Genomic DNA, 72089 nt, shown 5'->3' with positions numbered 1-72089 from the left:
TAAAGTTGGTCACCGTCAATCTGCTACTCTAAACGTGCAAGTGGCATTTCTATCGTCTGACCTAACGGCAGAAGATAAACACATCACGATAAGACCACGAGAAATATTGCTGACATTCGCCTACTTCGTTAGAGCGACAAATCAAATAATCTGATGGTGTGTGTACCGAAGGTCTTACAGTACGCACACCACAGTAGCGTAGGTGTTTAGTTTGTTTCGAAAACTTTAATTCAAAAAGTTGAAAACGCCAAAGCTGTCACATCTGCGTGTGCATGTCTACACAGTTTTTACGGAAAAGCAATAATTCAAAAACAATTTCTGTGAATTTTGTGTCATTGCGGTATCATTACATATTGATCCTCCCCCCAAGAACCATGGACCTTCCGTTGGTGGGGAGGCTTGCGTGCCTCAGCGATACAGATGACCGTACCGTAGGTGCAACCACAACGGAGGGGTATCTCTTGAGGGGCCAGACAAACGTATGGTTCCTGAAGAGGGGCAGCAGCCTTTTCAGTAGTTGCAGGGACAACAGTCTGGATGATTGACTGATCTGGTCTTGTAACACTAACCAAAACGGCCTTGCTGTGCTGGTACTGTGAACGGCTAAAAGCAAGGGCATGCAGCTTTACTGTATGGTTAACTGATGATGGCGTCCTCTTGGGTAAAATATTCCGAACGGAAAATAGTCCCCCATTCGGATCTCCGGGCAGGGACTACTAAGGAGGACGTCGTTATCAGGAGAAAGAAAACTGGCGATCTACGGATCGGAGCGTAGAATGTCAGATCCCTTAATTGAGCAGGCAGGTTAGAAAATTTAAAAAGGGAAATGGATAGGTTAAAGTTAGATATAGTAGGAATTAGTGAAGTTCGGTGGCAGGAGGAACAAGACTTTTGGTCAGGCGAATACAGGGTTATAAATACAAAATCAAATAGGGGTAATGCAGGAGTCGGTTTAATGTTGTTGTTGTTCTGGTCTTCAGTCCTGAGAATGGTTTGATGCAGCTCTCCATGCTACTCTATCCTGTGCAAGCTTCTTCATCTCCCAGTACCTACTGCAACCTACATCCTTCTGAATCTGCTTAGTGTATTCATCTCTTGGTCTCCCTCTACGATTTTTACCCTCCACGCTACCCTCCAATGCTAAATTTGTGATCCCTTGATGCCTCAAAACATGTTCTACCAACCGATCCCTTCTTCTAGTCAAGTTGTGCCACAAACTTCTCTTCTCCCCAATCCTATTCAATACCTCCTCATTAGTTACGTGATCTACCCACCTTATCTTCAGCATTCTTCTGTAGCACCACATTTCGAAAGCTTCTATTCTCTTCTTGTCCAAACTGGTTATCGTCCATGTTTCACTTCCATACATGGCTACACTCCATACAAATACTTTCAGAAACGACTTCCTGACAATTAAATCTACACTCGATGTTAGCAAATTTCTCTTCTTGAGAAACGATTTCCTTGCCATTGCCAGTCTACATTTTATATCCTCTCTACATCGACCATCGTCCGTTATTGTACTCCCTAAATAGCAAAACTCCTTTACTACTTTAAGTGTCTCATTACCTAATCTAATCCCCTCAGCATCACCCGATTTAATTTGACTACATTCCATTATCCTCGTTTTGCTTTTGTTGATGTTCATCTTATATCCTCCTTTCAAGACACTGTCCATTCCGTTGAACTGCTCTTCCAAGTCCTTTGCTGTCTCTGACAGAATTACAATGTCATCGGCAAACCTCAAAATTTTTACTTCTTCTCCATGAATTTTAATACCTGCTCCGAATTTTTCTTTTGTTTCCTTTACTGCTTGCTCAATATACAGATTGAACAACATCGGGGAGAGGCTACAACCCTGTCTCACTCCGTTCCCAACCACTGCTTCCCTTTCATGCCCCTCGACTCTTATAACTGCCATCTGGTTTCTGTACAAATTGTAAATAGCCTTTCGCTCCCTGTATTTTACCCCTGCCACCTTCAGAATTTGAAAGAGAGTATTCCAGTTAACGTTGTCAAAAGCTTTCTCTAAGTCTACAAATGCTAAATACGTAGGTTTGCCTTTTCTTAATCTTTCTTCTAAGGTAAGTCGTAAGGTTAGTATTGCCTCACGTGTTCCAACATTTCTACGGAATCCAAACTGATCTTCCCCGAGGTCCGCTTCTACTAGTTTTTCCATTCGTCTGTAAAGAATTCGCGTTAGTTTTTTGCAGCTGTGACTTATTAAACTGATAGTTCGGTAATTTTCACATCTGCCAACACCTGCTTTCTTTGGGATTGGAATTATTATATTCTTCTTGATTTCTGTGGGTTTTTCGCCTGTCTCATACATCTTGCTCACCAGATGCTAGAGTTTTGTCATGACTGGCTCTCCCAAGGCCATCAGTAGTTCTAATGGAATGTTGTCTACTCCCGGGGCCTTGTTTCGACTCAGGTCTTTCAGTGCTCTGTCAAACTCTTCACGCAGTATCTTATCTCCCATTTCATCTTCATCTACATCCTCTTCCATTTCCATAATATTGTCCTCAAGTACATCGCCCTTGTATAAACCCTCTATATACTCTTTCCACCTTTCTGCCTTCCCTTATTTGCATAGAACTGGGTTGCCATCTGAGCTCTTAATATTCATACAAGTGGTTCTCTTCTCTCCAAAGGTCTCTCTAATTTTCCTGTAGGCAGTATCTATCTTACCCCTAGTGAGATAAGCCTCTACATTCTTACATTTGTCCTCTAGCCATCCCTGCTTAGCCATTTTGCACTTCCTGTCGATCTCATTTTTGAGACGTTTGTATTCCTTTTTGCCTGCTTCATTTACTGCATTTTTATATTTTCTCCTTTCGTCAATTAAATTCAATATTTCTTCTGTTACCCAAGGATTTCTATTAGCCCTCGTCTTTTTACCTACTTGATCCTCTGCTGCCTTCACTACTTCATCCCTCAAAGCTACCCATTCTTCTTCTACTGTATTTCCTTCCCCCATTCCTGTCAATTGTTCCCTTATGCTCTCCCTGAAACTCTCTACAACCTCTGGTTCTTTCAGTTTATCCAGGTCCCATCTCCTTAAATTCCCACCTTTTTGCAGTTTCTTCAGTTTCAATCTGCAGTTCATAACCAATATATTGTGGTCAGAATCCACATCTGCCCCTGGAAATGTCTCAAAATTTAAAACCTGGTTCCTAAATCTCTGTCTTACCATTATATAATCTATCTGATACCTTTTACTATCTCCAGGATTCTTCCAGGTATACAACCTTCTTTTATGATTCTTGAACCATGTGTTAGCTATGATTAAGTTATGCTCTGTGCAAAATTCTACAAGGCGGCATCCTCTTTCATTTCTTCCCCCCAATCCATATTCACCTACTATGTTTCCTTCTCTCCCTTTTCCTACTGACGAATTCCAGTCACCCATGACTATTAAATTTTCGTCTCCCTTCACTACCTGAATAATTTCTTTTATCTCGTCATACATTTCATCAATTTCTTCATCATCTGCAGAGCTAGTTGGCATATAAACTTGTACTACTGTAGTAGGCATGGGCTTCGTGTCTATCTTGGCCACAATAATGCGTTCACTATGCTGTTTGTAGTAGCTAACCCGCACTACTATTTTTTTATTCATTATTAAACCTACTCCTGCATTACCCCTATTTGATTCTGTATTTATAACCCTGTAATCACCTGACCAAAAGTCTTGTTCCTCCTGCCACCGAACTTCACTAATTCCCACTATGTCTAACTTTAACCTATCCATTTCCCATTTTAAATTTTCTAACCTACCTGCCCGATTAAGGGATCTGACATTCCACGCTCCGATCCGTAGAATGCCAATTTTCTTTCTCCTGATAACGACGTCCTCTTGAGTAGTCCCCGCCCGGAGATCCGAATGGGGGACAATTTTACCTCCGGTTTAATAACGAATAATAAAAAAAATAGGAGTGCGAGTAAGCTACTACAAACAGCATAGTGAACGCCTTATTGTGGCCAAGATAGACACGAAGCCCACGTCTACTACAGTAGTACAAGTTTATATGCCAACTAGCTCTGCAGATGACGAAGAAATTGAAGAAATGTGCGATGAAATAAAAGAAATTATTCAGATAGTGACGGGAGACGAAAATTTAATAGTCATGGGTGACTGGAATTCGGTAGTAGGAAAAGGGAGAGAAAGAAACGTAGTAGGTGAATATGGATTGGGTCTAAGAAATGAAAGAGGAAGCCGCCTGGTAGAATTTTGCACAGAGCACAACTTATTCATAGCTAACAAGAATCATAAAATAAGGTTGTATACATGGAAGAAACCTGGAGATACTGACAGGTTTCAGATAGATTATATAATGGTAAGACAGAGATTTAGGAACCAGGTTTTAAATTGCAAGACATTTCCAGGGGCAGATGTGGACTCTGATCACAATCTATTAATTATGAACTGTAGATTAAAGCTGAAGAAACTGCAAAAAGGTGGGAATTTGAGGAGATGGGACCTGGATAAACTGGCTAAACCAGAGGTTGTACAGAGTTTCAGGGAGAGCATAAAGGAACAATTGACAGGAATGGGGGAAAGAAATACAGTAGAAGAAGAATGGGTGGCTTTGAGAGATAAAGTAGTGAAGGCAGCAGAGGATCAAGTAGGAAAAAAGACGAGAGGTAGTAGAAATCATTGGGTAACAGAAGAGATATTGAATTTAACTGATGAAAGGAGAAGATATAAAAATGCAGTAAATGAAGCAGGCAAAAAGGTATACAAACGTCTCAAAAATGAGATCGACAGAAAGTGCAAAATGGCTAAGCAGGGTTGGCTAGAGGACAAATGTAATGATGTAGAGGCTTATCTCACTAGGGGTAAGATAGATACCGCCTACATGAAAATTAAAGAGACCTTTGGAGAAAAGAGAACCACTTGCATGAATATCAAGAGCTCAGATGGAAACCCAGTTCTAAAGCAAAGAAGGGAAAGCAGAAAGGTGGAAGGAGTATATAAAGGGTCTACACAAGGGCGATGTACTTGAGGACAATATTATGGAAATGGAAGAGGATGTAGATGAAGATGATATGGGAGATACGATACTGCGTGAAGAGTTTGCAGAGCACAGAAAGACCTGAGTCGAAACAGGCCCTGGAAATAGACAACATTCCATTAGAACTGCTCATGGCCTTGGGAGAGCCAGTCCTGAGAAATCTCTACCATCTGGTGAGCAAGATGTACGAGACAGGCGAAATACCCTCAGACTTCAAGATGAATATAGTAATTCCAATCCCAAATAAAGCAGGTGCTGACAGATGTGAAAATTACCGAACTATCAGTTTAATAAGTCACGGATGCAAAATACTAACGCGAATTCTTGACAGACGAATGGAAAAACTGGTAGAAGCCGACCTCGGGGAAGATCAGTTTGGTTTCCGTAGAAATGTTGGAACACGTGAGGTAATACTGACCCTACGGCATATTTTAGAAGCTAGATTAAGAAAAGGCAAACCTACTTTTCTAGCATTTGTAGACTTAGAAAAAGGTTTTGACAATGTCGACTGCAATACTCTCTTTCAAATTCTGAAGGTGGCAGGGGTAAAATACAGGGAGCGAAAGGCTATTTACAATTTGTACAGAAACCAGATGGCAGTTATAAGAGTCGAGGGACATGAAAGGGAAGCAGTGGTTGGGAACGGAGTGAGACAGGGTTGTAGCCTCTCCCCGATGTTGTTCAATCTGTATATTGAGCAAGCAGTAAAGGAAACAAAAGAAAAATTCGCAGTAGGTATTAAAATCCATGGAGAAGAAATAAAAACTTTGAGATTCACCGATGACATTGTAGTTCTGTCAGAGACAGCAAAGGACTTGCAAGAGCAGTTGAACGAAATGGACAGTGTATTGAAAGGAGGATATAAGATGAACATCAATAAAAGCAAAACGAGGATAATGGAATGCAGTCGAATTAAGTCGGGTGATGCTGAGCGAATTAGGTTAGGAAATGAGACACTTAAAGTAGTAAAGGAGTTTTGCTATATGGGGAGCAAAATAACCGATGATGGTCGAAGTAGAGAGGATATAAAATGTAGTCTGGCAATGGCAAGGAAAGCGTTTCTGAAGAAGAGAAATTTGTTAACATCGAGTATATATTTAAGTGACAGGAAGTCGTTTCTGAAAGTATTTGTATGGAGTGTAGCCATGTATGGAAGTGAAACATGGACGATAAATAGTTTGGACAAGAAGAGAATAGAAGCTTTCGAAATGTGGTGCTACAGAAGAATGCTGAAGATTAGATGTGTAGATCACATAACTAATGAGGAGGTACTGAATAGGGTTGGGGAGAAGAGGATTTTGTGGCACAACTTCAGTAGAAGAAGGTGTCGGTTGGTAGGACATGTTCTGAGGCATCAAGGGATCACTAATTTAGTATTGGAGGGCAGCGTGGAGGGTAAAAATCGCAGAGAGACCAAGAGATGAATACACTAAGCAGATTCAGAAGAATGTAGGCTGCAGTCGGTCCTGGGAGATGAAGAAGCTTGCACAGGATAGAGTAGCATGGAGGGCTGCATCAAACCAGTCTCAGGACTGGAGACCACAACAACAACAACAGTGAAATTCGGGTGAATATACAAAAGATGTCCTTGATGAATTCGCTAGGTATTTCATGTCAAGAGAAAAAAAGTATCTCGGTAAGGCGAATACTAAGAGACAAAACACAAACCCTACGAAACGAAATAAATGTGTTTAGCCGCGTTACTATTTTAAGACTTAATTTCTACCTATCAAGCACAAGTATGAAAAGTGGAAGGTCAATCCAAGAAGTTTCTTTTCAGATTTTTGTTTACTAGATTCTAAATTGGAAAACACTTTTGTATGCGAGTTGTAAATAAAGCCTATATTAATACAATATAAGACTTTTGTAAGGTTTGGATTACATCTATTTTTAATACGGTGAAAGCGCATTTATACGTTCCTCGCCTCTATATTTTTTGGGTTCGTGCGTTGTATATTGTGCACTTTCTAGATGCCAAGTAACCACACTTCCACATTTTCCAAAAAATTCGTATGTGATCTATATGCTGGAAGTGTTCAGTACGTTTGTGCAAAATGTTTTGATAAACATGGTGGTTTTGACTTGAAACATGTCATAGAAAACAGTGTTATTTCCTCGTAGGAGTCCATTTTTCTTTCTATTTCCTTATAAATATACTTTTATGGCATGTTTGGGGTTTTTATTTAGAATAAGTCATACAGATAAAAATGTTTCTTTATAATTATATGCATTAGTAAGTTTAGTATCAAAATGTTCAAATGTTGTGAATTCTTAAGGGGTCAAATTGCTGAGGTCATCGGTCTCTAGACTTACACAATACTTAAACTTACATATACGAAGAGCAATACACACACCCACGCCCGAGGAAGGGACTCGAGTCTCCGGCCAGAGTGTCCGCGCAATCCGTAACATGGAGCATCAAACCGCGCGGACACTTCACGCGATAATTTAATTTTAATGATTATTGTATTTATCATGTATTCTTTACTTCAATAGTGCAAATGTGCCACACTGAACTACCTGATCATAACTGGTACGGATAGAGCTCTACGACATGACAACGGCTGTTGCAGATAACGCTTCTTATCAATATATATACGCTTGATACAGCTTCCGCTTCACTTTATTTCCAGAACTCATACAACATAGCTGCGAGAGAAAATAAAAACTTTACTACAAGTTCAAGCTCCCGCAAGAAATAAATTCCACTGGCAGAAGTACATGGATATTGAGATGTTTTTAACAACTGAATTATGATGAAATCCAACATCTTTATGCTATGTGTATATACATTTATGATTTTCTACCGATGTAACGAAAAAAATTAGTCTGATGCGATCTTATGGGAATCAAATTATTGACCAGTCACAGTTTCTTAAGAACATGTTTATAATCGATGGATACCCTGTAACAGTTACCAATTACTAAGAATCGCTGGCTAAAGTCGAACGATAACCTACTTAGTTAGGTAATCAAAATATCCACGGGTATGCTGCCGGTCTATAGTGTCCAACGGGCACAATATTTCGGCGATCAAACATGTCGCCATCATCAGGTGAACTGACGGACTGAGCTCCTGTGAACGTGCCGGCACGGAGATCCGTACGCTATGGCTGCTCAGAGGGAACTGGGTTCGGTCGCGGCGGCGGCCGATTTAAATACCCTCCGCCCGCGGCGCGCTCCCTCCGCCGTCCGCGCCCAGCGCCACGGTCGTGCGGTGGAACAGATTGCGACGGCGTCTGAGATGACGTCGGTGTGATGGCTCTGTCCGCCGTGGTCGTCACAACTATACGTCTGCTCGATTTACTCTTGATTAACCCGATCGCTGGTTCCCAAGCCTTGCTAAGATTATAGCCACAGTCACGGTTCATGAGGTCGTCATTGGTGCGAATTTCGATGGCCTCTCTAACAACGCTGTCCCAGTATCTCGACGTCTGTACCAGAATCCTCGTGCGGTCATGGAGTATCGAGCAGAACGCCCTCTACGAGAAAGAGGAATAACTAGTTTATGGACCCGGAATAGCAGATTGAACGTAAGTTGCATAATGTTGCATTTATATGTAGTCAAAACTTCAAACGCGTTTTTCTCGAAATGGCTTTTTTTTTATCGCGCGGTATGGTAACTTCAAATCTACTGAACCGATTGGCATGATTGTTTCCGACGAAGCTAACTAAATTGTCTAGGAGTTGTACCACTTTTACTCCGATCCATCAACTATAAATATTTTTACAGGGCCGACGAAGTAAAAAAATCGATGAAAAACCTATTTCTTTCAAATGGCCGCCATTTTGTTTCCTATGGTCCAAATAACTTAAGCGAGATGCAACTTCTAAAGAATCTTATATACTTCGCTAACGTCAACTCAATTTTGATTTCAGAGGAGCCGGATGACCCGTGGAGGTCTACATCGAAATTTTGTTTCGTTCCGGCGGCACTTCTGCCTTTGCTCTTCGACATTCCCGGTCGAAAAAATACCAGTTTGTAGAGGAAATATTGGTAAACATTTTGGCGAAAGCTGACATTGATATCTATAAGACACCCAGAGAAAAAAAATTCTCAAAAAACATGTTATTTTCGGGCCAAAGATAGTAAATCTCCCCTTAACGTGGTCGCTGATCTCCAAATATTGATCGTTAAAAGTCGGCACCATTCGTAACACTTCGCGTCGCGTTCTCTATTTGATTTTACTGCCACCACAAGCGATGCCAAGTCTGTGACACTTTAGTTGCTTCATGAGGTGTATTTTTTGTGTGTGTGATCTGAAGATTGATTGTCCACCCCGATAACTAAGTGGTCAGTGCGACGGGTTGTCATGCCGATGGGTCCGGGTTCGATTCCCGGCTTGATCGGAGGTTTTCTCCGTTCAGGGACTGGGTGTTTGTGTTGTCTTCCAAGAAGTGGTGACACGAAGGGCATCCGGCCACCTCTTAAATTAACAATACCAAATTCGACCGTAACCCTTCCAGCCTGCGAAAACTGCGGGACAAAGGCACATGCAAAAGAAGATCTTATGATTAATTGACTAATGACACTAATAATACTTATACTCATATGCATTATGAAATATGAGACACGATCACAAATACTTATTCAAGGTTTTCAAGGCAATTTTTCTTCTACGCATTTTGTTGGTTTATAACAGCCACAGTTTCGTTTCATATTTCTTCCGATAAATATGTACCGCATTTCAAGGTGACCGTCTCTACAATGCGCTTACATAGATCCCTGTTACTTTTATGCAATTACAGTATACCGTAGCAGGCGATGGGGAGGAGGTACAGACGTCAATCAGTTTTCCGTATTGGAAGACAAACAATAAACCATTTCGTCTCTCACATCATCTAAAACCGCAGTGGCCGCTCTACTTCACCCCTCTACACCTGAGGTAAGCGCCCAACTTAATCAGCTGACGATTGATTCACCTATGTTATTTAACCACATCTTAAAATAATACTGTCTCTGTAATTTTTTTTTTTTTTTTGTTTGTTACTGAACATGAAAACTATACTCTCCAGAAGCTCTGAACAACTTTAGAATTACTGGATGCGGCTGTTAGTTGGTAGATACATATTATTACAGAACAGGGCTTGAACCGCGGCCCGCCCGGATATTTGATGGGGCCGCAAGCGTCTCGCAGGCTGCAGTTTGATGACCACTGATCTAAAGCGGAGACTGCTTTCTTGTTCGCGGGATGCTGTAGTACAACACTTTATAGTTTCGCGGTTCCTGCGTTCCTTTTGAGTCATTGTTTGCTTGCCAGTCGCTGTGCACTAGTAGGATATATTACTACTGCTTAACAACAACAGAAGGTATTACGAGTGTGAAATATGATTTTGTCTAGTTATTGCAAAATTTGCCGACACGAAAACGAGAATAAGTTTAAAATATGATAAGCATATTTGTTTTGTTTGTATGCGCTACCATATTTAATAGTGCAGGTATCAATTATCGGTGTTTGATTTGACAATAAAATAGTATTGTTATAATTAATTTACTTCCTGATACAGAAATGAGTTACTTGCACTGAGACACCAGAGTACGAGTGACTTTTTGAAACCATCCTTGCATTCGTGTAGGATACGGTGCCAGGTCTCTTACCCTGCAGACCCTCGTTTGTGAAAAGTCACGAAAATAATTTCTCGTGAGACAGTAAACCATTCAAAACAAGATAACCTCATCCAGTAGCTCCATAGCATAATGGCTGAAGTTCTAGCCTCATAAGCTAAAGGTCATGTGTTCAATACTTACATTACGGTAATTTTTAAAAAGCTTAACAAAATGACTGAGGTCTTTATTTTTATTCGTTTAAGTTGGTTTTATAGATAAATCTTTCCTTAAATTTAACTTCTGTCCTAGAATGCCTCATTTAAATCACTGTATTAATTATATTATTTTATACAAATTTAATGAAGTCAATTTATATAAAAATGTAATTGCAGTAGGTAACATTTTCTCATAGTGCGAAAATAATTTGTGTTTTAAATGACTGTATGAAGATAACCCTCCAAGAATATGTATACATCGTTTAGGGACTAATTCGTAGCAAATATACAGTGTGTGTAAATTTTAGTGAGCCTAGCCACCCTAGTTCCGTTCGGTAGATACCGGAAGAACTACACAGACTTCATATTCATTACAGCAAATATGTACCGAATATAATGAGATTTCCCGAAACCTTGTAACTTCCGCGTGACTTTTTAGCCATAGCAGGCGATCGTCACGAAACGCGTGTCGTCAGCCCCGACGATATTGCCCCCCCCCCCCAACTCCCCCCGTACAGTGCCCATATCACCCCACGGAAGTTTAGGTATCCCGTGTCCTATTCCTCCATACATGTCTCAACAAGGCTTACTAAAACTTTTACGGACTGTATATAGAAGTTTCGTTTGCTACGCTTAATGGATGGGGTTAGTTGGCGTAATCTTGGTGTAAAGTAACAGCAGTGTTAAGTTTAATGGCTTCTACTTTATTACTGTGACACAATTTTCCTGTCAGTAGCTCATATGTTAGCAATGCGACCTTCTAGGATCATTCTATTGCATTTTCAAGTATGATGACCATGTCTTATCATAGTAATAGCTCTGAGTTGAACTATACCCAATTTACATCATAGATGGGGAAATTTGGGTATAAAATGTACTATTCAAGTAAAATACACTTTGACGTCCTGTTATGCTAAAAATACCCAACGGTAGGTAAGAGTAGGACTATGAAATCCACGACAGAGTACAAATAAATTTCTGGAAAGGTTAATGAGGAATCAATAATGTGAATTTCAATACAAGATAAACAGACATTCTACTTCACGCCATTCTAGTAAATTTGAAATATCTCTCAAATCAGGTACACAAAACACTTCAACTATTTGTCCTACATCAATCCTTTCTGTATCGTTCATCTTCAGGAAAATGTAACGATGACCATCCCTCTTGTATTTGGATAAATACTTCACTGAATATTGGTTCGCTTGTGTGGATCTTGCGCTGTTACCTGACCGCTATACTCCTTCACTGTCTTACCGTATTCACTTTGCTAATGCACCGCAATCCGTGATCCTATTATTATTTCTGAATTTCAGTTAATTCTCGTACTACAATCAAAGATTTCTACTTTGTCTTCTGTTTCATCACCTCCGTCACAAGGTCTATCAATGAGCGCCTTAGTGTTTCGTGTGGAATGTTATTGCTTTAGCGACAGAATACACTGGTATTTCCTATTTTTTACTACTTCTCTGGCCTCTCCTGGCCTCTTCAAGATCACTTGTGCCATATGTGGATGTCCTTTCCTTAATTTGTGCATTTGGCTTGATTTGGAATGGAAATTAAGACCATTGTCCACTCTGTCCCACAATTAAGTCCAAATCGTAATAGAACCCAGTAAGTTGTCCTCGATGGTGAGTGTTCATCGGAGGTGAGGGTATCATCTAGAGTGCCCCAGGGAACTGTGGTAGGTCCGCTGTTGTTTAGTATCTACATAAATGATCTTTTGGATAGGGTGGATAGCAATGTGCGGCTGTTTGCTGATGATGCTTTGGTGTACGGGAAGCTGTCGTAATTGACTGACTGTAGGAGGATACAAGATGACTTGGACAGAATTTGTGAATGATGTAAAGAATGGTAGCTAGCACTAAATATAGATAAATGTAAATTAATGCAGATGAATAGGAAAAAGAATCCCGTAATGTTTGATACTCCATTAGTAGTGTAGCGCTTGACACAGTCACGTCGATTAAATATTTGGGTGTAACATTGCAAAGCGATATGAAGTGAGACAAGCATGTTATGGCAGTTGTGGGGAAGGCGGATAGTCGTCTTCGGTTCATCGGTAGAATTTTGGGAATATGTGGTTCATCTGTAAAGGAGACCGCTTATAAAACACTAATACGACCTATTCTTGAGTACTGCTCGAGCGTTTGGGATCCCTATCAGGACGGATCGAGGGAGGACATAAAAGCAATTCAGAAGCGGGCTGCTAGATTTGCTACTGGTAGGTTTGATCGTCACGCAAGTGTTACGGAAATGCTTCAGGAACTCGGGTGGGAGTCACTGGAGGAAAGGAGGCGTTCTTTTCGTGAATCGCTACTGAGGAAATTTAGAGAACCAGCATTTGACGCTGACTGCAGTACAATTTTACTACCGCCAACTTATATTTCGCGGAAAGACCACAAAGATAAGATTAGAGAGATTATGGCTCGTACAGAGGAATATAGGCAGTCATTTTTCCCTCGTTCTGTTTTGGAGTGGAACAGGGAGAGAAGACGCTAGTTGTGGTTCGAGGTGCCCTCCGCCACGCACCGTATGGTGGATTGTGGAGTATGTATGTAGATGTAGATGTAGAAATTACCTCACATTCATAAATTGTAATTTACTACCAAACTATCAGTGGTATACTACTAACATTATTAATTTTATGTTTCAGACGTATGTAACGTATACATATTTGAGTTTGGTTTCTGTATCACAGCTGGTTTCTCACAGCACCTTTTCAGTAAATATTTTATATCTTCAGTGCATTGTTAAGAAATGAAACATTTACTTCACAATGGGGTTATCACTGTGACCAACACAAATCATTAGCACCATATTATAGACACGCTTGAAATGTGGAATATATACTAAATTTTGAAACGTAGAAAGGTTAGATGACATAATGTGAAAAAACACTGTCATTTGCACCCAAATTACCCCAATATACTCCAATCACCTCAACCCGCTCTAGAGTGGCAATTTTTAAATATTTGACTATTACGATAGACCCATAAAAATACCGTAACCATAACGGCACTAGTGAACCCGACAATGCTTCGATGTTCTCGAATTGTATTTTCTTTCTTCTACGCGTTGTGTTGGTTTACAACAGCCACAGTTTCGTTTCATATTTCATGTCATAAATATGAACGGCATTTCAAGACGACCATCTCTATAATGCGCAGACACAGATCCTGTTACTACATGTAACATTTACAGTATTCCGTAGCAGGCGATGGGTAGGAGACACAGACGCCAATGAGGTTTCCGTACTGGAAGACAAACAATAAACCATTTCGTCTCTCACATCTTCTAACACTGCAGTGACCGCACCACTTTACCCCTCTACACCTGAGGTAAGCGGCCAGTTTATTAGCTCGCGGTCGATTCACCAATGTTATTTAACCACATCTTAAAATATTACCGTCTCTGTAAGTATTTTTGTTTAACTATACTCTCAAGAAGCTTTGAGCAACTTTAACGTTACTGGATGCGGCTGTTAGTTGCTAGATACATGTTGTTACAGAATAGGTCTTGAACCGCGGCCCACGCGAATATCTGATGGGGCCGCAAGCGTCCCGCAGCCCGCAATTTGAATACCACTCATCTACACCGAAGACTGCTTTCTTGTTCGCGGGCTACTGCTGTATAACATCTTATAGTTTCGCGGTTCCTGCTTTTCTTTTGAGTCGTTGTTTGCTTGCCAGTCGCTGTGCACTAATAGGATATATTACTACTGTTTAACAACAACAGAAGCTATTACGAGTGCGAAATATAATTTTATCTTGTAACTGCAAAATTTGCCGACACGAAAACGAGAACCACTTTAAAATATGATAAGCTTATTTGGTTTGCTTGTATGAGCTTCCATATTTAATAGTGTAGGTATGAATTATCGGTGTTTGACCTGACAATAAAATGGTATTGTTATAATTAATTTACTTCCTGATATACACCTGAGACACCAGAGTACGAGTGACTTTTTGAAACCATCCTTGCATTCCTGTAGGACACGGTACCAGGTCTCTCTCCGTACGGCCATCCACCCTGTGGACCCTCGTTTGTGAAAAGTCACGAAAATAATTTCTCGTGAGACAGTAAACCATTCAAAACAAGATAACTTCATCGTTCATTACTTACATAGCGGTAATTTTTAAAACCCTTATCAAAATGATTGAGGACTTTATTTTTATTCATTTAAGTTGGTTTTAAATATAATTCTTTCCTTAAATTTAATTTCTATCCTAGAATGGCTCATTTCAATCACTGTATTAATTATACTATTTTATACAAATTTAATGAAGTGAATTTGTATAAAAAAGTGATTGCAGTACGGTAGCATTTTCTCATGGTGCGAAAGTAATTTTGTTTTAAATGATTGCATGAAGAAAACCCTTCAAGAAAATGTATATATCGTTTTGGGACTAATGTGTAGCAAATATACAGTGTGTAAGCATTTTAGTGAGCCTAGCCATCCTAGTTCCGTTCGGTAGATACCGACAGAATTAGACATACTTCATATTCATTAGAGCACATATGTACCGAATATAATGATATTTTCCGAAACCTTGTTACTACCATGTGACATTTCTGCCATATTAGGCGATCGTCACGAAATGCCTGTCGTCAGCCCCGACGCAACTGCTCTCTCCTCCTCCTCCTCCTCCCCCCCTTCACTGCCTTACAGCACCCATCACCCCACGGAAGTTTAGGTACCCCATCTCCTCTTCCTCAATACATGTCTGAACAAGGTATACTAAAACTTTTACAGATTATATATAGAATGTTTCGTTTGGTATGCTTAATCGATGGGGTTAGTCAGTGTAATGTTTGTGTAAAGTAACAGCATTGTTAAGTTTGGCTTCTACTTTATCACCGTTACACAATTTTCCTGTTAGTACCTCAGATGTTAGCAATGCAACCTTCTAGGATCATTCTATTGCATTTTCAAGTATGATTACCATGTCTTATCATAGTAATAGCTCTAAGTTGAAATATACCCAATTTACATCATTGATGGGGAAATTTGGGTATAAAGTGTACTATTCAAGTAAAATACACTTTAATGTCCTGTTATGCTAAAAATACCCCAACGGTAGGTAAGAGCAGGACTATGAAATCCACGACAGAGTACAAATAAATTTCCAGAATGGTTAATGATAAATCAATAATGTGAATTTCAATACAAGGCAAACAGACATTCTGCTTCATGCCATTCAAGTAATTCTGAAATATCTCTCATTAAAACCAGGTACACAAAACACTTCAAATGTTTGTCCTACATGAATCCTTTCTGTATCATTTATCTTCAGGATAAGGGCATATACTTACAAATGGTAAAATAAAGACTAAGAAAAATTAAGTGCTTTATCTACTGAATATGCTTGGTAGTTTCTTTAGGGACTGTAAAGAAATGTTATGGGAAGAGGAGTTTTCTGTAATTTTTGCTGGGAGCTCAACTTCTGGTGACGCTCTTCTTAGATGGCTTGAGTACAACGAAGCTGGAGTGGAAATAACAGATACATTTCCAAAAATAGATGAAATTATAGTTCCTATTGTTAAACATGAACCGAATTATGAGTTTGAACACCAAGAAAATATACTGAAAAATCTTAAAATTCCAGTATATTTCTATAAACAATAAACGTGGAAGTAGCCGCTTTAGGGAACAAGAAATATTTTGAGCAACATATCAAAAATTGATTCGACTCAATATAAATTTTTTTTTCTTTGTATTTCAAACTAATCGAAAAAATTAGCAGTTGCTGATTCATTACTATGATCACGCAAAGCTGCATAATGTATACTCCAAAAATTGAAGAAACTATATATTTCCTCGGGAAGGACGAAATTTGTAACCACTAGATAATTATTTGCAAGCTTATGACGCTTTCTTCGATTTCAAACAAGTTACGCAACTGAAAGGAGATGTTGTTATAAATCCTTATAATTTCATAACGAATTATCCTGTATATGCGATTAAAATGATGTACAGAAAAAATATTGTTACAGGTCAAAAGAAAACAATGAAACTGATGGGTACATTTAATGATAAAGTACTGAAACACACACTTCTCTACGTAGTCATGTACAGTAAGAAAAAATTTACACTGGATTCTGAACACAGACTATTTACTGAAAACTTTTAATTAGTAGATAACATCTGATGTGATTCACCATGTTTTTTTATGGATAGCCCTTTTCATTAAGATTATGTCAGCATTTTGAATTTTTAAAACTGGTTAATATTTAGCTGAGAAATTAACGAAAATGGATCTATTCCAAAGGCGCTGTTTCTGGATGCCGGCTGGTGGGAGATATTGCGTAACTCCTGCCTCTAGAAGGCCTTGTGACTGAATCAACTCAGAGGTGGCAAGTGACAAGTATTTATCTCTATTCAGTGTGGTCATATATGCTGTGCACTAAGAAATCAAATGAGAGCGCGTAAATCTGAAGGGAGCGGTGGTGTTGCGGATGGTCTCCTTTCATCTACTATAGCATCCCTTGGGGGAGATGGATGGAGGAGTTACTTCTTCATTGGCAATTTCTCGCATCTGTTCATGCAAATCCCTCCGTCATGGTTACGTCGCTCTGCCATTATAAGTTAGAATATTAAGCGACATCACCTGACCAATGTTAAGCATGACCACATCTATTAAGGAAGCAGCTTTGCTCCTGTGGTATTGTTCAAAGATCCAAATGCCATAGCAAGGTCAGCACCTTGCATCGGTACCAGGGCAGATGATTTCTCACTGAATACTGCAATGACAAATGGGGGTCACTGGCAAAGCTACACCCTGTATCAACTTTGCAGTACCATTAAGATGCAAATACACAGCCGAGCAGTGGAAAACAACTTCAGTTCACGATCAAATTTTTTGGAAATTTGTGGTAAGGTCTTATGGGACCAAACTGCTGAGGCCATCGGTCCCTAAGCCTACGCACAACTTAATCTAACTTAAAATAACGTACACTAAGGACAACACACACACTCATGCCCAAGGGAGGACTCGAACCTACGACGGAGGGAGCCGCGCGGACTGTCACAAGATGCCTGAGACAGCACGGCTACCCCGCGCGGCTCACGATCAGAGCTTACAGAAGCATCATCCTACGTAGGACACCTGTGCATTTCATTTCTAATGCTGGAATTACTTTGTATCTATTTTGTAATAAAGTGAAGTAACTAACATTTTACATGTTTCAATTTCTACTCATTCTGCTCTTGGAGGAAATAAAGAACACACAATTGCACTGACTGCTATGTACAACTTCGCACACAATGGTATAGAGAGGTGAGCTACAGAGTGGTATGGCAACTGCCATCGTAACAAACTGGACAGGAGTAGAAATAAAAAGTGGACAAGCTAACACAATAAACGGAAAATTTATTAACTTGTATTTCTCCAAGCATACGAAGACTCATTACACATAATGCAGCAAGAATTAGGGTGCAGATATCAATGTCAACAAGGAAGAGACTTGCCGTACTAAGTATGAACAATGATGTCATAGTAAAGAGGCACCAAGTACAAGTGGGGCGTCTGGCTACAAGTGGTCACGCTACATTGTCGCAGAAGATGCTGAGTAGTACGGTGGTGTGGTGGTTATGAAACTAAAGTGCTGCATGGAGGATCGTAAGTACAAAACTCACCTGGCCTCTACAATTTTAATTTCTATATTCGGTTCGAGTACATTCTAGAAGTATTCACAGATGTCAAGAATCATTGTAGTCGAATGTTCTGTGGCTGTGTATATACTGCATGTGTTCTGGCCGGAGGCAGCTCGCTCCGAGCTGTTGTATGTGCAACTGCTGAATAAACCTTCGTTAAGTGAATTTAGTGTTCGTCATTCATTTAATTACACCCTCTTCTACGTGACATTATTCTGGTGGAGGCGCCGGGTATTGAAACTTGTGATTGCTCACATTATCGACGACACAGTGGCTCCCATTAGGCCACGACAGAGTCGCCGTAACGTGGCTAGAAACCCGAGTTCGAGCCACATTCAACAGATCTCAATCTATCGGAGACAGAAGAAGAAGAGGACGTTACGATGAGAGCAACTGTGTGGTACCACATGACACATCCTTCCGGATTCTCTGGTGACGATGGCAAAGATCCAAAGAAGTCGCTGAAGGTATATGAGCGTATAGCCAAATTTAACAAATGGGATGACGCCGTGTGTTTGACTAACGCATTTTTCTACTTGGAGGGGACTGCCAAGCAATGGTATGAGAACAACAAGGAGAAGTTCACAAGCTGGGAAGTATTCCAGGCGGAACTGCGCAAGTATTTCGGCGACACACAACAACAGAAGTGCAAGGCTGAAGATAAATTAAAGTGCAGGGCACAGCGTCCAGGAGAAACTACAGAATCCTACATTCAAGATGTCTTGGAGCAGTTTAAAATAATGGATCCTCTAATGAAGGAGGAAGATAAGGTTTCATATCTCATGAAGGTTGTGGCTGAACACGTGTATCCAGCCCTACTCCTGAAGGAGGTTTCGACAGCAGACGACTTCATAAAATGTTGCCAGTATATCGAGACAATGCATCAAAAAAGAATTACACGCAAGAAGTTTGAACGGCTTCGAAACGTCGTATCGATGTCTGCGATGAAGGAAGCAACTGATTTCACAAATGTTCTTCGTCAGATAGTGAGAGAGGAAGTTCTGAAGGCACTTGGATTGCACAGCGAGCAAAAAACCGAGACGCTTCAAGATGTCATAAGGGAGGAAGTGGAACAGACATTGAACCCAATCTCTCGTTCTTCATTTCCCTTTAAAACGGTGAAAAAGTCGAGACCCAGGCCTAATTACGTTCCTACAAGGCCGCATGAGGAACCTGTTTGGGCACCAAGGAAGACTGACGTCTGGAGGACCTAGGATGACCAAGTAGTATGTTTCCACTGCGTACGACCGGAACCTGTGGTGCGAAATTGTCGAGAAAGGCGGCGGGTATTTGATGACGCCCGCGCCAGAAGACAGCAGACCGATCTTAGCCGACGCCAACTCCTGGACGACGAAGATGAACAAGAAGATGTGGGTGCAGGACGACGTAGGTCACCATCGTCGCAAGCTAGCCACTGGAGAGGACGCTACCCAACACGCCGATCAAGGTCTCCATCGCCGTTTAGAAGCTCCAGCCAAGCACCCAACAGCCACAATCTGGAAAACTAAAGGGTGCGACCATCCTTGGAGGTGTGGCCGCCGAAGAGAAAAATCCTCCGCCATAAAAATGATAGGAAACTACGTCGTTACCCTCATAGATGGCCCACGAGTCCAAGCTCTTGTGGACTCTGGAGCATCATATTCAGTCATTTAGGAGAAGTACCGTCGCCAGTTGCAGAAAACTGTATTCGTCGACAACAGAACATCTCTGCTGAAGCAGGCCAATGCGAAATGTGTAAAACCTACAGGAATATGTACCATTCGTGTAGGTATAAGTAGCCATACACAGTCCTTAGGATTCATCGCCTTACAAGAGTGTAGTCATGACGTCATTCTCGGATGGGACTTTTTGAAAGCTACTCAGGCAGTTATAGATTGTGGGTGCTCGAAGATTATGCTAGACGAGATGAGATGCTGTGGACAGGAAGATGCGCATCTGAGTGTGTGGAGACTATGTGTGCTGTATGAAGTGAACATTCCTGCAGTCAGCGCTAGAAAGGTAACTGACATGTGCCATGCCATGCATCAAGCCATGTATCTTGTAGTGGAATGCAAGAGAAGCATACCGCTGAAGAATAACTTGGTCATCCCAGCAGCGTCTGTCGCATCGTTTAAGAACGGATTCGCTGAATTCTGGATAGTTAACTGTCGCCGAGAACCGCAGATCCTTCCAAGACGCATGTGCGTAGCAAACGCTGAGCCATTAATTGAATAATAGCTGAGCAACATAGAAGCCTCCCATGCCACGTCTGTAGGCGAAATTAGCGCCACCACTACCAGACAAGACCTTCTAGCTCAACTATCACCAGATCTCACTAAGGAACAACAGAAGAAGCTACTTGCCATTCTTCAAGAGTTCTCTGAATGCTTCAATCCACAGGTGAAGAGCAAATTAGACAAATCGAAAGTGAAGCACCGGATTAGCACTGGAGGTCATCAACCAATAATCCAGAGAGCAAACCGCGTGTCAGCAATAGAACGTCGAATAATTCGCGAGGAGGTAGAGAAAATGATGAAGAATGACATCATTCAGCCTTCACAGGGCCCATGGTCGTCACCAGTGGTCCTCGTCAGGAAGAAGGATAGCAGGTGACCCTTTTGTGTTGATTACAGGAAACTTAATAATATAATTAAAATGGATGTTTACCCTCTTCCACGAACTGACGATACATTAGATTGTCTGAAGGGGGCAAAGTTTTTCTCAACCATGGACATGTACTCGGGATACTGCAAATTGAAGTAGATGAGGCTGATCGTGAGAAAAGTGCATTCATCACCCCTGAGGACCTGTTTGAGTTTAAGGGGTCGGCCGCTGTGGCCGATCGGTTCTAGGCGCTTCAGTCCGGAACCGCGCTGCTGCTACGGTCGCAGGTTCAAATCCTGCCTCGGGAATGGATGTGTGTGATGTCCTTACGTTTGTTAGGTTTAAGTAGTTCTAAGTCTAGGAGACTGATGACCTCAGATGTTAAGTCCTATAGTGCTCAGAGACATTTGAACCATTTTTTTTTTCTTTTTTTTTTTGAGTTTAAGGTAATGCCGTTTGGTTTGTGTAATGCACCAGCAACTTTTGAACGGATCATGGATAATCTTCTAAGGCACCTAAAGTGGTCGAAGTGTCTTTGTTATTTAGAAGACATTATAGTGTTCTCAGGGACATTTGATGTACATATGAAAAGTCTGAGGGCCGTTGTTGAGTGTCTCCAACAACGCGGACTGAAACTTAATCCACGAAAGTGTCTCTTTGGAGCAAAAGAAATCAAAATACTTGGACACCTTGTGTCAAACGAAGATGTACTGCCTGACCCAGAAAATGTAAGATCTATAACGCAATTTCCTATTCCTAAAAGCATTAGAGATGTGAGAAGCTTCCTCCGATTATGTTATTATTACCGTCGTTTTATGAAAGACTTCTGTATCAAAGCCAAGCTACTCCAAGAGTTGTTAAAAGCTGATGCTAAATTTATGGTGCTCAACAAGATTCTTTCGATGTGCTGCGAAAAGCTCTGAAAACTGAACCTGTAATTGGTCTGTATGATGAGAGAGCACCTACAGAACTACACACAAATGCCAGCGGGTATAGGATCGGTGCTGTTCTCGTGCAAATTTCAGATGGAAAAGAGAAAACTATACCCTATGCTTCTAGGACACTTACAAAACCTGAGAGAAACTACAGAAAGAGAATGTCTTGCTGTGATCTGAGCCAAGTGCAAATTTTAACAGTATCTCTATGGAACGCCATTCACAGTTGTTACAGACCATCACTCACTTTGTTGGTGAGTACAAAACTCACATGGTCTGTACAATTTTAATTTCTATATTCGGTTCGAGTACATTCTAGAAGTATCCACAAATGTCAAGAATCATTGTACTGGAATGTTCTGTAGCTGAATGTATGCTGTATGTGTTCTGGCCAGAGGCAGTTCGCTCCGCGCTCTTGTATGTGCAAGTGCTGAATAAACCTTCGTTAACTGAAGATAGTGTTGGTCATTCATGTAATTACACTTTCTTCTGCGTGATAATATCGTGGCAGTAAAGGGCGCCCGCGGTACAGAGCTGCACGAGGCATGGCTCAGCGAATGCACACCACTGCATCCGCCAGATCCCATACATCAACTGTCTCTGTTGGACAGGAATTTGTAAGGCTGTTGTCAACGTTGACCCCCATTCCATGGTATCGATGATACGTGATACCACGTATCCCACCCAAAACATTCTCACCATCGTTATGTAGTGTAGACCAGCGAACAACGATGGGGGGCGTGGCAGAAACTAAAGCCAATCCCAAGCAATCGCCTTTGCCCCAGCATTTGCCCTCAGCCTGCCTAGATACAACGACCAACACACCAGGCAGAGGGCATGCACCCATATGCAGAGGAGAGCAGTAAATGAAGATGGAGGCATCTCTATATCTGCAGAGGGACGTGAGGCAGCACGAGGGAGAGCCGCTGGGAAGAGAATCCCATCCTCAGATGACTGTGATTGTCGAGATGGCGACGATCTTGAGAGAGTGTCGACTTCAACCAGGTCCAGGATTAGAATTGACGGTATGGGGCGCACAGGAGCCAGATGCAACGAGGACTGCTGTGTCCAGACAGGCATGTAATTGGAAACGACAAAGCCTGTAATAGGATGATGCAATTCACGTAGACGATTTTGATTCTCATGGCTTTGCAGCAGTCCTTTCAGTCACTGCAGAAAAAAGAGAGGGAACGTCCAAAATGATGTACAATGGTGCCTCGCTTGCAGTGCCTCAATCTGCCATACAATCTATCAAAGACCGAATCGTTAGTGTGATACTTTGCCTTTCTCGGTAGAGTGGGTGCCATCCACCAGGGCGGCTGCAGAAATTGAAGCAATGTGCGGTGGTGCCATCCATGGAATAACTCTACTGGTGATGTTCCATCGGGTGGATGGCAACGGTAGGAAGACAATAAGAGTGGCAGAGCCTGATCCTGTGTCTGGGAGGCACGACGTTTGTTCACCTGTTGCTTGAATGTTTGTACAAACTGTTCAGTTTGGGCTTTGGATTGCAGGTGGAAGGATGCATTCATGATGTTGTTGGTACCACAGGTGGTGAAAAACTGTTCAAACTGGACAGCAACAAACTCAGGTCCATTGTCAGTCACAATCACTTCAGCTAGTCCCTCGAGGAAAAAGATCAAAGACAGGGCCCAGATTACGGAACGAGCCTTAGCAGAGTGCATAGGAATGACAAAGGGAAATTTGCTGAAAGCGTCAATGGTGATGCACCAATGTGTATTCCAGTAAGGACCGGTGCAACCGTAACGAAGGTGCTTGAGGTTTGGGTCATTCAGAGAACTACTGGGGCTGACTTATGTTCAGCATAGACTTGACACCAAGAAGTCAACCGTTCAGTCTGCTCATCCAGGCCATGCTAAGTGCAATGACATTGCACCAGCTGCTTGTTGCCAATGCCAGTCCAGTGACTATAATGCAGCAAATGAAACACATCAGGCTGGAGAGCCTGAGGACCACAACATGTGACTAGTCATTATCGGTGAGGAGCAAGATGACGCCTTGGTGAACTCCAAGGTCATACTGATGTGCAAAACGCAGAGCGATGAATTCGTCTGGCTAAATGCGGCCAATCGGTGCAAATGTAGATTAACAGACTCTGCAAATCAGGATCCACTGCTATGGCCTAGACAATTTTCCAGCGATTAATCGGAAAGCTAAGCAAAGTTTCTGTGTCTTGTTCATCAGTGCAGCAACAAGAAGCAGAGTACTTGTCGAATGCGGAATTTGGACCAACAGCGAGACCAGAAATAGCCTTTGCGTTGGCATGGTTAGAACTGGGCCAATCCACAGACTCATATTGGTGATTCAACAAAAGAAGAGCCCATCGTCACAGCTTCGGAGCTGTTCGAGTTGGAACTGACTGAGAAGAGCTAAACAAAGGCTGTAGAGGTTTATGATCAGTCACCAAGTAAAATTTTGTGGCAAATGATAGTGGTGAAACTTAGTGACATCAAAGGCGAGAGCCTCCTTTTCAATTTGCGATTAGTTACACTGATCTTTGTTCAACAACTTCGAAACAAAGGCAATCGACCTGTCAACAGCATCAAATTTATGCGACGAGATGGCTCCGATGTCGTAAGAGGAAGCACCACAGGCAAGATCACGGGTTTGGAAATTTGTGGTAAGATATGGGACCAAACTGCAGAGGTCATCGGTCCCTAAGCTAACACAATACTTAAACTAACTTATTCTAAGGACAAGACGCACACCCATGCCCAAGGGAGGACTCGAACCTCCGATGGAGGCATCGATGCGGACCGTGGCAAGGCGCCTCAGACTGCGCGGTATCAAAGGTTTGGTTGGATCAAAATGAACAAGGCATCGATCACTACGTAAAGCATCTTTCAACTTATGGAAGGTAGACTGACACCATTGCTACCAAACAAAAGGAAAATTTTCCTGTGCAAGTGATGCAAGGGAGCCACGATCATTGGAACATCAGGAATAAAGCGGTTGTGGTGTCTGAGCTTCCGTAACACAGCCAGCAATTCCCGGACTTTTCGTGGGGATGGAAGGTCACAGACAACAGGCAAATGTGGCTGCAATGGGTGAACACCCTGGCTATTAATAACATGTCCTAAGTACTCAAGCTCAGTATGAAAAGCACACATTTGTCTCTCTTACATTATATGCCGCTGCAGACAACTCTTGATACGGTTTGTGAGTATTGCTTATGTGCCCTTCAGGAATGCGACTAGAGACGACAATGTCATGTAAACAATGCGAGCAAAAATAAACTTTCGCGGTCAGCTGGACCTGGAAGTGCAGAAAAATGGCACTTCCAAACGGCTATCTCAAAAATTGGAAGAGAGCCAGATAAGTGTTAATGACAAGGAGTTGTTGAACTGTTCATCCTGAGTTATCTGCAAGTAAGCGTCGCACAAACCAATTTTGGAAAAGTAACGACCGGCCCCCATTTGTCCATCAGGTTTTCTGGGGGCTGCAAGCAATAACTGCCAGTGATTGAGGAATCACAGTTTTCCTAAAATTGGCACACGGCCGTAGTCTGCAGGACGGTTTCTTTAAAATAACAGGAGTGGACGCCCACTAACTGGCAGTAATGGGTGCTACGACGCCATTGGCTTGCAGAGCAGTAAGCTCCTGAGCCAACTGTTCTCAAAGAACCTGATGGAAACGACAAGCTCTAACAAAGTGTGGCTCTGCATTGTCGTTCATTGTGACATGGATAACAAAATTATTGGCTTTACCTAAACCCTCAGAAATCAAATCCTTAGATGCCCGAGGGTCAAAAGTAGAAATAGCAAGTATAATGTCTTGAATTATAATTCCAAACAAATCAAAACAGCCTAGACCAAAAATATTGGCACTATCTCGGGAGGAAAGTACCGTAAATGTGACTGTCTTCGTCAAATTTTGGAAAATAGCAGGAAGGCTACAAGTGCCTAAGGCAGGAATTTCTTGGACATTATACACCGTCAGCACGTGGCGTGATATGCACAACCTAGGCTTGTCAAGCGATTCGTAAGTGCGCACAAGCAGTGGCACAGATACAAAATTCTATAAAGAGTAAATGGTTGAGAATTACATCCGGTAACACTCATAGGAAAATGAAAGTCTCTAATGATCGGCAACTAGACCAAGGAAAAAAAGCCAGATGAAATCTACGATAGCGTTTATAGACATTATTCATGTTTGTTTCATCTGTTTTTAACTCTTCGTTGGGACACGCGTGTCTTGCAGAATTTCGGGTCAACTTGCCGAATCAAATTTCCGTTGCCCGAGCATGACTTACATGATAATATGTGCTTGCATTTCACGCAATGAACAAATCCACGAATAGAGTTGTCTTGATCTTCCAGCACATAAGAATTGTCCCAAACAATGCTTTTTGCTTTCGGACTTGGGTTTTTGTGATGTAACTCATTCTTCTGAATTTGTTTTAGTACATACTCCACTTGCGAACTTTATAATGCAGCATTGCCTTCGTAGTAAAGCCGACGGTAAAAGAATTCAAAGTCCAGAAATACTAGCTCATGGCAAATAATGGAAGAAATTCCATGAGCACTAACTAACGACGTAATAATAATCGTTAGTTGCTGAAAGCTGCGCGGAACGCATAGGCATTTTTAGGGGCTAGTGGGCACTGTGGAGCCTTTGTCCTTCGCAGACCACCAAATAGCAGAGACACTCGACTTGACGGGTCAGACAACAGCAAGCAGGCCTCACAGTTGTGTCAAAACACACAGCCCGACACGAAAGGGTGCGTTAACTAGTGGCTCACCCGAGCATACGCGCACTATGCTGACCTCCGTCACGTGGACGCACAGCTTAGCTACGATATTTCTGTGGTTTACCTGAGCAACCAACGCCCCAGGCGTTCTACTAAGGCTGCCAGTTTTATCGAGCAACCAGTTTACAATCCTGTCGCTCGCTAGTCCCAATATTGGCGTACGTAGGTATTACGGTCGTAGCCCGCAATTACGTGTACAATCAGAACACAGACGCCTCTGCACCAGCACTAAAATCATCTTCAACGTTCTGCTGCCGTGGACCATCAAGACAAATTTGCCCACGATCGTCCTCAATTTTTCATGCTTGATATCTGTATTTCTAAATACTCCACGATTTCTTGCGTGTGTCTATGTTTGTTCTCTTTTATTCCAACAGATCTGTTTCTTTCGGTTCCTTAACCTTTGGTTATGTATAATAACAGCATTTTGGACACTCTTTTGCATGCTTTCTAATTTATTAAGTGTGTAACCCTTCATGGAATAGTATTTACTTGCGCCTGTGAGACAATACACATGTTAATTGAACATGCAGCCGACTAATATTGAAGTACAGTTGTGTTACTTCGTTCTGCCTTTAAATTTTATATAGTTGCCTAGCATTATCATCATCAAGCGAGACGCCAACGTAAATTAAGCGTGCTGCAAGAGAAGATTCTGACTGATTAGGCAACGGACAGAACAACGAGCTGGGACAGTAGGTTGCTCTTTCTAAACCCCGCCAGTGGGGCAGGCACCGTTTTGACATGGGAAGATACTAAAATTATGGTATCAGTACAGTTAATAGCTTACAGATTCATAAACTTCTGTACTTATGCTAATTTCCCCGCATGTTAACGTTGATATAATATACATTTTCGCTAGTGCACAATAAATGACTTGTGAACACCAGCTGCGCTGCCACGACAGCTAATAATGCCTGCGGTTTCTGACGCCCTGGCCCCTGTTCAACTGTCTGGCCACGCCGTCCGCACGCCTCTGGAGAAATTCAGTTTCATCTCTTACGTTCATTCGAATTAAATAAACTAGGAAGCAATTAATTCCTAATCGCACACTGAAACATGACGTGATGTTTAATCTCGCTTGTTGAACATCAAATTTTAGCTGATGCCATCCGCTGGAAGTAGCAAGCTGTTGTCTTCTACGACCCCCACCCTCCTGCGGTGGGTAGGGGGGGGGGGAGATAGGAGGGGGAGAAGAGGGAGCAGAGCGCGCGAGAAAGACAAAGAAAACAGAAAAACCACAGCTAAGACTAGGTAAATGGAAGGACAGATTGGTATTCCTAGGCAGCGTTAGCTACCTGCTGTAATCACCATTGTGACCCACATGAAATGAAAAATCAATGAAGACCATGTTGTAAATGTAAAATGATAACCTTCTAAGCCGTGTAACGAGCAAATACGTACTTTATAATTCTGCAGCTCCATCTTTTAATTACTAACAACTGCTTGACACACGCCGTCTTTCCCAAAATTTTTCTTTCAAAAAAATTATATTCAGTCCCGCAAAATAAAGGGAGAAGAATACCGTGAACGTTTGTTTCCCTGTTATACAGGCAGCGAGGATCGACAACTGTAAAAACGTGGAAATAAAATGGTTACGGATTTCACGCGGTTCAGTTACCGCCCGCTTTCTGGAAACAAATCCCTACCGCTTCTACATTCGTTAACTGATTATATATTTCTATGACCTTCGTTTCGGGCACGTACTATGGTGGAAGTACAATTGCTTGGGGATACCAGATACAACAAAGAGTTCACTGCTTATTATTACAAGCCTGTCGATGGAAGTAATTTCACATATCGTTCACGGAGAAAACTGTTGAGGAGACACTTCACAATAAATACAAGACTTTCACTGTGACAATGTCGTTAAATTTCAGTCTGGTATCTTCTCTGATCCCCCCCCCCCCCCTGAACTATGGACCTTGCCTTTGGTAGGGAGGCTTGCGTGCCTCAACGATACAGATAGCCGTACCATAGATGCAACCACAACGGAGGGGTATCTGTTGAGAGGCCAGACAAACGTGTGGTTCCTGAAGAGGGGCAGCATCCTTTTCAGTAGTTGCAGGGGCATCAGTCTGGATGATTGACTGATCTGGCCTTGTAACATTAACCAAAACGGCCTTGCTGTTGTGGTACTGCGAACGGCTGAAAGCAAGGGGAAACTACGGCCGTAATTATTCCCGAGGGCATGCAGCTTTACTGTATGTTTAAATGATGATGGCGTCCTCTTGGGTAAAATATTCCGAAGGGAAAATAGTCCCCCATTCGGATATTCGGGCGGGGACTACTCAGGAGGACATCGTTATCAGGAGAAAGAAAACTGGCATTCTACAGATCGGAGCGTGGAATGTCAGATCCCTTAATCGGACAGGTAGGTTAGAAAATTTAAAAAGGGAAATGGATAGGTTAAAGTTAGATATAGTGGGAATTAGTGAAGTTGGGTGGCAGGAGGAACAAGACTTCTGGTCAGGTGAATACAGGGTTATAAATACAAAATCAAATAGGGGTAATGCAGGAGTAGGTTTAATAATGAATAAAAAACAGGAGTGCGGGTAAGCTACTACAAACAGCATAGTGAACGTATAGACACGAAGTCCATGCCTACTACAGTAGTACAAGTTTATATGCCAACTAGCTCTGCAGATGACGAAGAAATTGAAGAAATGTATGATGAAATAAAAGAAATTATTCAGGTAGTGAAGGGAGACGAAAATTTAATAGTCATGCGTGACTGGAATTCGACAGTAGGAAAAGGGAGAGAAGGAAACATAGTAGGTGAATATGGATTGGGGCTAAGAAATGAAAGAGGAAGCCGTCTGGCAGAATTTTGCACAGAGCATAACTTAATCATAGCTAACACTTGGCTCAAGAATCATAAAAGAAGGTTGTATACATGGAAGAATCCTGGAGATACTACAAGGTATCAGATAGATTATATAATGGTAAGACAGAGATTTAGGAACCAGGTTTTAAATTGTAGGACATTTCCAGGGGCAGATGTGGACTCTGACCACAATCTATTGGTTATGAACTGTAGATTAAAACTGAAGAAACTGCAAAAAGGTGAGAATTTAAGGAGATGGGACCTGGATAAGCTGAAAGAACCAGAGGCTGTACAGAGTTTCAAGGAGAGCGCAAGGGAACATTTGACAGGAATGGGGGAAAGAAATACAATAGAAGAAGAATGGGTAGCTCTGAGGGATGAAGTAGTGAAGGCAGCAGAGGATCAAGTAGGTAAAAAGACGAGGGCTAGTAGAAATCATTGGGTAACAGAAGAAATATTGAATTTAATTGATTAAGGAGAAAATATAAAAATGCAGTAAATGAAGCAGGCAAAAAGGAATAGAAACGTCTCAAAAATGAGATCGACAGGAAGTGCAAAATGGCTAAGCAGGCATGGCTAGAGGACAAATGTAAGGATGTAGAGGCTTATCTCACTAAGGGTAACATAGATACTGCCTACAGGAAAATTAAAGAGACCTTTGGAGAAAAGAGAACCACTTGCATGAATATCAAGAGCTCAGATGGAAACCCAGTTCTAAGCAAAGAGGGGAAAGCAGAAAGGTGGAAGGAGTATATAGAGGGTCCATACAGGGGCGATGTACTTGAGGAGAATATTATGGAAATGGAAGAGGATGTAGATGAAGATGAAATGGGAGATACGATACTGCGTGAAGAGTTTGACAGAGCAATGAAAGACCTGAGTCGAAACAAGGCCCCGGGAGTAGACAACATTCCATTAGAACTACTCCGGTTATGCCTCAAAGTATATAGACAGTGCACCGACATTGTTCATAATTTTGGGACATTTAACGTCGAATGAACTCTGTGGCTGACGATGCCATGCAAAATAAACTTTAAGTGCTTGTTCTTTGTGCATAACCAATATATGCTCGTAAATTGCATAAATTTTTATTTGTTTTCATAACTTCAAATAATAAATGCCGTAACGTCCTCTCGGATAGCTTCAGTTTATCATCTACGAAGTTGAGTCAAATGAAGACCTTTAATATTTTTTTAAGTATTATTTATTGTTCCGAAATGGTACAAATATGTATCACTTTTCAACATAATCTCCCTCACGCTCAATGCAAGTCCTCTAGCGCTTACAAAGTGCATAAATTCCTTTAGAAAAAAATTCTTTTGGTAGTCCGCGAAACCACTCATGCACCGCATGGCGTACCTCTTCATCAGAAATGAAACTTTTTCCTCCCATCGCGTCTTTGAGTGGTCCAAACATATGGAAATGACTTGGTGATGAGGAATGGCGCCATTCCTTGCTCGCTCTCTTTGTTTCCGACTGGCAGAAGTGAACCCAGGTTTCGTCCCCAGTAACGATTCTTGCAAGGAACCCATCACCTTATCGTTGAAAGCGCCAAAGAAGTTCTTCACAAGTATCAACACGTCGTTCTCTCATTTCAGGAGTCAGCTGCCGTTGCACCCATCTTGCAGACACTTTGTGAAACTGGAGCACATCATGCACAATGTGGTGTTCTGACCCATGACTAATCTGTAAACTTGCTGCAATGTCATTCAGTGTCGCTCGGCGGTTTTCCTTCACTATGGCTTCAACTGCTGCAATGTTCTGTGAAGTCACAGCTCGTTGTGCCTGACCTGGACGAGGAGCATCTTCCACTGGAGTCATTCCATTTGCGAACTTCCTGCTCCATTCGTAGACGTGCTGATGTGACAGACATGCATCACCGTACTGAACCTTCATTCGTCGATGAATTTCAACAGGTTTCATAACTTCATCACGCAAAAACCGAATAACAGAACGCTGTTCTTCCCTGGTGCAAGTCGCAAGTGGGGCGGCCATTTTTATACTGATACTGCGACGGTATGTGTGCACCTGCACTATGCTGCCACCTACAGGCCATTCTGCACGCTACTTGTAGCACGCTTACCAACTTACAGGATGACGGCGCGAAATATCGATTTTTTATTAAAAACTTAAGGTTTTCATGTGACTCACCCTCGTACATTGCTTACTAAACTGCGCAAGACGTTTTTGGGTGATTTTAATTATTTGGACTGTCTGTACTTTTTAAATCAGGTCCGGTACCTCGTTCTCAATATCTTTTTGACGGCAGGAAATCGCGACGTGTGTGGTGGGGCTAAAACGAAACTTGGATTATTCATACAAGTTGAACAGAGAGCGCTGTGAGAGCAGCCGCGAACGGTACACGACAGCCAGAGAATGCTGTCCAGTCCGGCATCACGACTCGACAATCCGTTCCAGTCTTATGCCGCGCGCTCATCGTCACCTCACAATAAGAAGGACTGACAGCAACTGACTTTGCCGGCCAAACTGGCGATACCTCAGTTACGTCGTTCCACTATTCACAGCACCCTATTTCTTGCATACTAACAATACAAAACTATCTTAAACAAAATTTCCCCCAAATTATATTTTCGGTATAAACTACGTGTCAAAGAAAGGCAATTTTGCAACAATGTAATCACATGTCTGACCAGTATCTTTATTGAACATTACGTAGTAATGATGCCAATTTAGTGCTATTCAGCGTTATAATACTCGAGTTCGAGACTTCGATTCTGGGTCTAGGTGTAGCTTGTTTTCTCATTTTACACTGCGTGGTGTATTTGACTTCTTATTAATTACCCAGCAATTCGAACGGTTCTTATACAAAATACATGCAATTATTTAACACCGACAAAAAAATTAGGGTACAAATACAGACATGCTATAACTCCTAAGAGATTGAAATATTACGTCTGGCCGCTCTAACTCAGTTTGGTATGTATATTTTTTATCTTTATCACAGTAACAAGTATTGTGTGAGACACTAGCTTCTCCTCGCGTCTACAATGTTCAAATAACTTACATGAATGCAGCCGGGTGACGTCGTCGACAACCGCCGAGGAGCACACCTTGCCATTTTCAAGCCAAAACTACTGGAAGTAAGAGCTGTGCAAGCGAGTTTAAAGTCTCGCTTTTCAGAGAAACTTCGGGAAGATAAAAACACACACACGCACACACACGCCGGCCGGAGTGGCCGAGCGGTTCTAGGCGCTACAGTCTAGAACCGCGCGACCGCTACGATCGCAGGTTCGAATCCTGCCTCGGGCATGGATGTGTGTGACGTCCTTAGGTTAGTTAGGTTTAACTAGTTCTAAGTTCTAGGGGACTGATGACTTCAGAAGTTAAGTCCCATAGTGCTCAGAGCCATTTGAACCACTCACTCACACACACACACACACAATATAAACACTAGCGCCATCACAAACCAAAGATGACCAACATCAGAAATTGATAGTGAAATGAATAATCAACGGGTGAGGGAGCATAAACTCTCTCCCTCCTTTATTTTTTTTAATTTTTTATTTATTTATTTATTTTTTTTTTTATTTTTTTTTTTTTTTTGACAAGGGAGAAGCAGGATTACATGCAGACTTTAAACAAATCCCACAATCTCTATTTATAACGTTACCTGCGAATTTAAATTCAACAGCTTCCTTAATAACATTATCCCAATTGCTGGCAGTACATACCACAATCTCCGTGTTGCAATGGCGGACCTGCTCGGCTGTTGCAAACGTGTGTGCTGCTTGTGCTCAGCACACCAGTCCTCCAAAGTCTGATATTCTGACCAACATATGACATGCCACAACTGCAAGGAATATGGTAGACACCCGCCATACCCAAACAAGATAATCCTTTACGGAACCTAAGAGAACCCTGATCTTAGTTGGTAGCCGGAAAACACATTCATATCATATTTCCGCAAAATACGACCAATCCTGTTCGACATACTCCTCGCGTAAAGCGTGCCACTTCGTAATCATCGTCACTTACCCGGTGCACAGTTGATCGATAGCGCAACGCACATCTAATATGTCTTTCAGTATAACCATTTTGACGAAAAGTGATCTCAAGATGAGCTGTCAGCTGGAAAGCTCTGAGGGTCCGAAACGACACGGACCCTGTGAACAAAGGTAAGAAGTACCCCTTCGTGTTGAGCCGGATGGTGCCAAACTGTCAACCTGCAGATACAATTCAGTGTGAGTAGGCTTACTACAAAAGGCATGTCCGAACCAACCATCCACCTTCCTCCTAACCAACACATCAGGGAAGGGATCTTTTTCTGCCTACATTCAGAAACAAATATTCGGGTCGATTGAATTCAGGTGTTCTAAAAATTCGTTCAGATACTCACTACCATGGGGCTAAAGAATAAAAGTATCGCCCACATACCTAGGGGAAAAAACGCTAGAAGGGACGGTCCACGAAATCTTCCATAAATAAATTGGCAATAATAGATGACAACGGGCTTCCCATCGCAAACGCCATCTATATGCTCGTTGTACTGATCATTGAATAAAAAGTAAATGAAAGTGAACACATGTCGAAATAGGTTCGTTAGTTCAGCACCAAACCTAACCTCACTCAACCGTTACGAATCAGACAGAGGAACACGAATGAAGAGAGAGACATAAAACTTAATAGAATATCAGAGTCATTCAAACACATTCTCTCTAACCAGCGCGAGAGATCCGGCGAGAGGTCGGTGCGAGCACCCCATTAAGGACTTGGTGGTTATATCTGTTCTATGACAAGTAATTTATTTTGAAATTACTCTTCAGGAACATTTGTGATATGACTATCAATAGTTGTTACGTACAGTCTTAAAAACTGTAGTTGTAAGATATGTATCGTTTAAGAAAAAGTATATGACACCATAACTTGGCAGATCAGAATCATAAAATAAAAAAGAAAGCTACCTAATGAAGAAACTTGTCGTATTTGCTTGTTTGTTTGTTCTGTTGTGCTTTTGGGAGCAAAAACAACTTGGGTCATACGCGCCTTGTCGTATTTGTGATTCCGGGGCTGCTATTCTGCCTATCTTTGACGACCGTTTTCTACCGAAAATGGCAATGGGAATAAAATTTGTTAGAGATGTTTTTGTATTGTTAGTATACAAAGAATCGCGCTGTTGCCTCCAAGTGCATGAATTTTATAACCTGTATATACGTGCAGAATGAGCCGGAACTCCACCGACAAAGTTTCAGAGGTTGTTTCTGAGTATTTTAGTAGGAAGGGCTTACAGTCTCTGGCAGCTCGTTACAGAGAAACATTTCATCTGGTTTATTTTGTTTGTCACCGCAATCAATCTTGTTTCTGCAGAAATACTTTCAAAATCGTGAAAAATTCTGTAATATGCAGCCCCCGGAGGATATAATGTAAAACGCAGAGCAATGTAACCGCCCTTGGACAGATGTAGAAGTACTACGATGCGTTTCCTATCAGTGCGGGACCAACGGAGCACATCGCCGTCGTGTCCTTCCATGGCATTCAGTGAACACTTGCACGATGTGCGTATCGGACAACTCTTCATCAGTAAACCTGTCGATACAGCTACCTATCACTGCCAACGCACAAGTAACACTGCCGGTAAAACAAAGCCTAGCTGTGGTGAAGACAAGCCTCAGGGCGAGAAATAACGTGGCCGGGACTGTCAACAGCAAGTGCCTTGAATAGGTGGAACAACTTTATTTTCAACCAAGGCACATAGCGCATACTACTGACGTTTCCCCTGTTTTTCAGGTATTTTCAGTCCCATACAGATACAAGAGTAAATGAGAACTAGAAACGGTGCGGAATGCAATCACTCTGTTACGAGCCGCCAGTCACTGGCTCCCACGTACCAAACTACCCAGAAGGCGCTGCTGAACAACCTCTGAAAGTTTGTCGGAGGAGTTCTGGTCCACGTCGTTCACGCTGTATACATATATGTACAAAGTATATGGAAAGCTCTGGGGTGTGGCACACGTTTGTGCCGAGTCGTGGCGTCAAGACGAGTGTCATCATCTTCTGTTGAAATGTGCAAAACACTCTCTTCTTTGCATTAACGACTCTTTAGATTGGTGGTGGAGGTGAGAGGAGGAGGGGGGAAGCGGGCCGTTTGAGGACTTTCATTGTTAGGTACAGTTCTCGGAGCACTCACGTCGAATTTCTGCTAACGGTGAATTCTATGCCGAAGTAAGTTGGTAACCTTCATCTCCATTGACGAGGGTTTCGTGAATCCGTATAGTTACAGATCCGTTAATAATGCTGTCGCAACAGCCTGTTGGTCGGCAAAGCAAATTACTGTGAAATACGGTATTATGAAAAGCTCGGCAGTAGGGACGAAAATCTAGCGGCGCCTGTCTGTCATCCCGCCCATGTTCCCACCACACGACCCACCACCATTAAATAACGTAAGCTATCCCCTCCCCTTGCCCCTGATACTGGGTACGACTTGTTTCCAGTGAAAGTTACCAATCAGCGAACAACGTTTTCCAAATCAGTACCTAATCTTAAATATACAGCATTTGCGCATCGTTGACTATAACTATCAACGTGCGGGAAGTTAGAGCTTACCGCTTATTGCTTTCAGACGAGGACACTCAAATGATCGCTCGTCTCCTTCATATCCTACATCTACATCTGCATCTACATCTACATTTATACTCCGCAAGCCATCCAATAGTGTGTGGCGGAGGGCACTTTACGTGCCACTGTCATTACCTCCCTTTCCTGTTCCAGTAGCGTATGGCTCGCGGGAAGATCGACTGCCGGAAGGCCTCCGTGTGCGCTCGAATCTCTCTAATTTTACATTCGTGATCTCCTCGGGAGGTATAAGTAGGGGGAAGCAATATATTCGATACCTCATCCAGAAACGCACCCTCCCGAAACCTGGACAGCAAGCTACACCGCGATGCTGAGCGCCTGTCTGGAAGAGTTTGCTACTTGAGTTTGCTAAGCATCTCCGTAACGCTATTACGCTTACCAAATAACCCTGTGACGAAACGCGCCGCTCTTCTTTGGATCTTCTCTATCTCCTCTGTTAACCTGACCTGGTACGGATCCCACACTGATGAGCAGTACTCAAGTATAGGTCGAACGAGTGTTTTGTACGCCACCTCCTTTGTTGATGGACTACATTTTCTAAGGACTCTCGCAATGAATCTCAACCTGGCACCCGCCTTACCAACAATTAATTTTATATGATCATTCCACTTCAAATCGTTCCGTACGCATACTCCCAGATATTTTACAGGCATCTACTTGGGAGCCTGTATCTAATATTTTCTGGGTCTCATGAACAAATATAGCGAGTTGGGTCTCACACGATCCACCATCGCTGTTCCGGAATCCATGTTGATTCCTGCAGAGTAGATTCTGTCTTGCCTTACGTGAGGGAGACACTCGAACACTGCACTAACCTCCTATTTATCAGCGGATTCTAGCAGTGCCTGTGGGTGAATTTATGTACGAGAAAGTCGCTAATTCACCAGTAACGCTTGTGTTTCGTACGAGGGTATACCACAGACTGTATTTGAGAAGTTAATAACAGAGCAACCGAAAAGCCGCCTATTATATGAGACGCTACATCTGTGTGAAATCAACGTTGCGCAGGACCTCTGTCAAACGCGGCTTTGTTTTTCTGAACGATCTATTGTCGTACGTCGTATGCACCTCAAACTGAGTTTTGATCTTATCTGAGCTGTTATTTTAGCAAATGTTTCTGCGACTGCATAGCTGTAATACAGCGACAAGCATTAACTGTTACTGTCGCCGAGAATTTGGCCTGTAATCTCACTCACATGGCAGAAGCTATTGCATTGAAAGCGCTCGGTGTTAAGTATTGAGTACCGAAGGCGGTTTAACATCGCGTAGTGCACGTAATATTGATAAACTGTGAAGCTCATGCTATGCAATAATACTCAAATTTTTTATTGAAATTGGACATAATATTTCACTTCGCTATAATGTGTGGAGGATACGACTAACAAAATCTCGTGTCCTGAATTTGGGTACCAACAGACGTTACGTACTTTGTTTCTGGTAACATTATCGGACTATATAATAAGTGTTGCATTAGCCATTAAAGCTGCCTCTTACAGTTCACTGTTTTTGGCTGCTTTCAGAAACCAAGGAAAAACTGCTTCATACATAAGTAAACAGTTAAATTCCACTTCGAGTTTTCTGTCCATTCCAGATGCGGAAACTGTGTGAGCAGCTTTGCAATGTGTGTACAGACTATCAGCCGGTCGAGGTGAGCGCTGTCTGATCTGCCTCAACGTAGGATTCAGTCTGTTACTCACATTCATCCAATAATTACACAGAAAGGAAAATTAGGAGAAAGTACACTAACATTAGAACAGTGATGCGCAGATAAATTTTAGCACTCATACACATTTCTGTAGATTTAGTTGTCCTGTTTAGAAAATCTTTCACAGAATAACATTTATTCAGAAAACAGTCACATGGTAATAAAAACGAAAATATTCGGAACTCTAACATAAAACGTACAGCATGTTCTCGAAATTCTGGAGGGAACCATAGTTCTTGTTTTTTCTTCATCATGCCTTTTATAAGTGATTCGTCTCACCATCATTAAATTGAAATAAAAGTTTGGACCACATGTATACACTGGAACTAAGTGACCAAGGTGTTCTTACTCCTACGCGCATTAAGTACGATAAACATTATGTATGTCTTACGTATATTTAACCATTTACATATGAAACACTTAAATATGAATGTACGATGATCGTATATGCCATGGGAATAACATCGATGGAACCTTGCGACACGTGGCGGGGGTCAACACACTGACATAACTCAGTGGGTTAAACTTTAAGCATGCATAAAAACTTTACAGAAAATAATAGAGAAACATCCTGTACAGACACCTTAAGTCTGGACTTATGAACGTAAAACAGAGTCGCTAAAACCGAAGAGATTGAGCTAGGTACTCACCAACCTTAATTAAAACGAATAGGCGTCCGATTCTGAGAGTCTCCTCTTTTCCAGGTATTAAAACAGCGTACTGAAGCCGGACTCGTATGCGGAAAATGACCACGCAGAAGTCAAGTTCTCACAATGTGTAGCCCTCCATTCCGCTGATCTCGTCGAGAGATACGTCGAGTATGCGACTACAACTGCCAACTTTCTGATTACCGTGGAAATGCGTCATGATTACAACAATCACCAGCGGAGTTACACCAGCTAAGGCGCCGCCTTGTCATCTTTGTAAACCACAAGTTGACAAGATTTCCGTGATTCAGACCTTGAAATGCGAACAGTGGAATATCTAATTCCTCCAGTGCTTACAAGTATGGAGCTGAATGTACATAAAATATTCTCGGTTTTCACGTCGCGTTAAAGCTGTGTAAGACTTCGAATTTTCGACGAAAGTCTCCATCATTTTCGTCAGGAGCAACTTACTGTTGTGGTTTCTGTTGCTGTTATAGTAACCATTTTGTAGCCTATAGACGGCTTGTTCATGTTCGAAATCATTAAGTCACACTAGCAGAGATTGTGTCCATGTCTGCGCTGGTGGCGTCATCTCACTCGTAAGAGCGGATACAATTTATCGCAGTTCTCTGTGTCTTCACAGCGCCGAGGGTTCGCTTCCACCAGTAGAGACTTGGGTACGATCTTTGGCAGTGTGACGTTAAGGATGAAAACGCCGACAAATCGGAAGCTGCCAATGTGCTACCCATCGTCGCTTCAACAGCAGCCACGACACTCAGTTGTTCCTGAAGAAATCAATGGAGGCTTTGAACGAAAGATGGAAGTTTTAGGAGCGGTAAGAAAACCGAGAATGTGACAAGTACGACGTTACCAGAAAGTTCCATTTTAAATCTACAACATGTTTTCGCAGTTCAGTTCATATGTTAAATAATTGTATATTCTCTCTAGCCACCACAAGTTTCTTACGTGTTTGTACATTCAGTTTGTATGTTACCTTGGTGAATGCTACGGGAGGGAAATGTAGGGGCTGTAGAGTATACCTAGATTCGCTACAATCTGTTTCTTGAAATTCCGTAAGTAGTCTTTCACGAGATATTTAGCGTAAATCTTGAACCGTCTGTCACTTACGCTCTTACATTCTGTGATCAGAATGATTTTCACTGTCTAATGGAGTGCTCACTGATTTGCAACTTCCTGAAAGATTAATATTGTTAGTCGGACGGTTACACGAACCTGGAAACTTTGCCTTTCTCGGGAAAGTGTTCTTCTCACTGAGCACGACTCACAGCCTGTCCTTGTAGCTTTCTGACCGAAACAAACTCTGCCCTACATTCCTAGTTCTCAGAAGTTCTCCAGCATACCTTACTAGGAGCTCTGGTCTGGCACACAGTATTAATCTGCGGTGAAGTTTATATCACGCCAGATTCTTATAGGGAGTTAAAATTCATTCTGACACAGCGACGTAACACAATGAAGTAACAATACAGTGCAGATAAAAATTGGATATAATACCCCAGAACAGATAAATGATGTCAGACCGTAAACTCAGAAGAGACTATATGCACTGGACGACAAGGGTGACTTTCTGGTTCATCTCGCTGACGCTCCTTTTCGTGCTGCGAAGTGTTTACGCTCGCTGGGCAGGTGCTAGAAACTGGGGACGAAGCCCGGACAGCATAGAGAAGTACTCGGAAGCAGCGACGTCCACCATCAGCTGGAGCAAATATGTACGCGGTCATCTACACGCACTTACGGACAGTCCGAAATGGAGCGCCACGAGTCGTAGGAAATTTGTACTGTAACGATTGCTCCTTTGTCCCATTTATTGTAATGACCTTACTCTGTTTTGAATGTGCCTTACGAATTTAACGACTTGTATAGCATTTGAATACTTTACGAATAACTAATTAAAATGGAATATCGGATGTTTCAAAATGAATGTCGGAGTTTTAAGGCTTTGTAACATTTCTTACAGTCAACTTACAGTATAAGCAATGCATCGAATGAAAGAGCATCCCATACAGTTTTGTTTGTACACCTGTGCGCATGCGCGTTCTCTCCGTCAGAAAACGTAGTAGCAAAGATGGCGACTAGTCCAAAGAAAGATTTTTGTGTTTCACAGTTTGTAAGGGCTCAATTTGTTGTTACAGTGAAATGTGCGTTCCGCATAAAGTTCCATTGTACACTTTCGAGTGACCATAACATCCGTAGCTTGCTTCAACTGCTTGAAGATACCGGCTGTCTTTGCAAAGGAAAGAGTATGGGACGAGCAAGAATGACTGAAGAATATTGTGTACGATTGAGAAGGACTTGCACGCATAACCTCAAGAAATTAGTTTGGAAGACAGATCGTAAATTAGAAAGTCCAGTTACGTCAATGTGGAGACTGCGGTAGACGTTAGCAGTTGTTACAAGCTCTACGGCGTATGGACTATAGCTTACGTGCCAACTTTGCAAATTAAATGTTGCTGCATAACGGTGAAGTTTTTCTAGATCGTGCAGTCTTCAGTGATGAATCGACGTGACAATGTGTACACATAATGTGCGTATCTGAGGCTCAGCAAATCCTCACGAGATGGTACAGTTGCAGCAAGACTGCCCTAAATGTAATGTTTTTTGCGCCATATTCCGCCATTAACGTTATGGGCCTTTCTTTTTCTGTGAAGCTACTTTGGTTTCTTATCTTGATGCGCTAGAACTGTGGCTCTTCCTCAGTTGGAAGAATCTGAACCCTGCAACTTTATTCGGCAGCAAGATGAGACTCCGCCTCACTGGTATAACTTAGTACGGGTTTGGAATGACACAGCTGCAGAGACTTTACTGGTCTCATACAAATACTGTATGGTATTTTCTATGTAGAGTGAAGCGAGTGAAAATTTGCACCAAGGCCGGGCATCGAACCCGGGTCTCCTGTGTACCAAGTAGATACCTTCGCCACTTTGCCACCTTGGCACAGCAGTTGACACAACTAAACACACTAGCCTGGCGTGCGTCCTTCCTCGGTCCAAATTCTCACTGCTGCCCCAGTATACTTTGAATTCCGCCTTAAACACGAAGATCGAGGAGGGAAGCGTGAGAACCGGCTTAGATTCCCAGCCTTGCAACAAATTTACACTTGCTGCTTCAATCCATACACACAAAATCAGTTTGGGATTGATTAAACAAAGTTGTACCTGACCGCTGGATTGGTCGCAAGGGGCCGGATGACAGAGTTAGTTTTGTATGACCTCCATTTTCAGCCGATTTGACGCCACGCGATTTTTAACTTTGAGGATTCATAAAGGATCATGAGTATATGATTCCACTTCCAGCTCATCTACCCGACTCGAAAACAGGAATGAGGCAGTTGTTGCAACAATTACTCCAGACACACTGACAATGTTTGTGAAGAATTCTCCCATTGACTCGACGTGACGAATGGTGCTCACATTGAACACTGGCTACTACTTTTATTAGGTGTAGAATATTTCAAATAAATACACTTAAAGTAATTCTAACACATATTACATTTCTAACATTGAGGTCAGAATAGACAAGGTCGAAGTGAAGGTTGTAGAATATAGCTTAATTCGCGAGGACTGCAAATTTGTCGTTCATCTTGGTAGGGTCCAAATATGGGCTATTTAGTAAATGCTATGAACACGCTAAAAAAAGTACGCCGAAATTTCAGGTGTCGACGGTACCATTAAGAAAGCCTTGTCAGCGTGGGAAAGCTAAATATACACATGTAAGAAGTCATGAATTCAGAACAATGTAAGTACTTACGGTTCAAAATACAGAAGTACACATGACAATAGTTTATGAAAGAAAAACGCCTATTTGTAATAGTCGGAAATTTACATATCTGTTACAGCACCTGCACATTTACTGTGTGCCCACATATTACATTAAAAACACTTGATCCTGCAACAACGGGACGATTTGATTCACGGATCCAGTTATATGGCTCCTTCCGCGTATAGCGATTTTACGACTATGACGAGTGTGGCCTGAAGATTGCATCAATGGAATGCCAAAACTGGTAGCGCATAGAAGTTCATAAAATAAAATAAATTTCTACAATGCATACGGCTGTGGGTAAATTATTGCATCAAGAACTTCAGATATTAGTCGAGTGTATGCCACGTCGTGTTGCGGCACTTCTGCCTGTTCGCGGGGGGCCCTACACGGTATTAGGCAGGTGTACCAGATTTTTTGGCTCTTCAGTCTAAAATGGGCTAATTCTTATCAAGAGTGATGTAGTTTCACTGTCTGTTTCACGCATTCTGTCAGTTTGTTTCTTTCGGTGTAAACAGCGTCCAGTGTTTGTATCTAAAGACGATAGCTTGATAGCTTAGTATATAGCATATTTTCTGTCAAGAATTTTCTGTTAAGACGTGCCACATGCACAGTACCTCAGACGGACTAAAGGTGAGCTCACCGTTGTAAACGGCAAGGAAACGCCCACGGTACTTACGCAACCAGCGAACTTTCCTACCCGCTAATACGTAAATGCCTCATTTAGGCCCCAGATACGCCTAGTGGTTATCTCATTGTTTGCTGAACAGACAACCTTGTTACCGCCGTCTCCCTTTATCTCTGGGACTTTCAGTCTGTTCGGGATACGGTTTTTGTATATATAATGTCGCTGTAGTGCGTTATAACATAGTCGTCAAACTGCCTGCGTTGTAAGTGCTTCAGCGACAGATCTACTGGCAAGATGGTGAAGCAGTTCTCAGGCAAGAAGTACGAACTGGATGTCGCCAGCCAGGAGAACATGGACGCCTTCCTGCAAGCTGCCGGTGAGTTCTCTTCGTACTTCCAAGGCGACGGCGCCTACTCATCACCATCAATTTCCTGCAGATTTAAGGCCAGAAATGAAAGAGACAAAAATCGCATCTCCAGATAGCCAAAATAGCACATTTTGGCGAGGGTTAGGCGAGACGTGAGCCATTTATGTCCAAGTAGTTTCCAGACACCGGTTGGCGCAACGGGCAATCTAATGGTCATAGGTTCGAGTCACCATGCGTAGTTTCTTTTATTTTCAATTTTTTGCGCTACGTAACACTGCAAATAAACCAAATAATACTCAGTACAAGGTGATTCAGCTGCTCCTATCGCTGTCTTTTTATGCAGCACGCGCAAACTATTATTTCTGCATAAAAATGATAACTTAGTTAAATTTTGCACCCGTTTTCGCCGGAGGTCACGGTTTTCGAGTTATTCAAGAAAAACATATAAAAGCGATCTACAAACGCATCTCAACTGCCACACTTTCCCTCACCAGTCAGGATTTCTAGTATTTGTTCGTGGCACTCCCTCCTACTACTGTGAAAAAAAATTTCATACTATATGAACTATTCCCGACATTCAACCTTTTTTTGCCTCCATTGATTGGGCTACTACACCACCAGCATAGTCGGCTACTTCGTTAAAATTATTAATTTAAACATGCTAGTGAGGATAACGAACGAATAACGATTTTTGTAAACATTACGCAAAAACTAATTAAGTTGACAATTCGATCCAAACTTAGTCCTAACAAGCTCAGTAGTTTCGTACTCAGAACACCTGACGAACACAACGATATAACTGTTTATTTAATGCTGTTAAAGTTCACAAAATTCTTACGTAAAATTTACACAAACGTCAAGTCTGGAATTTGTAACTGTTCGACTATGCCGGCACATAATAAGGCCAGTCAACGAAGACGAAAAAAGGTCGAATGTGGGAAATAATTCTTTCAGCAGCAAATTTTCGTACAATGACAGGAGGGAGTGCTACGAACTACATACCAGAAATCCTGACCTGCGGGGACTGAGTGGGAGTGCGTTTGGCGGTGACATTCGTCCGTTTCTCTCTTGAATAGCTCGAAGACTACGGCGTCTAGCGAAAAAAGTATATATTAGGACTAATAGTTAGCGCGTAGCGAGCGAGACAATGTGTAAATCTAGCGCGTGTTTTATGGAGGCCAAATATAACATTGTGAGTTGCATAAACCAACAGCGGTAGTGACAGCTGAATCACCCTGCATACTGTATTTGTTAATGTTTTCATAAAGTCGTGGAGAAGGAAAGCGAAGGAATATTTGGTATTGCAAAAAAAATTTTCGGGAAAGGATTGTACTTACAGCGTCCACAAAGGTTATGCAAGTAACTGTCCAAGAAGGGACTGTAATTTAAGCGTGTAGGCCTTAGACCTTCGAGCACGCATCACCAACAATCCTCGCCAATATTTGGCGAAACTATGCGTTACGGATGGTTTGCGGCCAAACTGTGCGTTGAGAGACAAGCTTTTATGAATCTAAACCAACTTTAGAACAACCACATAATTGTAAAAATGTGACGCGTGCTAGATACCGAGAAAATTACTCCTTCTCTGTTTTTGCAGTGAATATCAACCCAGAACGTGTGTTTCATCAAGTGTAAAATAATTAAAGTATCCTATCTAATTTTATGTAGGAAGAGCACGTGTACATTTTGAATTCCGTTTCTCGAAATTTATTTGCAATCCCAAATGTTTCTTTGCCTTTCCTTTTGATGTATTCTGTAAAATTAATAATACATACAATGTACTGAGCATTCTTTCGGTTTATTTGTGGTGTAAGTAAGTAAAAACTGAAAACAAAAACTAGCACCCATGACCTTGAGATTGCCATTCTGTATACCTCCCGCTGCGTCAATAACTGCCAGGAACGGCTAATATCTCGCGCGACCAGCACCAAAAACGCTGTTTTTTTTTTTTTTTAATGCTTATTAAGCTGGGGCTCCCACTTCTGTCACTCTGATTTCTGATCAAGCTCTCCATATACTAAATAATAAATGAAAAGCACCAGTTTGCTTTTGTTCTACATATACCATAAATTTGGGCGAAATCTGTGGTTACTAGTATGCGCAGTCCCCTTGTAAAGTCTGCTCGTGCACGGTATACACAGACATACCTGTAAGTACCTCCGGGGTTTCAGAAGCCGACTGCTTGAAACTGCAACGCAAGCAGAAAACAGACACATATCAGAGGACAGAGCATCTGTTCAAGTTTATGACTCATATAATAGGTTGCATAACATTGCTCTACATTTTCCATCTCTTCACTATGGAATCACCGATTGCATTGATCACCTTTCCTTACAACTCTTCCAAATTAAGTGGCAGTGGATGCGGAAACACATGATCTTTTACATCTCATAAGATGAAGTCGCATAGAAATAAATCGGCTGAGACAATCATAAGTATCTGAAGGAAAGTGCAATAATCTTCTTGTTCCAAACTGGACTCTCCACTGTCTTTCTGTAAATGTAGCATGAGCCTTTGCTGCAGTAAGTTCGCATACGCAAAACGGGACACAGCTATCTTCGCAAACAAAAACGGTCCATACATGTCTAAAGAGTAGAGGGCGTAAAAGACGTTAACTCTAGGTGAATCGCGAATGTGTTCCACATTCTCGTGTGGAAGTTCTGCGCCTCAGACACGCATGTTAAGGCCGTTCACCAGTTCAGACACATGAAACGTGATTTCGTCACTGAAAGCAATTTCTTTGAAAAACCGTCTTTGTTCAGTAGGCGACAAAAGTCATTTCGAAAGTCGGAACGAAGGTCGTCGATCCGCTTAGTCATCGCATGTAGCAGACGTTTCCGTAGACTGCTGCTGAATCCGCGGTCGTCTAGCGCATGTCTCGTTAATTACTTCAGGCTCTTCCACCAGACCTCTTACCTTCTGTTGCCTTCTGCAACCAGTCTCACAGAGTTTAACCAGTTTCACAGAGTTGTTCTACCACACATAAATCGTTTTATCTGTTGGAGCTTTTATTCGATATTTCGTACGACATCGTTGCTGGACCTTCGCAACCATCCGCTTCGGTATCTGCTGAACCAACTCGGCAGCTTGCTCAGCGAAGGGGCCCGGGATCGATTCCCGGCCGGATCGGAGATTTTCTCCGTTCGGGGGCTGCGTGATGCCAACACATGACAAAGCCTCAGCCTGTGTAGCCTCATATCAGGCTACATCTTGACCCAAATTAATATTGTCAGTTGTCGAAATACACTGTCGTATCGCCTTTCCACTTTTAAGGTGGCTGTATATGCACATAGCAAAAATCACTAAATTAATAAAATACACTCCTGGAAATTGAAATAAGAGCACCGTGAATTCATTGTCCCAGGAAGGGGAAACTTTATTGACACATTCCTGGGGTCAGATACATCACATGATCACACTGACAGAACCACAGGCACATAGACACAGGCAACAGAGCATGCACAATGTCGGCACTAGTACAGTGTATATCCACCTTTCGCAGCAATGCAGGCTGCTATTCTCCCATGGAGACGATCGTAGAGATGCTGGATGTAGTCCTGTGGAACGGCTTGCCATGCCATTTCCACCTGGCGCCTCAGTTGGACCAGCGTTCGTGCTGGACGTGCAGACCGCGTGAGACGGCGCTTCATCCAGTCCCAAACATGCTCAAGGGGGGACAGATCCGGAGATCTTGCTGGCCAGGGTAGTTGACTTACACCTTCTAGAGCACGTTGGGTGGCACGGGATACATGCGGACGTGCATTGTCCTGTTGGAACAGCAAGTTCCCTTGCCGGTCTAGGAATGGTAGAACGATGGGTTCGATGACGGTTTGGATGTACTGTGCACTATTCAGTGTCCCCTCGACGATCACCAGTGGTGTACGGCCAGTGTAGGAGATCGCTCCCCACACCATGATGCCGGGTGTTGGCCCTGTGTGCCTCGGTCGTATGCAGTCCTGATTGTGGCGCTCACCTGCACGGCGCCAAACACGCATACGACCATCATTGGCACCAAGGCAGAAGCGACTCTCATCGCTGAAGACGACACGTCTCCATTCGTCCCTCCATTCACGCCTGTCGCGACACCACTGGAGGCGGGCTGCACGATGTTGGGGCGTGAGCGGAAGACGGCCTAACGGTGTGTGGGACCGTAGCCCAGCTTCATGGAGACGGTTGCGAATGGTCCTCGCCGATACCCCAGGAGCAACAGTGCCCCTAATTTGCTGGGAAGTGGCGGTGCGGTCCCCTACGGCACTGCGTAGGATCCTACGGTCTTGGCGTGCATCCGTGCGTCGCTGCGGTCCGGTCCCAGGTCGACGGGCACGTGCACCTTCCGCCGACCACTGGCGACAACATCGATGTACTGTGGAGACCTCACGCCCCACGTGTTGAGCAATTCGGCGGTACGTCCACCCGGCCTCCCGCATGCCCACTATACGCCCTCGCTCAAAGTCCGTCAACTGCACATTCGGTTCACGTCCACGCTGTCGCGGCATGCTACCAGTGTTAAAGACTGCGATGGAGCTCCGTATGCCACGGCAAACTGGCTGACACTGACGGCGGCGGTGCACAAATGCTGCGCAGCTAGCGCCATTCGACGGCCAACACCGCGGTTCCTGGTGTGTCCGCTGTGCTGTGCGTGTGATCATTGCTTGTACAGCCCTCTCGCAGTGTCCGGAGCAAGTATGGTGGGTCTGACACACCGGCGTCAATGTGTTCTTTTTTCCATTTCCAGGAGTGTAGATTTCAAAGACACAAAAAGCAAGTATCACTTTATTATACGGCGTGTTCTGACACTCCTCCTCCTAGTGGCGCGTTCCCCAAATACGACACGGCGCGTATTACGAATCCAAACTTGTAGAACTGCTACATCCACTTATATGTGTCACTTTTCTGTCTGTCTTGCAGTTTTCGCGCAGTTGTGCTCTGACACCTCAGAGGCACTTATGGATAACCCCTGTAAATGCTAGAACATTTGTAAAAACTTGATATCGCAATGCCAAGATAGGCATCAGATGTGGGGTGAGGCAGTATGTATTTCATTGAGAAAATTATCGATACATTAGCGACCGACCCAGTTTCAAACGGGTAGCATTAATAGCTACAAACAGACAACATGACTGGAACGACAACGTAGATTCATGAATAAATTTCAGAATTTCAAAGAACAACCTGAACTTGCTCAATATCATCACTTTCACTTAAGGAGTGCATGGCAGGGTTGTTTGGAAGCGTGAGTGTTTTATGGTACATATTGAATTGGCGTTTTGAGTGACTTCTCTTGGCAGTGGCGCTAGCACACCATGATGTACGTAATATGTTCACTACAAACGTAAATATTGTATCTGAACCATGGGAAAATGTATCTCTGATTGATTCAATATGTATCAGAAGCTGGCCGAGGTGGCACAAATAAAAAAGAACAGATAAGAAAAACCGCATAATATACGTGTTTAATTCGTGTTACAGCTCTCCTCTTGTGACACTATTTACGCACTGTGAGGTACTGTTGAGACATTGTCGCATTTCTTTGTCATGGATTCTTCATGGCAGAGCTCTTCGCCGTAGCACACATGGAATCGTGTCCACATATAGATTCGATTCAAGGAAGGCAGAAAGCTAAATGGTGGTCATCCAATGTGGAGCTGAAAGAACGTGCTGTATGTAAACGAATCAAAATTGCTGAAATTACCGAAGTAGTTATTCGGAAAACGTATTACTGGTAGCATAAAAAATAAAACAGTACATGTTTAGGATTTGCATGATTTTCGCTGTGCAATTGTTCTCATACGATTGCACGGAAACTATTGGCTAATTACTTTAAATTATAAGTCTCACATCACAGCTGCTGACAAGGTGGTCACCTTTCTGTTATTAGTCATATTTATTGTGGTGTGCCTAAAGGATACTCCTTTCTCGAATAGCTAAATAGCAATTCAATCAAATCACATTAATAGTTTTTATTACAATGAAGTAGATCGACAATTCTTTGGGTCGCAAGCAAGTGCCGACATGATATAATCATTGTCCGTCGCTATATCAGTGTCCATACAAGCAGATGATCAGAAAAGTCGTGTCTGGAGGCGCCCTGGACAGCGGTGGGGTACCAACCTGAGGGTCACCTGTCATAGTTCGACAACCAGGAGCGATTGTCCGTGGTGCCATTTCTTTTCATAGCAGGACGCCTTTGGTTCTCACTTTTTTCGCATGGTCCAACGTTGCTGTTGCAGATGATACTGAAAGACTAATATATCCGGAGCGGATTTAACTATCATGGTGTGCGTCACAACTTTACAGAAGCTCTCCTGCATACATTGCGGGATTAGCACTCCTGGAGGAAATGGCTGATCCAGAGCTTACGGGACACTTTCTAGAATAAATCTTTCACTCAATTTAGGCAGGGTTCTGGATTCTATCCTTGTCTTACACAGAGTTTTAAGCCTCTAGGAAGTTTTATAAGGTGACATACTCCGTTGAAGAGTGATTGGTCAGTTTTGAAGTCTTGATCCTGAAAAGGGATTAAAGGTAGAAGCAACTCCGAATTGGAATGTGTATCTCAATTAGGTGGGTGCGTTCTTTACTTTCTTTTTCACAGGTATCGCCGAGGCGGATAGGCGGAAGGAAATACTGGGCCACAATATGACCATCGGTGTGACGGTGAATGGCGACGAGTACACATTCAGCTTGGAAGCAGCTGGCCGCAAGTTTGATACCAAGTGCAGGCTGGACGAGGAATTCGACGAGACGTTATGGGACACCACGACGCGCAGCAAGTACTCCATCAAGGGAGGCGACACGGTGGTGCACTGGTCGCGCTACCCAGACGGCAAGATCATCAGTTCGGAGACCAAGTACTCGGCCGACAAGGCTCTGCAGGTGAGAGAGACGTAAGGGTGTAAGCGAATGTGCGTTGGTGTGGGTGTGAGTGTGTACCACAAAACTTTGACACGCAAACGACGGCTAGTCATAAATTAACCTCCGATTCGGTATTAAAAAAGGATTTTTTTCATGTGAAGTCTATGCTTTCATACTAACGCTACTTTTACACATAGTTGCCAAATACCCGTCACACCAGGATACAAACTTCCTTCATCTCTTCATCAAAGAATAGTTCCGCTTTGTGGTTCAGTCAGTTGCTAACACCATCCTTGAGCTCCTTGTCCGTCATGAAATGCTGAGTAGCCAGCCAGACCTTCAATCTCAGGTAAGAGATGAACGTCGCTTGGTGCGAAATTCGAAGTATACGGGGAATGTTGAAAATTCTCCCAGTTTTTCTTTGTTTCGGTTCGAAGTCGCATTGTCCTGAAGGAGATCGACTCCTTCGGTACTCATCCCGCGCCGTTTAGACTCTCACAAGAAAACTATTTCGCCCAAGCGTTCTCATACGTCACTCTCTGGAAATCTGTTGTCAAAACTCTTTCGGGATCCGAAAAAATTGTAACCATTATTCTGTGGTTCGACAGCACCTACTTGAATTTTTTGACGTTATTGGTCGAGTGAGTGGGCGTCAACTACTGATACTATTCCTTAGTTTCAGAGTTCACGTACTGCAGTCATCTCTCATAACCAGCTGCGATTCTGTTCAGCAGTTCGTCCCTCTTTTCATATTATTGCTGAAAGAACTGCGAAGCCGAAGCCATTCTTTCGATTTTATGAGAGAGTAAGTGGGAAAGTAATGTCAACAAGATTGTTCTTGAAATATAAGACACATCTTCAGAAAGTTTGGAAATTGCCAACCTACATGTTGCACGAATACATCAGTGACATCTTCTTACTTTCCTTGACCACTTTCATCATGCTGATCAGTCCGACGAGCCTCTAATTTTCTGGGCCATTCTCTCACGAAACGATCAGCCCATCCCCAAACACATCACACAATCGACGGTGCATCTTTGCGTCATTGATTCCTTATGCCTCCAGGTAAGGAATGGCAGAACAAACTTCAAAACTAGCGACAGATGAAGTAATACCGCACGTTCTAGTCGCTTGCTGCTTACACACTGGCGGGTGAGAGAGAGAGCTGTCTGATGCAATGCGACCTATTAATTGTTTTCCCTATCACACAAGCGCCATGAAGCTACGAGTATTCGTTTATTTTTAATAGATAATCGGATGATACGAGGGGCACTCAATCAGTAAAGATGGTTGGTTGGTTTTATTCAGGATTCCAATACACAATATTATTGCCACTATTTTGCATAAAATCCTATTTTTCAGCATAATCTCCATTCAATGCGACGGCCTTACGCTACCTTACCAATGTCTTCCTGTAACAGTAACCTCCCTCTCACCCACTCACCTGTTGAGCGCATCCTTCAGTGGGGCACACAGATGGTCCCTCGTTGTTCTTCATGGTCATCCTTTATGTTGCGAGCAACCCAGTGGGCACACAGCTTTGATTACTGCAAATGGTGTAGCCCACCCGGCTAGCCACGCGGTCTAACGCGCTGCTTCCAGAACGGGAAGGCGTGCCGGTCCCCAACACGAATCTGCCCGGCAGATTAGTGTCGAGGTCCGGTGTGCCGGCCAGCCTGTGGATAGTTTCTAAGGCGGTTTTCCATCTACCTCGCCGAATGCGGGCTGGTTCCCTTTATTCCGCTTCAGTTACACTATGTCGGCGATTGCTGCGCAAACACTGTCTACACTTACGTGTACACGATAATTACTCTACCACGCAAGCATTGTGATTACACTCGTCTGGTATGAGACGTTCCCAAGGAAGGGAGGGGGGGGGGGGATGGCACTGGGGGCCGAACCGCACAATAGCCCTGGGTTCAGTGTGGGGCGACGGTGAGGTGGATGGACTGCTGTGGCCTGTTGTGGGGTTGTAAACCACTGAGGGCTACGGTGGGACAAAGCCTCTCCTTCGTTTCTAGGTCCCCAGTAGTACAATGTACACAATACACAAACCCCAACTGGTGGACGAGTGCGTCAGCACTACCAACAGAAATGTCCAGTTGAGCAGCAAGGCGTTTGATAGTCGATCAATTGGAATGAGAGTATCTGCACATCTCAATATTACAGGAGTCACAGCTATGTGTGGTCAGCCGGCACGCGGGAGATGGAAGAGGTTTGCGCGACCCCGTTGCGACAATGACAGACGCCTCGGCCAACGATTCACCACGCTCTTGTTCACTGCTAAGACTCTGTACACATTCTAAAAGCGTCTATGAATATCTATGGTGCTATGGTTTTCCCCAAAAGAACCTCAGCGACAGACCTGTGATGGGAACGTACCTCCGTCGCAGTCGGCATTTTGAAGGCTATGTATAGCGTCACCACCTATCGGAACATCATGAAGCTATAGGGGTTGAAGCGGGAATACTCCACGACGTCACACAACAAAGCCCGCTTTTTTTCAATCGAAAATGGCCGAGAAAATAAAAATATATTGGATTCGCTATTCGACGCTCCCCATACATTATGAATAGCCCTCGTCTTTACATCGAGCTGCGCCCACATTATGAAGAGACGCAGTCATCAACACAGTGTTGGTTTAAGCACAACGGATCTTTCTAAGGTGTTTACCGAGTCAGGCGGCCCAGAGGTAAGACACTGCACTTGTATTGGAAAAGGCCGGGGGTTCGAATTCCCGTCCGGACATCCAGATTTAGATTTTCCATGATTGTCCTAAATCACCTAATGCTGGAACAGTTCCTTTGATTGCGCACGGCCAATTTACATCCGCATCTTTTCCTAATCAGGTGCTGTGTTCTGTCACTGGTGACCTTTTGATCGGCGAGAAATTAACACCTAAGCTTTCTTCCTTTCTCAGGTATATGTCTGCTCTCGAGGTGGTATGATTCTGACGTCGCCGTTGTCCGACCGACGACAACTACCCTACACAACACATCATGAAGGAAAGGGGCTATGAAAGGAGTTCTGGGAGGGGAGAGGAGAGGTGGGAAGGGAGGAGACACAGTACAGAGTGTGAAATCTATACATTGAAGCAGTCTGACATTTTTCTGATCTACAGGTCGCTGTCGATTGTGAAACGTGTCATTTAAAATTTAAGTTGAGGGCTCTGTCTGCAGAACCATACATCTCTCAGGTAAGTAACGGCTACGAAGTAACGCTATCCTACAAGACGGTGTTGTTGTCGGTAAAACAGCAGGATATTTCATTTTTAGAATTCTATACCTCAGTCAGTAAAAACGGAATCCTTATAGTGGAAGATCCCCTTAGAAAATTTTTATAAATGACAGTGCTGGAAAACCTCTACGTTATTTGATTTTCAAACAGCTGAGCAAACCTGAACGTACTCAGACATTTCTCTCTTTACTTATTCTGATCATCACTAAACTGACACACAATATTTTTTAGCGCAACGCAATCTGACTTTCAATAATCCCTACAAAAGAATTTCCCTGACTATCAACAACCTATACCTTTCATGAATCACTTACCTCACAAAAATCTTCGTTACTCAATCTACTGCAATACAGCGTGCGCCAACACTGCCAGCTGAATAAAAAATTTTAACTACTGAAGGCACTAACTACGCTCTGTTCCCATCCAACTGCCCAACACTACAATAGCAAATATTCCAACAATGCAAACCAGCCACAGACTGCACACAGCACAGTCAGAGATTTTCATACAGAGCGCTATGTGGCGTTACCAACATAAAAACCTAAACAGCCTACTTACAATAGGATCACACTGTCGTCCGTCTGTCGATCTATCCGTCTATTAAGATCTCTTTTTCTCAGAAACAAGCAGAGGTATCAAGTTGAAATGTTTTTCAAATACTACGGTCTACGGTCTCTTGAAAGTATAAAAATGTTAAGCTCCTACATCAATGCAATAAAGAGAAACGGCCATCTGTGAAGACCGCTTCTTCCCACGAATGGGCAGAGGCATAAAATTGAAATTTATGCCAAATTCTAAGAACTGCGGTACATTGGTGGTGTATATACACTGAAGAGCTAAAGAAACAGCTACATCAGCGTAATATCGTGTAGGGTCCCCCGAGCACGCAAAAGTGCCGCAACACGACGAGGCATCGACTTATGTTTGAAGTAGTACTGAAGGGAGCTGACACCATGAATCCTACAGGGCTGTCTGTAAATCCGTAAGAGTGCGACGGGGTGGAGATGTCTTCTGAATACCACGTTGAGAGACATCCCAGACACCCATTTTAATGTTCATAACTGTGGGGTTTGGTGGCCAGCGGAAGTGTTTAAACTCAGAAGTGTGTTCCTGGAACCACTCTGTAGCAATTCTGTAGGTGTGAAGTGTCGCATAGTCCAGTTAGAATGATCCAAGTCCGTCGGAATGCACAATGGACGTGAATTGATGAAGGTGATCAGACAGGATGCTTACATACGTGTCACCAATCAAAGTCCTATCTAAACGTATCAGGGGTCCCATATCACTCCAACTGCACACGCACCACACCATTACAGAGCCTCCACTGCTTTAACAGTCCTCTGCTGACATTCCGGGTCCATGGATTCATAAGGTTGTCTCCATACCTGATCTCGTCTATCTGCATGCAATTTGAAACGAGACTCGTCTGACCAGGCAACATGTTTCCAGCCATCAGCTGTCCAGTGTTGGTGTTAATGGGCCCCTGCAAGGCAAGCGTTCAAATGTGTGTGAATTCCTAAGGGACCAAACTGCTGGGGTCATCGGTCCCTAGGCTTACACACTACTTAAACTAACTTATACTACAAACAACCGACACACTCATGCCCGAGGGAGGACTAGAACCTCCAGCGGAAGGGGCCGCGCGATCCCTGATGTGGCTCTCCATGCAAGGTGCAAAGCTTTGTGTCGTGCAGTCATCAACGGTACACAAATGGGCCTTCGGCTCCGAAAACGAAAACCCATATCGATAGTGTTTCGTTGAATGGTTTGCACGCTGACACTTCTTGATGGCCGCATTGAAATCTACAGCAATTGGCTTCTGTCACGTTGAACGATTCTCTTACATCGTCGTTTGTCCCGTTCATGCAGGATCTTTTTCCAGCCGCACCGATGTTTCAGATTTGATGTTCTGCAGGATTCCTGATATTCGAGTTACACTCGTGAAATCGTCGTACGGGAAAATCTCCACTTCATCACTATCTCGGAGATGCTGTGTCTCACCGCTCGATCGTCGACTATGACACCACGTTCAAACTCACTTAAGGATACAGAGAACTTAAAAATGGAGTACAAATTGAAATTTTTTATGTCTTTACTACATTCTATAGTGTTTCCTGATTGCATTTATATATACATTATAGGATTTCAAATGGAGAATGACCTACATAAACCAAATTTTAAAATTGCGGTCATGTACGCCTCCAGGCTCTCTTTATTTCTGTTACAGAAACCAGTATTATTTCGAAAAGAACTGTGAACGTTTCTGTTTCCAGCGATTTACGTTTGATATATTTTATATGTTAGTAACAGTGGAGGTTTTTAGTGTCTGTAAATAATTATCTTTGCTGGTATTTACTGTTGTTTCGTTGAAGCAGTTTGTTCACGTGTTAATGAATGTTTGTTGCCCAAGTGCTACATATATTTGTAGAAGTACATATCCTTTAATGTGGAATAAATACGAATTATGCCACGCATCAAGAAATTCTGTAAAGGAAATTCCGTGGTAACCAGTTCACAAACAAAGCAAGCCACACTGTTGAAAGTAAACTATGTATCAGTGTACGGGGAAGGACTCCCACATGGCACTTCTCCCATGATTCAAATTTTTTTGTTAACAATGATGCTGTTTGTAGTGGATTTGTTGTTGGTGAAGATGTGGGAATCTTATCTTCTTTGATAAAGGAAGTGGCGAAATGTAAAGAATGTGATTGTGTAGGCTGTCTGGAAATAACTGAACAACAAAGTAGCAGGAAGGGTTTAGCGTCAAAATCAGTTGTTTTGTGTAGATTCTGCAATAAATCTACGTCTAAAATGACTTAGAATATTGTGCATAATTCATATGATGTTAATTTGAAGTTAGTGTATGCAATGCGTGCAATAGGAAAAGGAAAAATAGCTGCTCAAACATTTTGTGGTCTGGTGGACTTTCCTCCTCCTCCCAGTAGGTTCAGCAAGTACATACAAATACTTTTAGGTGCCATGACTTTTGAGTCTAAGGCATCTATGAAACGTACAGTAGAAGAAACTGTAAACACTAGTGGAACCAGGGACATTGATGTTGCACTTCATGGGACATGGCAACGTCGGGGACATCGTTTCCTGAATGGTGTTGTAAGTGCTACTTGTCTGGAGAATGCAAAAGTTGTCGGTGTTGAGTACTTATCTAAGTACTGCCACACCATCCATGGCACCCGGCAGGTAATACTGAAGAACATATTGAAAATCTGTGTTCTAAGAATTATGATGGCTATAGTGGAGGTATGGAGTGTGATGGAACATTAAAAATATTTCAGAGGTCGGTGCCCGTTTATAACGTTAGATACACGAAGTACCTAGGCGATGGGGCATCTGAGGCTTTCAATAAAATTAATGAGTTCAATGTTTATGGTAATACCTTGGTAACAGAACTGGGGTGTTGTGGACCTATGCAAAACAGAATGGGTGCTAGGTTGAGGAAGCTACGAAGAGAAATGAAAGGGAAGTTGCTATCTGATGGAAAATCTGTTTGGCCGAGGCAGATTGACAGAAACTAAATAGACCTTCTTCAGAGTTATTATGGATGGACTGGTCATTAGACTAACTGCACCTCTGAATGATGTTACAGCAATGAGAAAAGCAGTATGGGTCACCTACTTCCATAAGTTGTCCACAGATGGCCACCCTGTTCACAGACTTTGCCGTAAAGGAGCAGTTTCTTGGTGTGGTTACCAAAAAGCAAGAGGGTCAAATATAGCATCATAAGCATTGCCTTTCTGAACCTGTTATGAATGAAATAAAACCAATTTTTAGAGACCTGAGTGAACCTGTTTTGCTTAGTAAATGTCTTCATGGGGGCACTCAGAATACAAATGAAAGTTTCAACCACTGCATATGGGAAAGATTACCCAAGAATGTTTTTGTAGGACTAAATACATTAAATGTTGGTGTACTAGATGCAGTGATATGTTTCAATGATGGAGTGACAGAAAGGTTGGAAGTCCTGAGAAATTTAGGCATAAAATGTGGCTCTAATATGGAAGATCAATTGCTTGCGTGTGACAGACAGCAGGTGCATGAAGCTGGAAGATTTGCTCTTCAAGTTAGCAAAGAAGCAAAAAGTGCTAAAGTGAATGCCAAGAGGAAACTTGAAGATGAATAAATGCTGCAGGATGAAGACTATGCTTCAGAAATGTTATGAGGCACAGTTCAGTTGGACTCATATATTTCATTCATAGTTTGCCGCAAGTTGTATTTTTCCGACTTCAGGTACAAATATTTCCTAAGGTTTATCAAGAATTGCTCTTATTTTTTTCTCTGACTTGCAATAGTCCATACTTATGTAGTAGACCTAAGCTTTACTGCAGAAACAACTAAATCATAGGAAAAATAACATTTTTATTAGGAAAAAATTATAAAAATTAAAATGTAAGGCGTGATAAATTTTTATCCTTGTAATATACATAATAGGTGGAATTAAATAGGTCTAGTATCTCAGCCATCATGTCATGCATATCTGGTAAAAATTGGGTCTGCTTCAAATGTATAACATTGGATTAAATGGTACCTCTATTTGAGGAAGCATTTTCTTTGTAATTTTTTTAATAACCCTAAGCAGGTTCACAAATATTCAAATTATTTCTGATTCGCTTAGAAAGTGTGCTGCATTACCAGCTATCAACCAAAAATCTGTAAAACATTTACTTTATAATCAGTGCGTGAAAGAAATAGGTGTTGAGTTTTACGTAATATTGGGCTGGAAAAGTACCTTGCATCCTTAAACCTTCATAATCTGCGATTGTAGCAGCACTAACCGATCTAACAACTGTGCCAGACACTTGTAGTATTATATAGGAGTTGCCTATCGCAGTGCCGTGTTCGGCCTGTTCACATGTCTATGTATTTGAATAGGCATGCCTACACCAGTTTCTTTGGCGCTTCAGTATAATTTAAGCTTCCGTGTCAACGCAGAATACGGCCATATATACTACATATTCTGATTCTCACAAACTCACTCACTCACAAAAACCTATAGATGTCTTACCTACGTGCATGTCAGGCATGGTGGTTTAGCGGGAAAGCGCATGCACCGATCGAAACAGAGATACCTTGGGATCGAATGTCAGTCGGACCACAGATCTTTCAGTCTTCGTTTTAACCTAGCCTTCACCTCTGAGTCACCAGAAGCAACACGTGGTTCGGATTCCACTATAAACTGTATGTTTATCGTATGTGCGTGTGTGTGTGTGTGTGTGTGTGTGTGTGTGTGTGCGTGTGTGTATTCATTTATATTCATTTATTCATTGATATTCCTTTATTTATATAATAAATGAATAAAAATAGTAATAAAAATAAAATAAATAATTTTTATTTTATTAAAAAAAATAAAAAATCTCCATTGCTCCCTCTCTCTCTCTCTCTCTCTCTCTCACACACACACACACACATACACACACATTCACAAAACAGCTGAATGCAGAAAACTGAGAATGTTGGCAACACTTAGAAAAACAAATGAAACTCTGTATCAAAGAGATTGCAGTTACAATGATGTGTAACGTAAACAGTGAACTGAAAGAGAACTATAAGATGTCCACCTGGCTGCCAAATGAGAAAAAGCAGTTTGCTTGGATGCAATGAATTAGATGTTACCTGTAAGTAACTTTCGATTTCATAAAAAAACGTTAAGGAACTGTTTTTAAACCCATAACCCAGATGTGAAACCATAACATATGAGTAAAAGTAGACAAATCATGTAATATTTCAGGACACCTAGATGCCTTGTAAAAAAGGCGAAACGCGTCTGGGTGCATAAATAAAAATAAAAATTTCTATGTGCAGCATCCAAAAAAGGCATTTTCTTTGAAATAACTGCAATTTATATACACCTACTGCGAAAATGGTCACTACAAGAAACCTGAACATATGTTGTTTTTATGTTACCTGCTATGTGCGTGTCCTTGAAATGACAATGACCACGTTTCCGTGCAAACTCACTAGGTGGCAGGGCTGTGGTCAGTAGCACACTGTTTGGGTTCTTGTCGCATTAGTTACGCTGGCACAATGGATGCTGATTGTGAGCAAAGAGTGAACATTACGTTCTGCGTTAAGCACGGGGAAATATGGTCAATGACTAAGCAGGTACATGCAGGCGAGACACTTTCACGATGTCGTGTTTTCGAGTGGCAGAAACGGTTTCGTGAAGGAAGAGATTCAGTGCAGGGCGATCCCAGAACTGGTCGCCCGTCTACAGCACATACCGATGGAAACGTGGAGCGTGTAGGCAGTCACTGAAACAAGACCGTCATGAAAATGTGCGTGCGATATCAGAAGAACTCAATTTGAATCGTGATGTGAGTCATAAGATTTTACACGAAGATTCAGGGTAACGGAAACTTAATGCAAAACTCATCCCTCACTCATTAATAGATGCACAGAATGAGGAAAGACGAAGAATTTCTGCTCACCTATTGAATAGAGCCAAACGTGAGCCAACATTCCTGTCAAAGATTATTGTTCGGGATGAAAGTTGGTACTACTTGTACGACCCCCATACGAAGCGTCAAAGTGTTGAATGGTGGAGTCCAGGATGACCAGCCTCGAAAAAAAGGTCAAACGACAGCCTTTGAGAGCAAAGACAATTTTGATCGACTTCTTTGATAGTAAATGATTAGTTCACCATGTGTATGTTCCTCTAGGGCAAACAGTAAACCAAACTTTAAACACCGATGTCTTGAAACGTTTGCGACAAGCAATTCTACGTCATCGTCTCGATTTGTGGCATTTTCAGGAATGTTTCCCACTATATGGCAATGCAACACCCCATGCCGCTTTATCTGTTACCGAGTATTAAGACATTGTGTTACTCCCATCCACCATATTCGCACGACCTCTCGCCTTGCGATTTTTTCTTGTTTCCGAGAGTGGAAAGGCGAATGAAAGAAAAGCTTCCTCAAGGTATCATAGGCATCCAACCGGATGTGACAAATGACCGTTCAAGAGTAGTTGTTGAAAATTTCCCTGGTTGCTGCTAAGACCTCCAGAAACTGTTTGTAGATAGCCAGTGGGACTAGTTCGATAGGAGCTAGGATCATTACTTGGTAAGCGTCCTGGAACTATTCTGACAAAGGCAGTATTTATTCATTCTGGATATATTTTGGGGTAGTCTGTCTTAGTTGCCGCGTCCGTAAATGATTTCAATCAATCTCTGGGTTTGAGCGATTTCAGTTACATACGTATTCAGCCATTTTTGTTACACACGAACCATGAATACGTTTTTCAAGTTTCTTAGAGACTAATAACTTGTCTTATCTTAAGAAAATGTGAATAAAAAGTGTTATTAAAGGAATGAAGAATTTTTCCAAATTTGTGTATTTACCTACATAAAACGTTTTTCGTACTTGTGCAATTAAATATGTATTTTTGGATTGTTTCAAAATGCTAATGAACCATGCTACATTATTAATTTTTGTTTAAACACACGAACAATTACTTTTTTTACAATTTATTGTAGCTCTGTGTATTCATCTCACTGGTTTGCAGCCGTCACCTAGAATTATCTTTGGGTAAATACTGAGGAGACGTGAACAGAAAGCGTATAAGAAAATTATTTAACTTATTTGTTGACTTACTCACTTTCTTCATAAGCGTGTACTGCCACTTGCTGGAAGTGTTTCTTCACAAGAAATATTTGTCATCTGTTATTAATTTATTTAATTAATAATATAGTTTTAAAATATGAATCATCCCTGCAGATACTGTACATCGCATTAAGTCTTTTTTATCCAGTAATATGATTTCTTCCTTTCCCACGTAACTGAGTGTTTCGGCTTTTTTTATCTAGACACAAAGTTCGGTATTAAGTAAAAGCCTATTTATAAACATGGATGAAAAACTGAACTAAATGCTAGTTATTGGCACTCAATAAAAAGTAAATATCGGGGCGACAGTTACAGTGACGTCAGGCAGTAGCACACTGCAATCAACAATAATGATTTAGCAATGCCGAAACGACTGAATGCTTCCACTTAAAATTGAATGCGCCAAGGACGAGGTGACTCCAATAATTGGAGCTCCCAGAGGTCCACAGGGATGCGAACGTGGGTATAGACTGTTAATAATCATGGGCAGAGAAAGGCTTAACTGTGAAACTGAAGTACCAAAGGGTGAATGTGGATAGCAGTTATTCATACCGTGAAATATTATACCCACTACTTTTCACAGGCCGTGAAATGTAAATATGTGTGTCGAACATGGTTGTAATTTGTATCTACTTAGATGGACAAGTAATTTTCTGGACAATACATTACCTTTCACACAAATAAATAGATGAATGAGTAAGAGCTAGATTCAAATTAATGGAGGTCATCACACCCTTTCAGTAAAACAGGATTCAGAATGTCGTTAAAATTTACAAATATTCTTTTCTTCACATAACCCTATAGGAACTTTCATGCTCAAGTTCGTACACCCAACGATACACGTGCAAGAACACAATCCACAGTAAAATAGATTTTGATAAGTTTTAAATGATGGAAAGGAGAACTTGTCTATTCAGTACGTAATCAAATGAACGAAATAAGCCCTTGGATGTTATTACGATGCGTTTATTTGCAACACCGTTTAATAGTAACAGTTCAATATCATAAAACGATTCCTCTCAAAAAGTTAATAAAACGCTAGAGCATGGCAAAGCTGACTATCACATGTGAACAGGCTACGATTACATCTAATCTATGGATGGCGAGATTGCCACACAGCCAAAATTTCTTGCTTACATCGCAAATTTTTAGCCCTCGCATGTCTTTGGTAAGCTGAATTTACTGGTTTACTGCACAGCGTTATTACTGTGCTGAAGCTGTAATGACCCAAAGACTTCTCCTAGTTGTGCCAAAGACTAACTTTAGTCATTAATAATGTATATCGGCATTTCGCACTAAAACAGTAGCGATTTCTCTTCTTATTTACTGCCGAGTAACAACTGTTTTCAAGAGGCGCGTTCCTCTCCCCACTCTCGCGATTCACCACCGTGCTACATGGTCTCTAGTCGCTACCTCTGCCTCCGTGAGAATCATCATCCTACTTGCTGCCGTCTTGTTCTGCAGCATTGCTTAATGCAGCGAACTTTTGCTATCTGCAGGGTTCCAGTAAACGTAAAACCTTGAAAAACAAATACCCTTCAAAACTGGGGAATCCTCGCAACATGTAGTTCATTTGTGATGTTGCCTCAGTTGCATATGGCAATCATGTTCAACACGAAAGTGGTAATCGGTCTCTCAGACGTACACTGTCGCATCCAGATTGAAGTTCGTAAATGTCTACAGTGTGAAGAGAACGTACAGACTCTTTCGTGGGCTTCCACAAGTTGTATTATGTTCTTCTTGCTATACCTATTTGCACGGAATGTAGTTCAGAGCTCTTTTGTTTCATGTTGGAGGCTGTCAGCGCCGCTAATCATTGTGAGATCGAGGTGTCAGTGTTGATAATGTAAACCTGTGGTCACAAGAGACCTGCTATGCCGCATCGACGTCTGTGTGCAGGAAAACGCTGCCTCTTGGTGATACCTGCCATTTTCAATAAGCAATCATTCACTTACAAGAGTAGCACAGACAAAAGCCTACCGCACAGCCACCCACTTCCCCCCACACCCCCAAATACACTACTGGCCATTAAAGTTGCTACACCAAGAAGAAATGCAGGTGATAAATGGGTATTCATTGGACAAATATATCATACTAGACCTGACATGTGATTACATTTTCACGCAATTTGGGAGCATACATCCTGAGAAATCAGTACCCAGAACAACCACCTCTGGCCGTGATAACGGCCTTGATACGCCTGGGCATTGAGTCAGAGCTTCGATGGCGTGTACAGTTACAGCTGAAAATGCAGCTTCAACACGATACCACAGTTCAGTAAGAGTAGCGACTGGCGTATTGTGTCGAGCCAGTTGCTCAGCCACAATTGACAACACGTTTTCAATTGGAGAGAGATCTGGAGAATGTGCTGGCCAGGGCAGCAGTTTAATATTTTTCTGTATCGAGAAAGGCCCGTACAGGAACTGCAGCATACGGTCGTGCATTATCCTGCTGAAATGCAGGGTTTCGTAGGGATCGAATGAAGGGTAGAGCCACGGGTCATAACACATCTGAAATGTAACGTCCGCTGCTCAAAGTGCCGTCTATGCGAACAAGAGGTGACGGAGACGTGTAAAACGAATGGCACCCCATACCGGTACAAATGGTTTAAATGGCTCTGAGCACTGTGGGACTTAACATCTGTGGTCATCAGTCCCCTAGAACTTTGAACTACTTAAACCTAACTAACCTAAGAACAATACACACATCCATGCCCGAGGCAGGATTCGAACCTGCGACCGTAGCGGTCACGCGGTTCCAGACTGAAGCGCCTAGAACCGCACGGCCACATCGGCCGGCCGCACCCCATACCATCACGCCAGCTGATACGCCAGTATGGCGATGACGAATACACGCTTCCAATGTGCGTTAACCACGATGTCACCAAACATGGATGCGACCACATGATGCTGTAAACAGAATCTGGATTCACCTGAAAAAATGACGTTTGGCCATTCGTGCACCCAGGTTCGTCGTTGAGTACACCATCGCAGGCGCTCCTGTCTGTGATGCAGCGTCAAGGGTAACGCAGCGATGGTCTCCGAGCTGATAGTCCATGCTGCTGCAAACGTCGTCGAACTTTTCGAGCAGATGGTTGTTGTCTTGCAAACGTCCCCATCTGTTGCCACAGGGATCAAGACGTGGCTGCACGATCCGTTACAGCCATGCGGATAAGATGACTGTCACCTCGACTGCTAGTTATACGAGGCCGTTGGGATCCAACACGGCGTTCCGTATTACCCTCCTGAACCCCCTTTTTTTTTTTTGTCATCAGTCTACTGACTGGTTTGATGCGGCCCGCCACGAATTCCTTTCCTGTGCTAACCTCTTCATCTCAGAGTAGCACTTGCAACCTAAATCCTCAATTATTTGCTTGACGTATTCCAATCTCTGTCTTCCTCTACAGTTTTTTCCCTCTACAGCTCCCTCTAGTACCATGGAAGTCATTCCCTCATGTCTTAGCAGAAGTCCTATCATCCTGTCCCTTCTCCTTATTAGTGTTATCCACATATTCCTTTCCTCTCCGATTCTGCGTAGAACCTCCTCATTCCTTACCTTATCAGTCCACCTAATTTTCAACATTCGTCTATAGCACCACATCTTAAATGCTTTGATTCTCTTCTGTTCCGGTTTTACCACAGTCCATGTTTCACTACCATACAATGCTGTACTCCAGACGCACATCCTCAGAAATTTCTTCCCAAAATTAAGGCCGGTATTTGATATTAGTAGACTTCTCTTGGCCAGAAATGCCTTTTTTGCCATAGCGAGTCTGCTTTTGATGTCCTCATTGGTTATTTTACTGCCTAGGTAGCAGAATTCCTTAACTTCATTGACTTCGTGACCATCAATCCTGATGTTAAGTTTCTCGCTGTTCTCATTTCTACTACTTCTCATTACCTTCGTCTTTCTCCGATTTACTCTCAAACCATACTGTGTACTCATTAGACTGTTCATTCCGTTCAGCAGATCATTTAATTCTTCTTCACTTTCACGCAGGATAGCAATGTCATCAGCGAATCGTATGATTGATATCCTTTCACTTTGTATTTTAATTCCACTCCTGAACCTTTCTTTTATTTCCATCATTGCTTCCTCGATGTACAGATTGAAGAGTAGGGGCGAAAGGCTACAGCCTTGCCTTACACCCTTCTTAATACGAGCACTTCGTTCTTGATCGTCCACTCTTATTATTCCCTCTTGGTTGTTGTACATATTGTATATGACCCATCTCTTCCTATAGCTTACCCCTACTTTTTTTCAGAATCTCGAACAGCTTGCACCATTTTATATTGTCGAACGCATTTTCCAGGTCGACAAATCCTATGAAAGTGTCTTGACTTTTCTTTAGCCTTGCTTCCATTATTAGCCGTAACGTCTGAATTGCCTCTCTCGTCCCTTTGCTTTTCCTAAAGCCAAACTGATCTTCACCTAGCGCATTCTTAATTTTCTTTTCCATTCTTCTGTATATTATTCTTGTAAGCAGCTTCGATGCATGAGCCGTTAAGCTGATTGTGCGATAATTCTCGCACTTGTCAGCTCTTGCCGTCTTCGGAATTGTGTGGATGATGCTTTTCCGAAAGTCAGATGGTATATCGCCAGACTCATATCTTCTACACACCAACGTGAATAGTCGCTTTGTTGCCACTTCCCAAATGATTTTAGAAATTCTGATGGAATGTTATCTATCCCTTCTGCCTTATTTGACCGTAAGTCCTCCAAAGCTCTTTTAAATTCCGATTCTAGTACTGGATCCCCTATCTCTTCTAAATCGACTCCTGTTTCTTCTTCTATCACATCAGACAAATCTTAACCCTCATAGAGGCTTTCAATGTATTCTTTCCACCTATCTGCTCTCTCCTCTGCATTTAACAGTGGAATCCCCGTTGCACTCTTAATGTTACCACCGTTGCTTTTAATGTCACCAAAGGTTGTATTGACTTTCCTGTATGCTGAGTCTGTCCTTCCGACAATCATATCTTTTTCGATGTCTTCACATTTTTCCTGCAGCCATTTCGTCTTAGCTTCCCTGCACTTCCTATTTATTTCGTTCCTCAGCGACTTGTATTTCTGTATTCCTGATTTTCCCGGAACATATTTGTACTTCCACCTTTCATCAATCAACTGAAGTATTTCTTCTGTTACCCATGGTTTCTTCGCAGCTACCTTCTTTGTACCTATGTTTTCCTTCCCAACTTCTGTGATGGCCCTTTTTAGATATGTCCATTCCTCTTCAACTGTACTGCCTACTGCGCTTTCCTTATTGCTGTATCTATAGCGTTAGAGAACTTCAAACGTATCTCGTCATTCCTTAGTACTTCCGTATCCCCCTTCTTTGCGTATTGATTCTTCCTGACTAATGTCTTGAACTTCAGCCTACTCTTCATCACTACTATATTGTGATCTGAGTCTATATCTGCTCCTGGGTACGCCTTACAATCCAGTATCTGATTTCGGAATCTCTGTCTGACCATGATGTAATCTTCCCGTATCTCCAGGCCGTTTCCAAGTATACCTCCTCCTCTTGTGATTCTTGAACAGGGTATTCGCTATTACTAGCTGAAACGTGTTACAGAACTCAATTAGTCTTTCTCCTCTTTCATTCCTAGTCCCAAGCCCATATTCTTTTGTAACCCTTTCTTCTACTCCTTCCCTACAACTGCATTCCAGTCGTCCATGACTATTAGATTTTCGTCTCCCTTTACATACTGCATTACCCCTTCAATATCCTCATACACTTTCTCTATCTGTTCATCTCCAGCTTGCGACGTCGGCATGTATACCTGAACTATCGTTGTCGGTGTTGGTCTGCTGTCGTTTCTGATTAGAACAACCCGGTCACTGAACTGTTCACAGTAACACACTCTCTGCCCTACCTTCCTATTCATAACGAATCCTACACCTGTTATACCATTTTCTGCTGCTGTTGATATTACCCGATACTCATCTGACCAGAAATCCTTGTCTTCCTTCCACTTCACTACACTGACCCCTACTATATCTAGATTGAGCCTTTGCATTTCCCTTTTCAGATTTTCTTGTTTCCCTACCACGTCCAAGCTTCTGACATTCCGCGCCCCGACTCGTAGAACGTTATCCTTTCGTTGATTATTCAATCTTTTTCTCATGGTAACCTCCCCCTTAGCAGTCCCCTCCCGGAGATTCGAATGGGGGACTATTCCGGAATCTTTTCCCAATGGAGAGATCATCATGACACTTCTTCAATTACAGGCCACATGTCCTGTGGATACACGTTACGTGTCTTTAATGCAGTGGTTTCCATTGCCTTCTGCACCCTCATGTCGTTGATCATTGCTGATTCTTCCGCCTTTAGGGGAGCTACCGTGCCGGCATCCCTAGGACAAGAGTGTGCCCTGAACCTCTATCCGCTCCTCCGCCCTCTTTGACAAGGCCGTTATCAGAATGAGGCTGACTTCTTATGCCGGAAGTCTTAGGCCGCCAATGCTGATTATTTATCAAAATTTAGGCAGTGGCGGGGATCGAACCCGGGACCGAAAACGGTTTCATTATGAATCAAAGACGCTACCCCTAGACCCACCGATTCCATATTCTGCTAACAGTCATTGGATCTCGACCTACGCGAGCAGCAATGTCGCGATACGATAAACCGCAATCGCGATAGGCTACAATCCGACCTTTAAAGTCAGAAACGTGATGGTACGCATTTCTCCTCCTTACACGAGGCATCACAACAACGTTTCACCAGGCAACGCGGGTCAACTGCTGTTTTTGTATGGAAACTTTCCTCATGTCATTACGTTGTAGGTGTCGCCACCGGCGCCAACCTTGTGTCAATGCTCTGAAAAGCTAATCATCTGCATATCACAGCATCTTCTTACTGTTGGTCAAATTTTGCGTCTGTAGCACGTCATCTTCATGGTGTAGCAGTTTTAATGACGCGGGTAGTTATCTGATTCCGAAATAAAAAGGAGTATAGGAAAGGCCATCGTCAGAATCTAGGATTTATTTGCCCAGGAGACGGTCCCTGAAAGATCAAACGTCGGTGATCTAAATGGTTTAGTATATTACAATGAAGAGCCTAATACCAAAAACGATTCTACTCAGATTGACATCGGGTGTGGAAAACTACCAGTTGATAATCCGTTTGTAGCTGCAGTTGTTTATAACAAATCACAGGGACCAGAAATGGATATCTGTGAGCATAAAACTTACAACGTAGCTGAAATACGTGAAAGCTTCACCCATGGAAAGATTGTCCACTTGTCTCGCGTGTCTTTTCGTTTACTTTTTCCATACATTTGTTGAAAATTGTGACACTAGCTGTTCCGTTTTGCTTACTAAATTCATCCGCTGGTGAGAAATTTTTCTTATTAACATACAGTCGGTGTTGAATAATGTGTCTGAAGCCTCTGGGGAATGTATAGACTACTGCTAATTAAAAAAAAAAAAAAAAAAAAAAAAAAGAGGTTTGTATGTACATATGGTCAATTCTTTACTTTCGTTAGTTAGAGACACTTTTTTATTGTCACATGTTTGCTTCGTTTCTGTCTTTCTGTTTTCACATCTGCAGCTTGATCCTACAGCTAATTTTTCATTCCAAACGTTCTCTTCTGGTGGCTAAATGAAATGCTCAAAATGTCTGCCATTAAGTCTAGCACAAGTTTCTAAGCGCCGCATCATGGACTGTCTTACTCTCCCCAGTATTCCAGTTGTCTGATGTATCTGTTGAAATGCTTCTTGAACACGCTGGCCAAGAATATGAATACTCGCAGTAGATCTTTAATGCACTATGTCCTTTAAATGCCCCAAAAAATAAAAATCCAATGGATGGAGATCAAGAGATCGAGCAAATCAAGATGTTGCTGCCTCACTACTTATCCATTTATTTAGTGAAAGCTTATTTGAAGCGGTCATCGCTTGCAGAGCAATATGAGCTTCTGCCGTGTAGTGCATGAAACACGTAAGATTAGTGGAACGTCTTCCAGAAAAACACTGAATGCTCCATATAAATTTCATTGTATGATGTTCTAATACATATTCCACAGAAAATGAAAGGTCTACTTAATCTGTTTCCAAGTATGCCAGCCTATCCATTAATACTAAACTGTTGCTGATGTCTTGTTTCCAGAACTGCAAAAGGTTTCTCGTGTGATCATATATAAATTTTGTGAAATTATTCTGCTCCCTTCCTGCTAAATATTGCTTCACCAGTGAATAGTGTCATAGACAGAAATTGTTGGTTCTCGACATACATCCCTAATAAAATAGTAGAAGAAGCTTTAATGGACGGAAAATCCGTTTCAGTAAAACGTTGCACTCTCTGGATGTGGTATGGATAGAGGAGTTGCTCTCCTAATATTTTACACACTGCCAGAAGACTCACATCTTCAGTTTCTGCTATTTTCCTGCCACTGCTGCCATTATTGTCCTCAATATGTTGAAGAACTCGATCCTCAAAACCAGGTGTCCTAACATTGTTTGGTCTTCCACAATGAAATGATTCAATCTCAGGAGAGACTGTCTGCACAAGACGTTCATGTACTCTTTGAAATATCTTATTGTTCGGTTAATGTTTTCATGAAATCTTTCAGAATGCAAACGTCAGGCTGCAGACGTATTGCACTTTGTAAGTCCATACGTTAGTTGCATGTCTGCACGCTCTCATTGGAAATTGGAAATTCGTGGTAGGTTCCTATGGGACCAAACTGCTGAGGTCATCAGTCCATAGGCTTACACACTACTTAATCTAACTTAAACTAACTTACGCTAAGGACGACACACACACCTATACCCGAGGTTCGACTCGGACCTCCGACGGCGGGAACCGCGCGAACCGTGGCAAGGCGCCTAAGAACGCACAGCCACCCCGCGCTGCACGTGCAGTGCACTCTAGTCCAACAAGAATACGGTCGAGCAGAAATCTCGCCCATGACTGAAACTCCGGCAAACCATGTCGCTCTCCAGCTGTTTGTTCGGTGGCGGCCCTCTCGGAAATTTGATGCCTATTGGGGGAAGTACATTCAGAACACACTATAGTCCCATAAGAACTGTAGGGTATGCAGCCACTACTGACAGCGTTCTCAATACTAAAAGGATGTGTTTATTTACTAGTACAATGACAAGTAAGATAAAGATAAGAGGACTTTGACTTAACTACTGCGAAAACAATCATAATCTAGAAAGATTATGCACCTTTAGAACAAAGATGGTAACTTTAAAACAAAAAGACAGAAACGAAGCAAACATCTAATGAAAAAAAGGGTCTGTATCTAAGAAAGTAAAAAAAATTACTATATGTATATCATGAAATCCTCTAACCGTTCTCCAGAGATCTCCCACGGATTAGTTCACACCGTTTATATGGAAACACAAAATTACAAAATGAAGATAATGTGGAAGTGATTTTGATGGTAGAATAGTGAAATCTATTGAATATTCTCTGTAAAATTTGACATTTCACTCATTCCTTATGATTACTCTGTATTTAATTTTGTACTTGTGGCATTTTTTCTTCTGAACTGCAGTCTGTTGATTCTTACGTAAAGTGTATGGTGGCAATAATCCATTGATCACATTTTTACAGCCTGAAAATGATAACTTTTATTGATTACAGACGATTACTCTTGGTGATGTCGTGGCAAAGAAGACGTTCAAGGCCAAATGAGTTGGTAATCGGAAGATCCATTGTGGTGATACTTCACCTCCACATTCAGTGCAATCGTTGATGCAGCTATTCAGCACAGTTCAAAATGACAGTTTTAGAAGTTACCTACCATAAGTTATTGTAAAACAATTTTAATAAAATGCCAGCCAATTGAATTATTGTATTTCATTACTTTGCGGTCTTCTCAGATTCAAGACATAGAGGCATTTGTTCCTAATTAATTGCGATATTTATCCCTTATAATGTACCTTACATATAACTGAAACACATAGTACACATTCCTAAAAATCTGAGAAGTGATGAATCCTGAGAAAAAATGAAGTACCTTGTAGATGTAGTTGATCAATATACCCAGATTAATGAATTACTAAACAAATTATCAGATATACCAAGAAAGATGAAGTTTTTTGCCGAACACATATTTCCAGTAGCTTAAATAGTTTTAGTGATAAGAAGGAAGATATGTGATATAAACAACATTTAAAACAAAAGCAATCTCTTCCTCATCATCCATGCACAGATGAATATATCTTTTCCATGTTTATCGTTAGATATATTTGAAAGGTATCACTATTTATCTGTATGTCGTATTTCAAAAATCAAATCCATTCTTCAAATCTTATAAACCTTATTCTGCACATGATTTTGCTGTGGCGTCGAAATTATATCTGCAATGTTTTAAGAAATTACTAAATGGCCCCCTAATTTTATATACCATTATATTACTGAGATGTGACTACCATTTTAAAATGTCACAAGCTTATAAAATTTAGTCAATTATAAATTACAATAGTAGCACTGAATTAAATTATTTAATACACATCAATGTAAATAATTAATATAATTATATATGTAACCATGTATGTATCATACATACGCTGCTTTCACTGTAGGTTTGTTAAGTTTTTTTGTGCATGAAAGAAGTCTCATAAATAAATTTGTTTCATAAGGTCACTAGGCACACACACACACACACACACACACACACACACAGGATTTACTAACTATGATAGTTTTCCATTTTACAGTTTAACTCTGACAGATGGTTGAAAATAAATTATTGCCACATTATAAAGCACAGAAGTAAGTAAATCAAATGGGATACAGGTAGTTATACCTTGCCAAAATACTTATGGGGAAGTTTGGAAAATTCTCTAAAACTGCGAGTGTTATAATACATGGTCAAATTATTCAGTAGAGAACCCACAGATTCATAGCTAGGATTGTTCCATAAAGTTGTTGATAGCCCTTCCGTTGATCCTCATGCGTGACTCACTGCATACCATGTCCGCCCGAGAATTTCTGAGGTGAATCTATTTATAGCGCATAAGCGACATCGGCGAATAAGTACGGGGGGAGCTTGAACTAGCAACTCTAAACAGCAGATGCACATTCTAACAGTGCTTTCCGAACAGGTAGTGTTCATTAGTGTCCACTTTATCGTAGTGTGTCAACGTGGTCGTGTC

The 72089-nt window shown here is 42.1% G+C and overlaps 1 protein-coding gene across 1 annotated transcript; it reads left to right on the top strand.

The window, feature by feature from the left end:
• Nucleotides 1-43122: 43122 nt before the first annotated feature.
• Nucleotides 43123-70778, top strand: LOC126418907 (fatty acid-binding protein, brain-like). Its single transcript, XM_050085924.1, has 3 exons — nucleotides 43123-43278; nucleotides 49865-50145; nucleotides 70573-70778. The coding sequence occupies exons 1-3, from the start codon at nucleotides 43197-43199 to the stop codon at nucleotides 70621-70623; spliced, it is 414 nt and encodes a 137-aa protein (XP_049941881.1). The 5' UTR covers nucleotides 43123-43196; the 3' UTR covers nucleotides 70624-70778.
• The last annotated feature ends 1311 nt before the right edge of the window (nucleotides 70779-72089 follow it).

This window comes from Schistocerca serialis, chromosome 9 (genome assembly GCF_023864345.2).
Source record: "Schistocerca serialis cubense isolate TAMUIC-IGC-003099 chromosome 9, iqSchSeri2.2, whole genome shotgun sequence".
Lineage (NCBI taxonomy): Eukaryota > Metazoa > Arthropoda > Insecta > Orthoptera > Acrididae > Schistocerca > Schistocerca serialis.
This window is presented reverse-complemented; position numbering and strand designations above follow the sequence as displayed.

Excerpts from the sequence above, each read along its gene's own strand:
- LOC126418907 (XM_050085924.1), top strand. The coding sequence starts at position 43,197 with ATGGTGAAGCAGTTCTCAGGCAAGAAGTACGAACTGGATGTCGCCAGC. Across the intron at positions 43,279-49,864 it reads CGCCTTCCTGCAAGCTGCCG|GTATCGCCGAGGCGGATAGG; the intron begins GTGAGTTCTCTT and ends TCTTTTTCACAG. Across the intron at positions 50,146-70,572 it reads CGGCCGACAAGGCTCTGCAG|ACGATTACTCTTGGTGATGT; the intron begins GTGAGAGAGACG and ends TATTGATTACAG.